This window comes from Denticeps clupeoides, chromosome 3, assembly GCF_900700375.1.
Source record: "Denticeps clupeoides chromosome 3, fDenClu1.1, whole genome shotgun sequence".
In the NCBI taxonomy this organism is placed as follows: Eukaryota; Metazoa; Chordata; class Actinopteri; order Clupeiformes; family Denticipitidae; genus Denticeps; species Denticeps clupeoides.
Window position 1 is genome coordinate 29239645 of NC_041709.1, and position 72089 is coordinate 29311733.

At 42.8% G+C, this 72089-nt stretch overlaps 3 protein-coding genes, 1 long non-coding RNA gene and 1 other non-coding gene across 13 annotated transcripts in view; all 5 read right to left on the reverse strand.

Annotated features, from left to right (window-relative positions):
• Positions 1-8090, reverse strand: part of LOC114786654 (oncoprotein-induced transcript 3 protein-like) — an 11090-nt gene extending 3000 nt beyond the window's left edge. The window contains exons 1-13 of one of the 4 annotated variants that reach the window (XM_028973930.1): positions 7980-8083; positions 7476-7537; positions 7267-7290; positions 4508-4531; positions 3634-3657; positions 3484-3522; positions 3301-3333; positions 2382-2405; positions 1514-1537; positions 1364-1402; positions 1181-1213; positions 285-671; positions 162-197 (exon numbers count right to left, since the gene is read on the reverse strand). In XM_028973930.1, coding sequence (XP_028829763.1) covers positions 162-197; positions 285-671; positions 1181-1213; positions 1364-1402; positions 1514-1537; positions 2382-2405; positions 3301-3333; positions 3484-3522; positions 3634-3657; positions 4508-4531; positions 7267-7290; positions 7476-7536 — 748 coding nt within the window. In that variant the 5' untranslated portion in view covers position 7537; positions 7980-8083. Of the gene's footprint in view, positions 1-161; positions 198-284; positions 672-1180; positions 1214-1363; positions 1403-1513; positions 1538-2381; positions 2406-3300; positions 3334-3483; positions 3523-3633; positions 3658-4507; positions 4532-7266; positions 7291-7475; positions 7538-7979 lie in introns of all 4 variants that reach the window. The other 3 variants (XM_028973932.1, XM_028973933.1, XM_028973934.1) reach the window with 3 other exon arrangements.
• Positions 8091-14867: 6777 nt separating this feature from the next.
• On the reverse strand, positions 14868-17883 carry LOC114786655 (oncoprotein-induced transcript 3 protein-like). 2 transcript variants are annotated; one of them, XM_028973935.1, is made up of 6 exons: positions 17405-17883; positions 17282-17317; positions 16534-16581; positions 15518-15565; positions 15284-15360; positions 14868-15189 (listed from the first exon to the last, which is right to left on the reverse strand). In XM_028973935.1, the coding sequence occupies exons 1-6, from the start codon at positions 17817-17819 to the stop codon at positions 15109-15111; spliced, it is 705 nt and encodes a 234-aa protein (XP_028829768.1). In that variant the 5' UTR covers positions 17820-17883; the 3' UTR covers positions 14868-15108. The 2 variants fall into 2 exon arrangements, with proteins under 2 accessions (XP_028829768.1, XP_028829769.1); XM_028973936.1 differs by lacking the exon at positions 16534-16581 and having other exon boundaries at positions 17405-17881.
• Positions 17884-19936: 2053 nt separating this feature from the next.
• LOC114786878 (uncharacterized) lies at positions 19937-21614 on the reverse strand. Its single transcript, XM_028974436.1, has 3 exons — positions 21527-21614; positions 21064-21125; positions 19937-20864 (listed from the first exon to the last, which is right to left on the reverse strand). The coding sequence occupies exons 2-3, from the start codon at positions 21122-21124 to the stop codon at positions 20074-20076; spliced, it is 852 nt and encodes a 283-aa protein (XP_028830269.1). The 5' UTR covers position 21125; positions 21527-21614; the 3' UTR covers positions 19937-20073.
• A 3824-nt stretch (positions 21615-25438) lies between these two features.
• LOC114786638 (uncharacterized) lies at positions 25439-54776 on the reverse strand. Of its 5 annotated transcripts, XR_003749221.1 has the most exons (10): positions 54589-54776; positions 49863-49920; positions 42242-42355; positions 42047-42111; positions 33653-33745; positions 33325-33383; positions 28683-28721; positions 28274-28345; positions 27611-27656; positions 25439-27149 (listed from the first exon to the last, which is right to left on the reverse strand). It is a non-coding gene; the product is annotated as an uncharacterized LOC114786638 (long non-coding RNA). The 5 variants fall into 5 exon arrangements; XR_003749220.1 differs by lacking the exon at positions 28683-28721; XR_003749219.1 differs by having other exon boundaries at positions 27611-28345.
• LOC114787250 (U1 spliceosomal RNA) lies at positions 42673-42832 on the reverse strand. The gene has a single exon (XR_003749380.1). It is a non-coding gene; the product is annotated as a U1 spliceosomal RNA (small nuclear RNA).
• Positions 54777-72089: the final 17313 nt, after the last annotated feature.

Sequence of the window (72089 nt, forward strand, 5' to 3'; positions counted from 1 at the left end):
AAAAAATAAAATGTTGTTGTTGTTAAAAGAGTATTCATGTTTGTATTAATACTCTTTTAATACTGAACATCTGAAATGTATATTATGAATGTATATTAAAAACAAAATGTCTGTGCTTATAAATCAGATCAATTATGTCTATAAGCGTTGAGGTTTCATACCTGTGTTTGGTGTTGTGTGAACTACGGGCCCAAGATCTAAAATGAAACATTTAAAGATTTCTAAAGTCACATTTTTAACACAATTTATTTCAAATGGATTTAGAGGCAGAAAAGTAGTTTTACCTGCACAATAAGCCAAATAGCACGATATTGGACTAACAAACTTGTAGACGTAATAGTTTCCTGGACAAGCTTTAACTGTAATGGGAGGGGGACGAAACAAGCAGCAGTCATTGTTCCAGTGTCCACAGACATTCCTGGTGACCTCTCCATCGCCTACATGAGGGTGAGAACTTTGCAGCCACAGAGGAGCGTGAGTACCACAGCTAAGTTGATCTGGGCACCACTCAGGCATCTGGACACTCATTCCATTATAGAAGAGCCGGTACCAGCCTCCCCAGTTGACATTAATGTCACACTTTGCATTAAGGTCATAAGGAACCGAGTTGTTAGTGGCTCTCCAAGGTTCATCCAGGCTTGAGTAGCTGATGCATGGGTCAACAGCGGTTGCTGAGGAAATCAATAGAAGGACTGTCATTCAAGTTTTAAAAATTAGTAACTAATCAGACATTTTGTGAATAATTAACCATAAGTGAATACTGTTATACAATTCCAGGACAGGTGTGATAACTTTCCATCACCATGATTATGTAGGGATTGTCTCGGACATGATGGTTAAAAGCAGAAAACACATTTCATTGTGTGCACTGTGTGCTGTGCTGCAGTGTTTTACAATGACAATCACTTCACTTTTACTGGTATTGGAAAGTATTTCTGTAAAGTTTCCCTGATAAATATTTCTCTCTGGACTGAAATCCTAAGTCTGTGTACACAGAAACAAAGCAACAGTATCCTCAAAGCATCAACATTAATAGTTTCTATTGGGCTCTGTTGGGCTGGTATAATCTATAAATGTGAAAGTATGTTTTTTATATGATGTAACTAAAAAGAGTTATAATGTCTTAATTAATAAGTCAACATATAAAACCACAAACATCTGACAAAAATCATTATAATACCTGTAGATGGAGGCACTGTTGTGTTGGTTTCAACTATACATGTAAGGAGAAAAAGATTTAACTGAAATGATGTAAGTTTATGAGGCAGTAAATAAAACAGTGCAAAAACAAATTTCACTGCTCTACATAAATAAAAGTAAAGATGACAGCAACATCCCACTCCACAGTCCCAACCCATATTACCTGTGCTTGTATCCATAGTCAGTGGTACTGTGGTGGATTCTAGAAAATTATAACACGCACGTCTTATTAACTAAGACAATCAAGCAAGCATTTTATGTTTTATGATAAAATATGGCAATAATAAACAGCAAGCCAAAGGAGTGATGATACCTGCTGTGGTCCCTGTTATTGCATCTAAATAAGATGGGAAATAAAGCAAAGGTACAACGCTGTTTCATTATTGCTCCATATTATGGACAAGTATTTATACAAAGAAACATGTCAATATTGCCTGTATTTGTGAAGGTTTTTTCATTATGTTCTAATGTTCATCTTCATGCAGGGACTGTCTCTGTCTTCAAATTTGTGTCAAGGGTGAGAGCTGCCCACTGTCCCGTATTGTCCGGGACATCCCGAAATATGGGAGATTTTGATTTGTCAAGTCCCATATTCCAATCTAATACTTGGCAAAATGGCAAAACTCTTGCAAACTCGTGTGCAGACATTAGGTCACATCCTACAAGATTACGTTATATAAACTTTATAATTATTACACAGCGATATGAAGCACTGATGACAACCAAACTACAGATACCATTGTGCAATGCTTCAGTTGCCTTGCCAAACATACTAGTTTCCACTAGGGCTACTGTGCTACTGATTTCCTTTTTGACCGGTACCAAGTAAAATTCAGGTTGGTTTCGACGATGTTGATTCCTCATACAAACACTAAATGTGTTTGGAAACTAATTTAAAATGTATGTCTTGCAGCACCATGCAGAAGCGCCGGCGGGGGAGCGGGGTAGCTTCACCAGAACTGCTCTTCAGATATAAAAGTAAAGATGACAGCAACATCCCACCCCTGACCCATGGTACCTGTTGTTGTATCCATAGTCAGTTGTGATATTGTGGATTCTAGAAAATGTGTGCCTTATTAACAATCAAACCTAGGGTCTGATAAGTTTACATTTCATGTTTAAATATAAAATACTGCAGCCAATATTAGCCAATAATAAGCAAGCCAAAGAAGTGGTGATACCTTCTGTGGTCCCTGGTACTGCACCTAAATAAAAAGGAAAATAAAGTATAAAGGTTGTTCCATTATTGCTCCATATTATGGACAAGTATTCATACAGAAATATACATCATATATTGCCTGTAGGTGTGAAGGCATTTCTTCTTTTAAAATATATTCAAATGTCCGTCTTCTTGCAGGGACTGTCTCTGGCTAAGATACATTTTTCATTTGTTTCAAGGGTCAGACCCAAACATGAACAATTAATCATAAGTGAATACTGTTATTTAACTTATTTAAGACAATTCCAGGACAGGTGTGATAACTTTCCATCACCATGATTATGTAGGGATTGTCTCCTAGGATGAATATAACATTCAGACCAACACAGGATGCAGCTGTGATATTTTAAGTTAATATTAATTACATTGATACAAACATTTTTCAAGACATGCTCTTCATGACACTAAGCGGATGGTTGCCGGTTCGAATCCCGATTCGCCAATGTGCCACAGAGTTGCCACTGAGCAAATCTCCGTCCCCACACACTGCTCCCCAGGTGCCGGTCAAGGCTGCCCACTACTCACCAAGGGTGATGGTTAAAAGCAGAGAACACATTTTGTTGTGTACACATTGTGATTTGCTGCAGTGTTTTACAATGGCAATCACCTCACTTTTACTGGTGTTGGAAAGTATTTCTGTAAAGTTTCCCTGTTAAATATTTCTCTCTGTACTGAAATCCTAAGTCTGTGTACACAGAAACAAAGCAACAGTATCCTCAAAGCATCAACATTAATAGTTTCTATTGGGCTCTGTTGGGTTGGTACAATCTATAAATGTGAAAGTATGTTTTTTATATGATGTAACTAAAAAGAGTTATAATGTCTTAATTAATAAGTCAACATATAAAACCACAAACATCTGACAAAAATCATTATAATACCTGTAGATGGAGGCACTGTTGTGTTGGTTTCAACTATACATGTAAGGAGAAAAAGATTTAACTGAAATGATGTAAGTTTATGAGGCAGTAAATGAAACAGTGCAAAAACAAATTTCACTGCTCTACATAAATAAAAGTAAAGATGACAGCAACATCCCACTCCACAGTCCCAACCCATATTACCTGTGCTTGTATCCATAGTCAGTGGTACTGTGGTGGATTCTAGAAAATTATAACACGCATGTCTTATTAACTAAGACCATCAAGCAAGCATTTTATGTTTTATGATAAAATACGGCAAAAATAAACAGCAAGCCAAAGGAGTGATAATACCTTCTGTGGTCCCTGTTATTGCATCTAAATAAGATGGGAAATAAAGCAAAGGTACAACGCTGTTTCATTATTGCTCCATATTATGGAGAGGTATTTATACAAAGAAACATGTCAATATTGCCTGTATTTGTGAAGTTTTTTTTTTATTATGTTCTAATGTTCATCTTCATGCAGGGACTGTCTCTGATAAATTTCAAATTTGTGTCAAGAGACTAGAGTTGCCCACTGTCCCGTATTGTCCCAGACATCCCCGAAATATGGGAGATTTTGATTTGTCAAGTCCCATATTCCAATCTAATACTTGGCAATGGCAAAACTCTTGCAAACTCATGTGCGGCCATTAGGACACATCCTACGAGATTACGTTATATATACTTTATAATTATTACACAGCGATATGAAGCACTGATGACAACCAAACTACAGATACCATTGTGCAATGCTTCGGTTGCCTTGCCAAACATACTAGATTCCATTAGTGCTACTGTGCTACTGATTTCCTTTTTGACCGGTACCAAGTAAAATTCAGGTTGGTTTCGACGATGTTGATTCCTCATACAAACACTAAATGTGTTTGGAAACTAATTTAAAATGTATGTCTTGCAGCACCATGCAGAAGCGCCGGCGGGGGAGTGGGGTAGCTTCACCAGAACTGCTCTACAGATATAAAAGTAAATATGACAGCAACATCCCACCCCTGACACATGGTACCTGTTGTTGTATCCATAGTCAGTTGTGATATTGTGGATTCTAGAAAATGTGTTCCTTATTAACAATCAAACCTAGGGTCTGATATGTTTACATTTCATGTTTAATTATAAAATACTGCAGCCAATATTAGCCAATAATTAGCAAGCCAAAGAAGTGGTGATACCTTCTGTGGTCCCTGGTACTGCACCTAAATAAAAAGGAAAATAAAGTATAAAGGTTGTTTCATTATTGCTCTGTATTATGGACAAGTATTCATACAGAGAAACACATCATATATTGCCTGTAGGTGTGAAGGCATTTCTTATTTTAAAATATATTCAAATGTCCGTCTTCTTGCAGGGACTGTCTCTGGCTAAGATACATTTTACATTTGTTTTTAAGGGTCAGACCCACACAGGAAGAAAATCAAACTGTTAATTTAACAGTTTAATTTTGGGCAGGATGGGCTCAGGATCAGTTGAATTGGCGTCCAGTGCAATCAACCTATTGGTTGTGAGAGTGAAACCAAGGAAGAAGATGTGGTTGATGTGGAAGGAGCATTCATGTAAAAGCAATGCTCAACAATTCAATGAGGAAGAATCAGGATCCAACTTGTTATCTGGTATTAGTGTCCTTGCCATGTTTATATAGGATAATATATAACATAATATATATTTATATATATATATAAAATAGAACCCATATTAACAGAGCCCAGGTCTACAGAAAATGGAAAACTCTTACTCTTTTCTTCCTCTGTACTGTTCATATTATGAAAAATATATTTATTTATATATATACATATAGTATTTGTCAGCGACCGATTTTTAAAGTTGTCCCACTTAAAAAGATGAGAGTGGTCTGTAATTTTTATCATGAGTACATTTCAACTGTGTGTACATTTCAACAGCCCAGAACTACAGGGGGGAACTCATCAATGACCTGAATATACCTGGGACCACAGTAACAAAACTTACTATTAGTAACACACTATGTCGTCATAGATTAAAATCCTGCAGCGTTTGAAAGGTCCCCCTGCTAAAGCCAGCACATGACCAGGCCCATCTAAATTTGCCTGAGTCCATCTGGATGATCCAGAGGGATGGAGTAGAACAGTCAATGGAGTAGAACAGTCAACCCTGGACTGTCAACACCACTTTATTTGGACAGTGAACATCACTTCATTGATCAAAAAAGCTCAACAGAGACTACATTTCCTGCAGAGGATAAAATGGGCAAGCCTCCCTCCACCAATTCTCACCACATTCTACAGAGGAACCATAGAGAGCATCCTAAGGCAACTGCAACACTTGTGACAGCAAGAGCCTACAGAAGATAGTGAAGACAGCTGAGAACATCATTGTAATGCCTCTGTCCAGTTTACTGGACACATTTCACATGCACAGCGGTCGCAAGGTCTGCAGCATCATGCAGGACCCCTCACACTCCTCACATAGACATTTCACACTCCTGCCCTCCCAAAGAAGATACTACAGCATCAGACCCAGATCTGCCAGGTTGAGGAACAGTTTTTACCTCAGGCTATCCAGTTCCTGAATATGTTGTCCCTAGGACCATCCACATGACCTCAACCACAGTCTGAAGCCTTAAACCATCTGCGGATGATTTTTCTCCCTTCCAAACTAGACATAACAAACTGAACATCAGTACTGCACTATGCATTTTTATCTGAAGTATTACACTCTTCATTTTAATCTCTCACTACCTCACACTGTGCTACTGTGTCATGGTCATCATATCATGTCATATCATTACTACTGTTATTATTATCATAGCATATCATATACCATATTCACTTTATACTAAATACATCCACACACTGATATATTGTCATATTGCTGCATTTTGTCTGCCTGGTTTGTCTAGTTTGCACTATTTTATGGGACAGTGCACAATGTCCACAAAGTCCTTTGTCATGTTTTTGTGTTGTTTGTTATTCAATTTGCACTATGTGTTGTGTGTTATTACAATTGCACTATTTGAACACTGTGAACCTACAAAGCTTTGCAATCTTGTCTCTGTGTACTTGTATATAATAAGATGACAATTAAGTTGACAATTAAGTTTGACTTTGAGAATACCATACCCACTGTGAAGCATGGGGGTAGGAACATTATGCTTTGGAACTGCTCTTTTTCAAAGGGGACAAGAAGATTTATCCATATTAAGAAAAGGATGAATGGGGCCATGTTCTAGAGTGGCCTTGCCAGTGTCCAGACCTCAATCCAATAGAGTATCTGTGCCCAGCAGCGGCCCAAAAAATCACAGCTCTTGAGAAGATCTGCTTGGAAGAATGGGCCAAAATACCAGCTATGTGTGCAAACCTGGTAAAGACTTAAGTGATTGACCAAGGTAAACCAAGGTTATATTACAAAGTATTGAGGTGAACTTTTTGAGGTGAGCTGTTGACCAAAATGTGATTTCCTGGTTTATTTTCATTCTGTCTCTCACAGTTGAAGTGTACCTATGATGAAAGTTACAGAACTTATTTTTTTTAAGTGGGATTACTATCGATGACTGCCACTGTATATATCCATAAATAAATTAATTATAACATCTGAAGATGGGACCATCTGTTGTGGTTGTAGAAATATGGAAAGAAAATGGATTTAATCATTAAGTTGATACGGAAGCATAGAAAACACTGTAAAAGCAAATAACAACTAAAAATATCAGCTAGAGAACATTAAACACCATCAAATGGACAACAGTGTTTCACCAGAATGGCTCTACAGACATATAAGTAAAGTGGCCAGCCACAGTCCTGACCATGTTACCATGTAGCCGTAGTAAGTGGTGATATGGTGGATTCTGGAAAATTATAACATATATGTCTAAGACAGTCAAGCTTAGGGTTTGATAAATTTACATTTAATGTAAAATACTGCAGAAATAAACAGCAAGCCAAAGGAGTGATGATACCTGTTGTGGTTTCTGGTATTGCACCTAAAAGAACAGGGAAATAAGGTTGAAGCTCAAAGTTATAGACAAGAATTCATACAGAGAAACAGATCATATATTGGCTTATCTCACTTAAAATATGAATATACTTTAACATCTTTCTAGTTACTGAGATAAAATGTTTCTACACAAAATGTACATTTCTACAGTGCTAACCAAGGTGCACTTACTTTTGATCAGCATAATCATCAGAAGAAGGGTAGATACTCGACTTTCACAATCCATTTTCATTCTGAAAAATTTTTAATTATAGAACCAACACCCAAGCCTGTTTAAGAAGCGTTTTAATTTGTGGCTTCATATTCATTTTTTTCCTTCTCTATGCATGCTGGAATAAGGCAGATATTACCTTATTTCTGATAAAATCTTGCATTCACATGCCTCACAGTTTTGAAAGCCATCTAATTTTCCTGTTACAAAGATCTTTCTGTTTAATAAATAAACTGTGAATTCATATCAAAAAGAGATGCACACAACATTTAATGTATCTTTTCTATAAAATCATCATAGAACGTCTGAAACCTAAACCAAAAAAGTCCATTATATATTTGTATATTTATGTAATATATTATTACAATTTCCCTTTTTTATTTATAATGTCAACATCAGTCTTAAACCCATTACTATGCTTTTTGGAGAAGTTGTAAGGAACTATAGACTAATTATTGTCATACCTTTGGTAAATGCTGCGATCCAGTAGGGTTCAAACCTTCTGCCTTTCTGTGCATTCTGACTGCAGAAGCGTATTTTTAACTGAAGTCTTCCTCATACTGATCAAGGCAGGGATAGGGCTTTTTTCTTACCTCAACATTTTGAGGCAGTGGCTGTTCAACCTGTTTCTGAAACACATTTTTTAGATTCAGGTCATAGTAGTAAAACCAGTATCTGCTTACATGCTGGCATGTAAGTCTACTCTTGCTTCAGGTCCCATGAAGTATTGTCCCATAGCATTAAAATTGGCCACGTGGTGTCACAGCAGTTAGCGTTCAAGGTTGTGAGGTTAAATCCCGGCTCAGACCTTATGTGTGCGGAATTTGCATGCTCTCCCCATGTTGGTGTGAATTTCCTTCAGGTTCTCTCTTTTATCATTGAAAGGTGTACTCTAGGTAAATTTGGCTTCTGGATTTAGGTTTGTGTGAGTGAATGGTGGGAAAGCGAGTGAGTGAGAGTGCATCAACATATTTATTAACCTGGTTCTTGGTCTAAATTCTAATTGACTATGCACCTTTTTTTTCTAGAATCCATGGGTGTCAATGAAGAGGTTAGTTAAGGAACAACTCTTACTGCCTTCATATGATCTAGTTTTGTAGTATAGTCTAAAACGTGACAGGAGGAATCAAGTGTGACACAAGGCTTTATTCTTGCAATAAAGCCTTATTTTCTCATGTGCGTTTCCGTCGTGGTGAAGGCCAGAGAGCAGGAAGACATATGGATGAACCGAGATGCAGCCCGTCTTGATAGCAGCATCTAGAGAGCGAAGGATTGTCAGGATCCAGTCCGAAATGGGGGTTACTCCGGTCCGGGTCAGGATCAGGATCCGGACCGGAGTTTCATTGTTGTCCTGTGTAATGTTCCCTAATCGTTTTCACCTGTGTTAATTGTATAAAGCTGCCCTGTTCGTTTCTGTCCGCTGTCAGGTCTTTGAAGTTATGTTCCGTGTTCACCAGTGTCTACGTCTCGGATGTCTCCCCTGTCCTGTGATTCACCATTAAACCCCTGTTCCGTGATGTCAGGTGAAAGCGTCCTCCATTCCTCGTCATTCCTCGTCACTCTTCGTCCTCCTCTCCGTACACCCGCCGCGTCATGCCCGCATGGACGTGACAGAAAGACCTGACCCACATTTGGACGCCACCTGACGCAGCCCCGCTGATCGGAGGAGCCGCGACTCGCCGGGAGGACGCCGCCAGTTTCCTTGTCCCTGGCCTTCCATGGCTTCATTCAGCAGGGTCCCGACCCCTGCCACTCAGTCCCGTGTCTGGCGGCGTTGAAGGTGAGGAGCGGCCATTCAGCGGGGCGAGCCGGAGACTGACAGGGAGCGGCGGACGCATGCGGACGAGGTGCCGGTACCACACTGGCCCGAAGCCGTCTGCGCTGGACACCCGCCGCTCGTCCATCTGAAATACTGGACCATTCATTCATTCAGTCATTTATCACTCCTCCCTGTTCATCTTCTTTTCTCTCCTGGAATCGATTCCGTTCGATTCCTCATGTCCACTCGAACCATTCAGACTGTGTATGGACTTTTCCTCCCTCCTTCATGGACTGCTCCATCTGGCCCGCCAGGTGTCGTGCCATAAAAGGGGGGATTCTGTCAGGATCCAGTCCGAAATGGGGGTTACTCCGGTCCGGGTCAGGATCAGGATCCGGACCGGAGTTTCATTGTTGTCCTGTGTAATGTTCCCTAATCGTTTTCACCTGTGTTAATTGTATAAAGCTGCCCTGTTCGTTTCTGTCCGCTGTCAGGTCTTTGAAGTTATGTTCCGTGTTCACCAGTGTCTACGTCTCGGATGTCTCCCCTGTCCTGTGATTCACCATTAAACCCCTGTTCCGTGATGTCAGGTGAAAGCGTCCTCCATTCCTCGTCACTCTTCGTCCTCCTCTCCGTACACCCGCCGCGTCATGCCCGCATGGACGTGACAAGGATCTTGTTGCACGATCAAGAAGGAGTGTGTCTGTTCCTCAGCGAGCAGGGCTGTTATGTTTGCTGAAGTTGAAAAAGTTGGACACCCGACACTTTTTTTCTCCTTTACCACCGTATACCCATAATGCATTACATGCAACTACATGCTATATCCTGGAGGTAAGATGGTCTAGAGCGGATACGGACCAGGGGCAGTAAATCTGCCCTTTCCTGGTCCCCGGATGGTTCCGTTGGATGGTTCCCTGTATCAAAGGGCAGGTCGTCTGCTAGGTCTGAGTCACTGGTGATGGAATGAAAATGCCACTTTGTTCCATTCGGAAGGTTGCCAAGCCCAGCCTCCCCGTGATCTGCACTGGTCCCGACCAAAATGAAAGCAGCTTGCTGTCCCAGGCAGGCCGACAATGTCTGCCTCCATTGGCGTTTAATGAGAGCAGGCAGCGGTCACAGCCGGTCTAACAGAAGTTCTAGCTCCATACCCAGTATGTGGAGAACTGCAGAGATGCCAGTGGTGGAATGGACAGATGATCTATAATGAAGCAGGGTGAGCTGCAGGTCTGCGGAAATGGCCAAACCATCGGCCAGGTGAGCCTGGACACCACTCTTTAAGGTTCGGTTGAAACTTTCTATGACCACCTTAGCCTCTTGGTGGTAGAGATCGATGCGTGTGGAGCGAATTCCTTGCCTGAAAGTCTGCAGAGGTGAACTGAGGCACATTCTTATAATGGTGTTGGGAACTGTTGAGGAACACTGCATATATTATTTTTGTATAATCAGAATTAGAATCAGAAAACTTTGTTAATCCTGAAGGAAACTGCTTATGCTACAGCTGCACAGAGGGGACGACATACAATGTATGTACAATGTATGTACAAGACATACAACAAGTGCACAGAGAGACCAAGAGACAGACATACATTTATGAGTACAAATAAAAATAAAATAAAAATTACCACTAAAAGTATGTCGTAATGTAGTAATGACTAAGGCAGCATTGCACATTATGTAAGAGTTAAAAGTTAAGAGTCAATAAGTGAGTTATTGGACAGTAAATAACACACCAACAGGGGACAGTTGCACAGAACAGCAGCAGAAGGATCATATTGCACAACCCCATGTGTCATGGCCGTTTGGCATGCCAAGGCAGGTGATCTGAAATGATGACAAGACTTGACGAGGAAGAAGGATGCATTCGAACAACGTCACAAAACGGGTTTAATCTGTGATGAACAGTACAGGGGAGACATCCGGTAACAGGTGAACATGGAACATGTAACAATGACCCGATGGCAAACAGACACAAACAGGGCAGCTTTACATGATCAGACACAGGTGAACACGATCAGGAAACATTACACAGCACAAACGTGAAACTCCGGTCCCAGAGTAACCCCTTCTGGACCAGATCATGACACCATGTTGTTTACAGACTTACAGATAGTGAGAGCAAAACCCACAATTCATAACACATGTAACACACACTGCATAACACACCCATGACACCCCACTGTGCATATGTAACATTTAAACTTCCCCCCACAATATAACTAGGCAACCGGGGTGGACTACCCGGAAAGCCAACATAGCCATGACAGGCTAAGCCCTAACTACATGCTATATCCTGGAGGATCATGACACCATGTTGTTTACAGACTTACAGATAGTGAGAGTAAGGTAGAGAGAGAGAACTATAAAAGAACTAGGCTAGTGTGTGTGTGTGTGTTGCAAATGCTTTGGGGGGGTGCACACTGGCAAAAATTTGACTTGACAAATGTCTTCACAATGCTTTGCACAGTGCCACCTCGGCAGTTCAGCATTCAAAACAACAACCTGATTACATGTTTGCTTCTTTACCAGCTAGGCCACCACTGCCCCGACCACTGAAATACATTATGAATTGATCATTTTTATACATCTTTAAGCATCTAAGCACACAGACACACGTATGAGGCAAGGCATGCCCGTGAGTGAAGCACACAAAGGGGACGTCACCCTTTATTTTCCATTTACAGCATTTATCAAATGTCCTTATCCAGGGGGTGGGGTAGTTCTGCAGTCTACCTCCTATCTACCCGGACTGACTTTGGCATCAAGAAGCTATTCGGCTCATATCCTGATGCCTTAACTGGGAGAGCGAGACAAAAAGAGATAGCGAGGCTACTGGCTTAAAGGTGGCAGTAAAGTTGAGCCTGGTGTGTTGACCAACTTTCATATTTTGCATACAGTTTCTCATAAAAGTGATTACAATAGTCAATATTTTACACAAAATATTGAAAATAGTAAATATTGTAAATATGATATTATTATACAATGTAAATTAGTCAGTGTACAGTTTGATAAACTTTATTGTCCCCTCAAAATAATTAAACACACAGACAGTAATGTCTATTGCAAAGGCAACAAAAGTGATGTACACCCCTTAAGAGAAAATATCCGAATTGTGCCCAAAGTGTCACGCTGGCGAGCTGGGAAGTGGTTTTATTATAAATAAACAATAAACACAAATAAACGTGGCTCGGTCCCTTGGGCTGGCTCCCTGGCGTGGTCAGGCATGGTGGCCCCGGTCCCTCGGGCTGGCTCCCCGGCGTGGTCAGGAGTGGCGGCCCCGGACCTCATGACGATCCTTGACTGGCACGATGGGCAGAGTCATCCTGGCACCCACCACCCAACAGGAGTCATCCTCATCGTAGTCCGTGTCAACCTCGTACCCTCGGAAGAAGACATCTCGGACATGCGCACTGGGCGGAGCCATCCCGACACCGACCGGCCAACGAAAATCCACGCCATCATTGCTTTCGTCATCCGTGTCCTCCCACCGGTGACTTCCCGGACCCAGGGTGCAATCAGCTCACATGGGCAGTACTCTGGCCAATCAGTACTCTGGAGCCTGCCCACCTCCTCGCTAGAGGAACGCCGCTGTTGTCACTTCTCACACCCCTGGACCTTGGGACGATTGTGGACAGGCGCGATGGGTGGAGCGTTTCTTCTCTTCTGCCGCTTACCTCTGAGCTTTTGTGAGGAGCTCCGACATTCTGCCACGCTGGCGAGCTGACGGGGGAGGGAAGCGCAGAGGCGGGACATGCTGGGAAGGGGTTTTATTATAAATAAACAATAAACACAAATAAACGTGGCTCGGTGGCCAAAAACAGTTTAAACAAAGGGGAGAGCATAAACAAACCCGCAGGCGTGTGGCGATTGCAAGAACTCAAAAGACTAACACATACACCATTGCAAAGTCAGGTTCACGAAAGATTCACAATATGCTACTTTATATCAAAGTGTCATATCTTCAGTTTTCTCCCAATAAATGATATATAAATATAGATATTATAAATTTGAGGGGTCTCATTTAACTTGTAAGCATGTTGTAAGTCACTCTGGATAAGGGCGTCTGCCAAATGCCGTAACGGTAAATGTAAATATAAATAGGCTGTGTTCCAGTAAACTAGAGTGTGCATTCTGTCTGCAGAACCAATTTTTTTACTGCTCAAACTGTTTCTGAAACTGTTTCTGTTGAGGTTTAAAAATAACTTTAATTAGACCATTTTAAAAATACCATTACTTGCTGATTGCAACAGCAAATCTACTGTTACTGTTCTTCTTATAATCTACTGTTTCAGTTTGTTCTCTGTCCCATTAAATGTGCTTCCAAAGCATCGAAAAAGGCCGCATGGTGGTACAATGGTTATTGATGAGGCCTCACAACCTCCAAGGTCTCCTTGTGTTGGTATGGTTTTCCTCCAGGTGCCATACTAGGTTTACTGACAACTCTGAATTACCCGTAGGCTGAATTATCCACGCCTGCTCAATTCCTACTGAAGCTGAAACACACTCACATTCCCACACAAGTGCAATTGTGCTATTGTGAAACACAACACAGCACAGCACACAGTGCCACACAATGAAATGTGTCCTCTGCTTTTCACCCATCAGCCATGTTAAGCAGTGGGCAGCCATGAAAGGTGCCTCGGGAGCAGCAGTTTGCTCAGTGGCACCTCAGTAGCACCTTGGCGGTTCAGGATTTTAACCTGATTTTGGGTCTGTTTCCTTACCCGCTAGGCCACCACTGACCCCAGGCAAGCAACTGACGCTCCAAAAGTTCAGATTAGTGATGCAAAAGGGCAAAACTCTGTGCACATTGATGCCACAGGGTCTTGGAAAGGACATCCTGGTAAGTGAGTGGCACCTTGTTGGATGGGGATTCGAACCTTCTGATTACGGGGCCGCTTCCTTAACCGCTAGGCCACCACTGACCCACAAGCTCAGCACAAGCTTACCTAACTTATATCTGTCACCTAACTGATATCTGTCACCTTGGTGTTGCATCACAGCATCAAGAGTCCATTTAGTTCGGTTGAGGAGCTTCATTGGGACCCAGTGATCTCCCCATGCAGGTGTTATGGCCTGAACCACAATAACGTCTTTGGTTGCTGGAGCAAACAATCTCCCAGTACTTCTCATCTGACTTCATTGATTGATTTATAGATCTGATAACATTGCTGCCAATAATGTATGTATTTGGTATGTTTGCATATTAATTTATTATTTAATAAATTATATGAATGTGCAATATGGGTTATTAATGTTTAATGAATAATGGTTATTTCATAATGTATTTATTCTGTGCAATTATTATTAATAATTGTATTATTTTTATTATTTTGTGTTTAGTGTTTCATATAGAAGATCGCTAAATAATAGCACAGAGTAGCACAGAGCCCATGATCAAGACAGAAAATGTCTCTAAACTGAGCAAGTCTGTAATATATTAATACATTGGAAATTACAACATGAATCAGCATTTTATTTCCATCCTGGTAGGCACCCATTTTTATCTCACATCGCCTTAAAGATGATAAAAACAAGGTAAAGGGGATGACCTTTAACTTGCCAATTTTCATTTTAATCATGTCTGGATATAAAATGTTCATAAACAACTTGCAATAGAACATGCACAGTTCATTGTGAATTTGCATTATGTGAAGCATTTTAGAATCCCAAATTATAATTACAGACTGCTAAAAAAAACTTTTGTGTATAGCATCATGTCAGAAAATTTTTCCCCAAGTAAGATCTGATGTTACTTCAAAGTGTTCCTTGAATCTTTTCAGCAGTGTATGCATTGACTATTTGTTCTTGTGATCTGTGTGGATCTGTGTTTTTTGTTAGAGGATTGTCATCTTGACATGTCTCAAACTGACAATGATGTCACTGGGCACTCCTTGCCTGATGAGTTCCTGCTTAAGCTGAAACACAAAGATTCACAGATAAGCCCAATTGATTTAAGATAACATATTCAGATGCAAATTAAAACTTTTTTAAAAATACTAAAATACTCACAGGCTGCAGGACCAACTGACTGATGTCAGTTTCTGTCAGATTCCTTACACTCGTAAATATCACTCGGAGTCCAATCACTTGAATTAGAAAAAGAGAAAAATTTTTCAAAATGATCAGCCCTGTTTATGAATCAGCCAATCTGTCTGTCAACCAATCACAGTATTTGATCAGCAGTGTATATGAAGCCATGTGCTGTTTTAGAAAGAAAGCTTTTGATAAACAGAATGATTATACCTGTATTTGCTGCAGTGGTCTGTGTGGTCAGCATTGTGGTGGACAGAGCTACAAATCAAACATTTTTAAATCATTAAAACCAGTTGTTAGAAAATAAAGCAGTGGGGATGAATAATATGTGACCCTAGTATGAACCACAATATGACCCTAAAGCCATGTGAAACTGTCAACGCCTGAGTTGGTCAGTGCCCTGGCAGACATAGCTGGCACTGGACAGAGCAAAGGAGCATTTATTGGAGAGACTTGGAGCATGTACATTTGACCCAATGGAGAAAAGTAGCAGGTGAGGGGGAGTGGGAGGTGGAATGCGTCACAGTGCAGGGAGAGACTGTGCTGAGTTTGGCAGGTGAGGACGGTACACCAGGCAGTGAGGGAAGGCTTAGGGTTATCATAGTTGGAGTAAACACAAAAACCACAGGCTTAATCAGAGTCTGAAAGCAAGGGTCATTAAGAGGGGTGTCAGGTATGACAGGGCTCCAATCATCGTGGCCGGACGAATGAGTCGGTAACAAAATAGATCAGAATGGGGCGTTCAGAGATCGTGGCTAAGAAAAAGGCGAAGGTTGATATAAAGACAGAACAAAAACAGAACTTGGGGAAAAAAGCTAGCATCAATGAGGAAAACAACAAAGATCAAGCAAAACCCAAGAGGTCCACTCGGTTGTTATGGTAGGTGTTAGCCCCGGGTTCGACTGCTTCTGGGTGGCCTTCCCTTCAGTAGTCCTTGCGCCCCCTGCGGGTCTGGCGGTGTGATGGAACATCTCGGGGTTGAAACAGTAAGAAGCTGAGCATCATTTAACTGGCATAAGGCCATGAACTGAACCATAAACACAAGTAAAATTGAGTGTCCAGGTTAATATTACAGTCATGTCAAGTACCTGCATTTAACAGGTCCTGATCCCTCCTGCTGAACTGTCCTCATCTGGGAGGGAACAGGACCCATTAAACAGGCAACAAGCGCTAGCAGTGAGTGCCACGCAGCCTTTGGGGAAAGAAAGCTTATAATAAACAGATACCTGTATTAGCAGAAGTGGACTGTGTGGCCGGAGTTGTGGTAGACAGAGCTACAAATCCATAAAAAAACTTATCAACTCGTTTTTATTTATAAAGCACATTTAAAAACAACAGTAATTGTAATGAAAACTCATTATAAAAATGTTTAGACTACTCCAGAGACAGTTGTGGGATGGCGAGTCTAATCTGTCTCTCCCTGAGCAACTCTTGATCCTGGTTCCTGACTTTGTGCTGCTTAAAATAAAAAGGCCTGCAAACTGACAGTGAATAAATTGGCAAAGTCAGGCACTCTTGATTTTGACTCTGTCCACCATAAAAAAGACGTCCAGAAGCAGGTTCATCGTGGACACACCACAATTGCGTTGCCTCGGCTTTAGGGCCTCGGCAGACGGGTATCCATTTGAAAATAATGTATATGTGGATGCAAAAGATGTGTCATCTGAATCAGACCAAAAACTCATCCACTGTCCATCCCCATTATTAAGTAGGGATTGTCTCTGGTAGGAAGTATAGGATGCAGCTGTATTATTTCCTGAAGAGCCTGTCAAACCCCACTGAGACATATTGCTTGTGGTTTTGGGCTAAATAAAAAAATTAAAATGTTGTTGTTGTTAAAAGAGTATTCATGTTTGTATTAATACTCTTTTAATACTGAACATCTGAAATGTATATTATGAATGTATATTAAAAACAAAATGTCTGTGTTTATAATTCAGATCAATTATGTCTATAAGCGTCGAGGTTTCATACCTGTGTTTGGTGTTGTGTGAACTACGGGCCCAAGATCTAAAATGAAACATTTAAAGATTTATGAAGTCACATTTTTAACACAATTTATTTCAAATGGATTTAGAGGCAGAAAAGTAGTTTTACCTGCACAATAAGCCAAATAGCACCATGTTGGACTAACAAACTTGTAGACGTAATAGTTTCCTGGACAAGCTTTAACTGTAATGGGAGGGGGATGAAACGAGCAGCAGTCATTGTTCCAGTGTCCACAGACATTCCTGGTGACCTCTCCATCGCCTACATGAGGGTGAGAACTTTGCAGCCACAGAGGAGCGTGAGTACCACAGCTAAGTTGATCTGGGCACCACTCAGGCATCTGGACACTCATTCCATTATAGAAGAGCCGGTACCAGCCACCCCAGTTGACATTAGTGTCACACTTTGCATTACTGTCATAGGGAACTGAGTTGTTAGTGGCTCTCCAAGGTTCATCCAGGCTTGAGTAGCTGATGCATGGGTCAACAGCGGTTGCTGAGGAAATCAATAGAAGGAATGTCATTCAAGTTTTAAAAATGAGTAACTAATCAGACATTTTGTGAATAATTAACCAAAATTTCCCTTCCGAGTGTCCAGGTGGCGCTGCGCGTTTGAGGCTGGCATTATTAAAATCTCCTGCCACAATAAGCGCAGCGTCCCGGTGCTGTGTTTGGTGCTGTGTGAGCACCTCCTGCAGTTCGCATAAGGCAGTGTCCGCTTTCGGTGGGTTGTAAGCAGCGCTGATGATGACCGATGTGAACTCCCGACGAAGGTAAAAGGGACGACACTTTATGGACAATAGTTCCAGATTCGGTGAGCACGAGTGTTTGAGAGGGACAACGGTGTTACACCAGTTGTTATTTACATCAAACACACGCCGCCTCCCTGTGTCTTCCCCGAGTCGCGTGTCCTGTCCATGCGGTGGACCGAGAAGAACTCGGCCAGCTGGATGCCGTGGTCCAGCACCTCTCTGGAACTTTACCCTGGCCCTGAGGTCATCGAGCTTGTTCTCCAGTGACTGGACGTTGGCAAGCAGGATGCTATGCAGAGGTGTGCTGTGTGCACGGGCCCTCAGCCTGTTTCTGACGCCGGCTCGTTTCCCCCGGGGCCGCCGTTTCGTGTCGCGTCCTTTGTTCTTCCTCAGGATTTCACTCGGCCAGCTGGGATCCGAAAAAGTTAGAGTCTTCGAATTGTAAGTGCATTGTATACTAATAGAAACAAGACTGTCTCTACTGTATTTAATGTGTTTCATGGTGGTGGATTTACCAGTGTAGGGTTGTTGAAAAAAAGTTTAAAACACAAAAACAAACTAAACTCGGTCGGAGCAGTCGCAACGGCAGCCGACCTCACCGACGCCATCTTGGAATCAGTGAGAGCATTGAAAATGGAACATGGCTGGATCTTCCAGCATGACAATGATCCAAAACACACTGCCCGCACAACAAAAGATTGGCTACGTAAAAAGCATTACAAGGTCCTAAAGTGGCCTTAGAGTGGCCGTTCCAGGCACCCCAGGCTTGTACCTTCTGGGACCAAGCAGCCCCTCTCACTGCATGTCCCTGCTGGCAAGGTGGGGGCATTGCCAGACCATCCAGTTAGCCCCTTCTGCATCCGTTGGGACAAGCAGGCCCTCTTCCTGCTTGTGTAACACTCCCACTAAACTTGTTTTTACAATGATGAAATTTTAAAGAACCCACCACCAGATTCACCTATATATGATGCAAGGGAGGAGTTTAAGTGGAAGTTACCAAGTACATTTAATTTCTGTCTAGGGTTATGATCTCGCAGTGTGTCGAAGAGCTCAGGCTAGCCTGTTGGAATGGCTATAGCTGTATGCGATTCACCTCCCTTGCACTAATTTATAATTCAATTCCCATAAAACCACAACACATGAAATCACGGGTACAATAGAACTATATATTACAACTGAACATTTATTTCCCTCCCCAACAATTATACAGGGGAAAACCCACACCACATAAACATTTAAACAATAACACAAATAAAATAAAATACCCGGGTTTTAAATGTTCACCGTCTAGGTACCTTGTAATATCGTTGGCGCGCTTGGTGGAGCTCAAACTGGTGTGCTGAGTCTACTCACTACGTCTTCCAGTATTGTACCAACGATCCGCTGCACTTCTGCCGTCTGCAGAATAAAACTTTCGTCGGTGCAGCTCCTAATGTAAAATTAACGCTCCTCGCGTGGTCCAACGCCTCCACAGCACCGGGCCGTCCCGCGTCGCGCTGGTCTCCCGGTCTCCGCCGCGTGCAGAGTTCCCACCGAAGTCTGTGCACTTCTACCCTTTATAGCAATTGCTATTTTTCTAGAAGTCAGCGAACCTCCGCCATGCACTATGCACCCTTATGCATGAAAAATATTTAACTCCCAAACTAGTACAACATAAATGCATGTGAATGCATTTGCTATTTTAACCAAAAGCGTGTAACTTCACTAAATAAATTAAAACTAAGAAAAAACGCTGTCTCCTGTCTCTTCTCTCCCAACTCTTCCTGTCACATGCTCTCCATCCCCCTCTATGATAGGACAGCACAAAATAAACTCTGCATACCATTACACAGTTTAAACAAGATATAAACATATTAAATGAACATATAATGAAACAAAAATACACTTGCTGTACAGATAATAACAAAAATAATACAAATAATATCAGTGCACCTGAGAGGGTGCTACACTTGTCCCAGCTGGGTCCTCATGCCTACCAGGGGGGCTCTATGGCGCTCCACCCGTCTGGAGGCACCCTCCGTACCGGCTACTGGAGGATCCAGCTCTGTCGCCCAGCCCCAGCCCCATGCTGACCAGTCAGACACGCGAGGATGGTGGTGATCTCATCCATGTCTGCTGCCCCACTGAAGGGTCCCGGGACCATTGGGATGTCCCAAACGGGGCTGGGCACGTAGCTGGAGATGTGGTGTGGAGGGTGGTGAATGTCTTCTCCAGCAGACGGGGGCGGTGGTGCTGCGCTGCCATTCATCTGGGGAACGTCCGGGCAGAGGGAAGGCAGGTCGGCGACTGGAGCTGGGAAGGCATCTTCCCCGTGAGGCAGTTCCAGCAGTGCATTTGCTGGCTGGCGACCCCCTGTTGCCCTCTTCCACCAGCTTACCCCCGCATCGCAGTCTTCCTCCTTGCTTTTGTCGCACCTCTGGGAGTGATGTGGGTCTCCACGGACTTTGCGACGATCCTGGACGGCCACGATGTGTGGAGCCATCCCGGCACCGACCGCCCAAACAGTGTCATCCTCGTCATCGTCGCTTTCGTCATCTGTGTCCTCCCACCAGTGACTCCGAGGGTCACCCACCCTGCAGACATCCCGGACCCAGGGCACGGTCAGCTCCCATGGGCAGTACTCTGGCCATTCGGGCTGGAGCCTGCCCACCTCCTCGCTGGAGGAATGCCACCGTTGTCGCTTCTCACTGGAAGTGACGTGGGTCCCCACAGACCTTGCAACGATCGTGGACGGGCGCGATGGGCAGAGGGCGGAACTCCAGTCCTTTATAGGCTGTCCGGATTGGGCACAGGTGATAAGACCAGGTGCCGTCAATCCTGACAGGTATGAAGGTTGTTTTGTTGAAGCTCAAAGTTATAGACAAGAATTCATACAAAGAAACAGATCATATATTGACTTATCTTGGGATGATATTCACTTAAAATATGAATATCCTTTAATGTCTTTCTGGTTACTGAGATAAAAAGTTTCTAGACAAAAAGTACATTTCTACAGTGATAACCAAGGTGCACTTACTTTTGATCAGCATAATCATCAGAAGAAGGGTAGATACTTGACTTTCATAATCCATTTTCATTCTGAAAAATGTTAATTATAGAACCAACACCCAAGCCTGTTTAAGAAGCATTTTAATTTGTGGCTTCAAATCCATTTTTTTCCTTCTCTATGCATGCTGGAATAAGGCAGATATTACCTTATTTCTGATAAAATCTTGCATTTCACATGCCTCACAGCTTTGAAAGCCATCTAATTTTCCTGTTACAAAGATCTTACTGTTTAATAAATAAACTGTGAATTCAAAACATTTAATGTATCTTGTGTATAAACCAAACCAAAAAAACTAAACCAAAAAAGTCCATTATTATTACAATTTCCCTTTTTTGTTTAAAATGTCAATATCAATATCTTATCAGTCTTTAACCCATTTCCCTGCTTTTTGGCGAAATTGTAAGGAACTATAGACTAATTATTGTCATACCTTTGGTAAAAGACTGCGATCCAGTAGGGTTCAAACCTGCTGCCCTTCTGTGCATTCTGACTGCAGAAGCGTATTTTTAACTGAAGTCTTCCTCATACTGATCAAGACAGGGCTTTTTTTTACCTCAACATTTTGAGGCAGTGGCTGTTCAACCCATTTCAAGTCATAGTAGTAAAACCAGTAGCTGCTGACATGCTGGCATGTAAGTCTACTCATTTACATTTACATTTATGCCATTTATCAGACGCCCTTTTCCAGAGTGACTTACAATCAGTAGTTACAGGGACAGTCCCCCCCTGGAGCAACTTAGGGTTAAGTGTCTTGCTCAGGGACACAATGGTAGTAAGTGGGATTTGAACCTGGGTCTTCTATTTCATAGGTGAGTGTGTTACCCACTAGGCTACTACCACCCACAGTCTCACTCTCACTCTTGCTACAGGTCCCTCTGTTCCATGAAATATTGTTCCGTAGCACTAAAATTGGCCACATGGTGTCACAGCAAGTTCAAGTTTGTGAGGATAAATCCCGGCTCAGACCTAATGTGTGCGGAATTTGCATTCTCTCCCCGTGTTGGTATGAATTTTTTCTCATTGAAATGTGTACTCTAGGTGAATTGGTGTCTGGATTTTCTTTAGGTTTGTGTGAGTGAATGGTGGCCAGTTATGGAAAGCGAGTGAGTGAGAGAGCATCACCATATTTATTAACCTGGATCTTAGTTTAAATTCTAAATGACTATGCGCCTTTTTTCTAGAATCCATTGGTGTCAATGAAGAGGTTAGTTAAGAAACAACTCTTACTGCCTTCATCTGATCTAGTTTTGTAGAACAGTCTAAAATGTGACTGGAGGAATCAAGTGTGACACAAGGCTTTATTCTTGCAATGCAAAATGAAAGGCACAATGGGGTTTGTTTTATTTTCACATGTGCGTTTCCGTCGTGGCGAAGGCCAGAGAGCAGGGAGACACATGGATGAACCGAGATGCAGCCCGTCTTGATAGCAGCATCTGGAGAGCGAAGGATCTTGTTGCACGATCAAGAGGGAGTGTTTGTTCCTCAGCGAGCAGGGCTGTTATGTTTGCTGCAGTTGAAAAAGTCTGTGGACACCCGACACTTTTTTTCTCCTTTACCACCGTATACCCATAATGCATTACAGCAAAACCCACAATTCATAACACATGTAACACACACTGTATAGCACACCCATGACACACCACTGTACATATGTAACGTTTTATCTTCCTGCCACAATATAACTAGGCGACCGGGGTGGACTACCCGGAAAGCCAACATAGCCATGACAGGCTATGCCCTAACTACATGCTATATCCTGGAGGTAGGTACATGCTGTATCCTAGAGCAGATACGGACTGGGTTCAGTGAATCTGCCCTTTCTTGGTCCCCGGATGGTTCTGTTGGATGGTTCCCTGTAGGTCTGAGTCGGAATATACATGCCACTTCGTTCCATTAGCCAGTCGGAAGGTTGCCAAGCCCAGCCTCCCAGTGATCTGCACTGGCCCTGACCAAAATGAAAGCAGCTTGCTGTCCCGGTCAGGCCGACAAACCCTGACATAATCATGGACTAACAAACAGGAAGATGTCTCTCTCCGTTGGCGTTTAATGAGAGCAGGCTGCGGTCTCAGCCAGTCTAAAGGAAGTTACAGCTCAGAATCAGAAGACCCCGAAAAAATCCAGAAAGAAAACTGCTTATGCTACAACTGCACAAAGGGGAAGACCTACAATGTACATACAATATATACATACAACAAGTGCACAGAGAGACTGAGAGACAGACATACATTTATGAGTATGAATAAAAATAAAATAAAAATAAGCACTAAAAATAAGTATGTAGTAATGTAGTAATGGCTAAGGCCGCATTGTAAGATTTAAATGTTAAGTCAATAAATGAGTTATTGCACAGTAAATAAAACAGCAACAGGGGACAGTTGCACAGAAGAACAGCAGCAGAAGGATCATATTGCACAACCCCATGTGTCACAGCCGTTTGGCATGCCAAGGCAGGTGATCTGAAATGATGACAAGACTTGACGAGGAAGAGGAAGAAGGATGCATTCGAACAAGACTATGAACAGGACAGGGGAGACATGCGATAACAGGTGAACATGACCCGACAGCGAACAGACATGAACAGTGAAGCTTTATATGATCAGACGCAGGTGGACACGATCAGGAAACATCACACATGACGAACGTGAAACTCCGGTCCCGGAGAAACCCCTTCCAGACCGGATCATGACACCATGTTGTTTACAGACTTACAGATAGTGAGAGTAAGGTAGAGAAAGAGAGAACTATAAAAGAACTAGGCTAGTGTGTGTGTGTTGCAAATGCTTTGTGGGGGTGGACGCAGTGATGAGGGAAGGCATCACCCTTTATTTACATTTACAGCATTTATCAAATGTCCTTATCCAGGGGGTGGGAGTAGTTCTGCAGTCTACCTCCTATCTACCTGGACTGAATTGGGCATCAAGAAGTCATCCGGCTCATATTTTGATGGGAGAGTGTGACAGAAATAGAGATAGCGAGGCTATTGGCTTAAAGATGGTACATAGCGGCAGTAAAGTTGAGCCAGGTGTGTTGACCAACTTTCATATATTGCAAACAGTGTCTCATAAAAGTGACTACAATATGTAACGAATTTGCTCAATAGGGAAATATTTATAATTAATTATAACTGGTTATAATTAATAATAAACATTTTGATTAGATTTTAGGATTAACTGTAGCAAAATGAAGGTTACAATTACTTGATCTGTCCATCCACCAAGCAGATAATATAATTATTTATCAATTCTGGGAACAATTACCCCCTGGCCAGGAAGGGTAGCTTTCCCACTCTGCAGTGCTAGCAATAATTTAGCATGTAGCTTAAAGGATCAACGTTCAATGACTCCAGATTGTGAGCAGAACACAGAAACAAACGATTGTGAATATAAGGAATTCAATAAACGAGGCTAAAGCTAACATACAACAATTAAACAAACATATACATACAGGATAAAGGAAAGTGAGGAAAAGAGAATGGCAGTATTTCACATCAATTAACCACAGCCTAATGAGAATCGTCAAAGGATCAAGGTTCACCTTAAAAAGGGGTTCAAGCTTAAACACGCATCCAAATAGTTATAGACATTACTTGCATTGGTCTTTGTTTGTGCAACAGAGTACTGATGCGGTAGGGTCAAGATCCTTGACTTTTAGGCTTGAGCTGGAGGTTTTCCTCTGGTTGTTCAAGAGGTGGGAAAGGTCCACAGCGAGTTTAACGAAGTTACTTGAAAGTAAAAAACTACCGAAGGTTAAACTCAAGAGATGAGTTTAACAAAGAGTTGAAAAAAAGAGTCTGTCTCAAAAGAAAAAGATTTCTGAGCCAAGCGTGGCCTAGGTGAAGCACTTTTGATGGTTCCCTGACACACCCACCATTTGGGTGGGATGGCCAATCACAAGTGTGAAATTTTGGCAGAAGAAACTTCCTTTGTCTAGGTTTATGGCCCATTGGAATTTTTACTGCTGGTCCAGAGAGAAACCGCAGTTCATTTCAAAACCTTGTAGAAACTGTATGATGCGTTTTGTGATCACATAGTATGCATAATTGTTTCAGAAATAAAGAGAAGTTCATTTTGATACCAAGAAAGGAACCTTTAGGAGATAGGAAAGCAGAGATATACTTATACACTCGAATATAGGCGATTAGAGTTTAACTAATGCAAATAGAAAGTTGCAACTAGTAAGGGAACGTACACACAACGCAGGCATATACAGGATCCATTTATAATCGCATATTCCTAGCATAAAATACTGAAAATGTCTTTGAGTGTGTGTGTGATGTGTTTTGCAAGGGTGGCGCTAGACAGGAGGTCTCCTATTAGAATGTCTCTTTAGAATGCTTTGAAGCTTGATGTTTGATAAACTTTATTGTCCCCTCAAAATAATTAAACACACAGACAGTAATGTCTATTGCAAAGGCAACAAAAGAGATGTACACCACTTAAGAGAAAACATCCAAATTGTGCTCAAAGTATCAATATTTTGAGTGGCCACTACATTTGAGTTGCACTACCTAAAGTCTCTTGGGTATGGAATTCATTAGAGCTTCACAAGATGCTACGTTATATCAAAGTGTCCCAAAAAATGATATATAATAGATATAATGATAAAATATAGATATTATAAATTTGAGGGGTATCTCATATAAATAGGCTGTGTTCCAGTAAACTAGAGTGTGCATTATGTCTGCAGGACCAAGTTTTTAACTGCTCAACCTGTTTCTGAAACACATTGTTGAGGTTTAAAAAGAACTTTAATTAGACCATATTAAAAAGACCATTATACCATTATTTGCTGATTGTGACAGCAAATCTACTGTTCTTTGGTTTCAGTTTGTCCTCTGTCCAATAAAATGTGTTTCCAAACCATCGAAAAAGGTCGCATGTTGGCACAGCGGTTAGCGACGTGGCCTCACAACCTCCAAGGTCTCCCTGTGTACGTGCGGTTTTCTTCCAGATTCTCCTGTGTCATAATTTACTGGCAACTCTGAATTACCCGTAGGCTGAATTATCCACGCCTGATCAATTCCTACTGAAGCCAAAGGTTGAGGGAGATTTTCAATGGTTCCATTTTCTAATTCTTAAAGAGGAAGTAACAGGTCTGTGAGGGACAGAATTCTAGCTTGTTTGTAGGTGCTAAATACTTATTACACCATATACAAATTACATACAAATAAATTCTTAAATAAGAATTCACAGTAGAAGTGTACCTGTGATGAAAATGACAGACCTCTCTCATCTTTATAAGTGTTACAACTTGCACAACCGGTGGCTGCCAAAACATGTATAGTCCCAGATTATTCCAGTGAGCGTTGCCAGCACTGGGGCACGAAACAGCAGCCCAGTGTTACGCAGCGACAGCAGCAGCAGTATTTAGTGTTTGTAAGTAACCTGTGAGTCTACATTTCGAGAAAGACTCAAGCTTAAAGAACTTGCAATGGAGTAGGATAACAACTGATGCTAATGTAAACTAATGCAGTTCATATTTTCATAGTCTTTACAAGTTTTTAGAATCTTTATACGTTTTCTGTTGAAAGGTGTTTAGAAATATATTTCTAAATTTGCATAGTCTATAAGAGAAGCTATGAGTGACAAACAGAACTGAGAGTTGTCATCACAAGCAGGATGCAAGTTTGTGGGAGTACAGAGTGATCATGGGGGAGTTGTCTTGACTCTTTAGATGTTGCTTGGTTCAGGGGGCAGGAGGAGATATATAGGCATCTCTTGGTGGGGGATGGAGCGTGAGGTTTGGCTAGGCTCACTGTCACCTTCTTGATTCTGATCTTTGTCATGTGACTAATGCAACCAGTTGCTGCAATGACTATTCCCAGCAACCCTTTATGTATCCCAGGAGACATCCTCCTCATCCTGCCTGTCATGATCAGGCTCTTTACCTAAGCTACTAGTTTGGTTATTTGACGGGAGTTTAGGAGGTGGTGGTCTGGGTGTGCCACTGGTAAATGGCCTGCAGGGACTCTCTGTGGCATTAAAGTGCATCATTGTGCCTTGATTGTAATTATCATCTGCAAAGTTCTCCTGAGGGCCAACATCCATCTTTGGCTGAAAAATCAAGACAACAATAGACTGTGAGAACAGACAGTAGACAATTGATTACCTGTACCAGTTCAATATGTGCACTATTATAAATGAGCAATTACAAAAATTCATTTAATATGCTGCATGACACAAGGCCTCCTTATGGCCAGCCAGGCTTAATTCTTCAGCATTCAGCCTCAAGGTTAATAAAAGTGCATCATGCATTCTCTGGCTCTCATTTCATTTCATTTTTATCTCGACTGTATGCAACTTTGTGCTTGTCCTGTACTCTTGCTATAGTTCTTGCTACTAGTGTCATATTATTACGCCTATGCCACATTTTGATAATATGTACTACCTAAATAGAAAAATAAATGTTTTCATTATATAATAATGTGGTGCATAAGCCTGGTTTTTTGCTCTGAAGTAAATATTGCAGGTGCATAAAACTACTGACAAACTAGCCACACAGAGCTGTACTTTACCTTAGTAGGTCGGGGCATATTTGGCCTCACAGTGAAGCTTTTATTTCTAAGAGAGAAGAAAGTTAATATTAATAACACCACTTGCGCTGTTCTCTCCATACTCTCCCAGTCTTCCCAAAACAGGACAAATGCACAGTTAAAATCTGTAATACGCCTTAAAAAACTTGCCTACAATATCTCCTACTAAATCCTGTCTCTTTATATCTGACTCATTGTTTCATCATGGTAATCTACTTTTACAATGACCCACCAAACGGCTAGAAAAGAGATCTTTTCACCCAAAAGATTACCTGGAGGGAAACTCTGCGATCAGATGAGGGTACACCCTGATGTGCACTGATCAAGTTGACCCTCCGACAGGGTAGAATACAGAAGCCCTAAAGGGCCATTGTTTCAGATATTTTATTTTTAACACGTTGAGGAACGTTCTAACAACTCTGGTAATGGTACAGAAAATTCCTTTAGATAATGCCTTACACAGACTCATGTCTTTTTAGTTGTGCAAGTGTAAACGCCTTGACAAAGATTTAACCATCTTCTCTGTTATGAAAATTTAAATGTGTGGCCTTTGTGAGGTATATGGAGACATTAATTATTTGACTTGTACCATTCAAGCAAGATGAAGACTGTAAAAATGTTAAGGAACAGAACAGAGGGACTTACTGTTGCATTTCATCTCCCCCACCACCACCTTCATCATGCACCTCCTCATTTTCTAAGTAAGTCTCATGTCCCCTAAGTAAGGTGATGGAGCAGAAGTGGGGGTTTCAAGTCTTGAAAATCCTGCCATACACCATTAACAATGTTTTGTAAATATTACAAAAATATAATTAAAAGAAAACTGATCTCAAGCACCACAGGTCATTGAAGGACAAAGAGACTGAACACAGGAATATACACCAGAATTATCTCTTGCCAATCAGCCATTCGTCACACTCACACAAGCACAAAGGTTAGGGCACATCAAATATTGATCAGATTGAAAATCAGCTGGAGTGACCAAGGGAGAGATATTGGAGAGTCAGAGAGGAAGAAACCAGAGAGGATGGTGGGGGCAGTGAGAACTGCTTACCTCTGATGCAATTCCTCTTCAACTGATTTCAGTAGGCTTCTGCAGTTAGATCATTCATTTGATTATCAGGGACATCACGGCAGGTTTATCATAGAAAGGGAGCCTAATCCTACATACAAGGACTAAGGATTTACTGACTTTTAAAATAACACTGTATCTTCACAATTAAAATGCAGATGAATAAAGGTCAAACAAATTAGGTAGCCTTATACATTTAACTAGACAGAGAAGTAGGGGCTCCTTTAAAGAAATTTTAAATCTTCACAGAAGTTAGATTGTTAGAATAATGATTTCTTACAATAAATTAATTTTCTCTGGTGACTTACGCGTGGCAAGAGATGCCTCCATTCTACTGGCTACCCTGCTCTTAAAAAATGTGTGAACAGTGAAATGACAAAGAAAGGAATGTAGTGTGTGTATACGTGTGAATATTCCTCCGCTTTGCATTTCAGCTATTCCATCTGTCCCAAACTTTCTGTTTTGCAGTGATACTGGTAGCTACATATTGAGGGTGCCAAACTCAAATAGATAATTATATCAATAATTAAATAATAAAATGTGTCAAGATAACAGCTTGCTATATATTTTTTTAATTATTACAGATAGTGTGGGTCAGGTGTAAACACATGCACGCTGTGAAGGGAATTCAATAATGTTCTAAATTAAATGAATAAATAAGACAATTAAATAAACCATATATAGTTGAACATGTGGGGCAGTGGTGGCCTAGCGACTAAGCAAACAGACCTGTAATCAAAGATTGCTGAGTCGAATCCTAAACCGGCAAGGTTTTTTTTTTTAAGTGAGAGAGTTGATCCGCGGGCACCTGTTATAGCTGCCCACTGCTCACAAAGGTGATAATTAAATGTGTCACAGTGTGCTGTGCTGCAGTGTTTCACAATGACAGATAATTCACTTTTTCATGTACAGCTAATTATTGTGACATATATTGCATTCTGCTATATAAATGTATTTTATGGTCATTATTTTCCCACAGCAACATAGATGCAGGGGTCTTTTATTTCATTTTAGAAATTTGTAATCCAAAACATCCTTTTTTAGAGTCAACTTTTATTTCCTAATTATGTGTGTGTGTAGATAGATAGATAGATAGATTGATTGATTGATTGATTGATTGATTGATTGATTGATTGATTGATTGATTGATTGTCTGTTCAAGTGACCCCTGACCATAATTCATCTGAAACTCCTGGATAATTTTGAGAAATGTGACTTTAATTTTACACTTTCCCAAACATCTCTTGTGAATTCTTAAAAACAAAATAAATAAAAAAAACATATAAACATATGTCACATTACATGAATGTCAGCAATGTTAAATGGATTATTAATATTGAAGATCGTTAGTGATCAGCAAAATGTAATTTGCAGATCTTTAAAGATGCTATCTGTAGGAATAATTGAAATCAACTGTTACAGTAGACTGAAACCTTCCCCTAATCTTATATAATTCTTACTTTAATGCCCTTCAAACATTAAAGGGAAGACAGAAAATGAGAGTTAATGGCAGTGCAACTGTTCACCCCCCAAAAAGTACAATTCAATGTATAAAGTTGAAGTACTAAGACTGACCACCCTTCTACGTCTGAATTTAAATTTACTGGCAACTGCAAAAAAGGTTGGGTTTAAAATAGGGGTTAGAAGGTAGTGGAGATACAACAATAATCAATTCTAATCCAGCCCTACTGGATTCTCAGAAATATACTTCAGTCAGGCCAAACTACATTGATTTCTCCATACCCCCTTCCTCCTCACCATCCTCCCTAGATTAGCACACAAATTTCCCTCACACAGCAAACTGTCATCTTGTTATTCGCTGGCTGTGTTTCTGCTGATGGAAGGCTTTTTCAGGAAGAGACAGATAAAAAGAGAGAGAGAGAACGATGAAGAGAGCTAGAAAGAGAGAAGACTGAACATCCAAAGCTTTCCGGCTCAGTGGCTCTGTCACTCCTCCTTTTTCTCCAGTCAGTCCGCCTACCCACACACTCCCTCCCTCTTTCATCATGCTGCTCTTCCTCACTCGCTGTCAAAGTCACAGCATTTTTTTTGGTAATAGACTATGTTTTTCTACTATGAAGCCCAACAACCTTTACATTTCAAAATGGCATAAAAAAATAGTTTATATATCACAGTTCACACCAAAAATAAAAAAAACATAATGAAGTCATTAATGTCTAATTGCTGTACCCATCTTAGTACACCAAAGTGGGAGGAAAAAAAACGCAAGTTTAATTTTAGCTGTACATGAAGAGACCTTGCTGGGGTGGCAAGGGACTCGAACAGCCTGGAAGGAAAATTCCCACTGATTCCTGCTGACTGACACTGTTCAAGTCTAGACACAAGTTAATTAGAACAAGCACTGTGTTGTTGTATTGGAAAATGTACCTGTATAAAACAGTTAATATGGAAAACAAGGAAAGCCATTGTTAGCAATGATAATTCAAATGTCACCCCATAATGAAGAAGTCCCTGTTACAATTACTGCAGTCAACTATAGCATCACGTGATGCAGAGCTAGACACTCAAGGTTCGTATTTTACAGAGGATGCATGGATCTTCCCTGAAAACCTTCACCTCAAGCAGCATTGCACCCATGTGTTATGTAAAGCATCCACAGGCGCTGACACAGCTGTAACCAACTGTCACACTGAGAGACCTGCCGAATAGCAGTTTAAAACATCCCACAGGGACAACACAAAACCACTCTACCACTCTTCCGCTAGCTCCCCCCTTTCTCCATTTCTGTCTCAGAGGTAAAAAGATGTGGCCAACTGTGTGACAGCCTAAAAATAGTCTTTTTGTTGGCCTTGCAAACACAGGACACACTGCCTCTTGGTTTCAAAGGGCTTTGAATTACTAGATTGAGAAGCAAAGTGCTGACACTGAAGGACACCTCTTCATGTGAACTCGGTTAAGATACCAACTTCCACAATCAAGGAGCAAAGGAAACTAAAGCTCTTTAAAGCACTGAAAGTGTTTAAAATGTGGATATGATGACAAAAACCATCAAAAGGATAGCAAAAATAAATTAAATACCAGATTGGATCTTGTTCAGTAAACAGAAAACCAGAAAGAACTGAGGTAACCTAAAGGTATAAATGGTTGTTCTTTGTAGGTGTATTAAATATAGTGCCACAAGTACTGCACATACAAAGAGGCTGAGATGATCTGGTCCTTTATTTAAATACACCATGCAGACAGGGAAACACAATTTTGTAAAAATGACTTTGGTTTTCTCAATGATATCATCTGTGTGTCAAATAGTTCTGTGTGCTTGAAATATTTTCATGTATTGTATCCTGATTTCCACTCTCTGTCTTAATTTTAATGTATTACATATTCATAATTTATGATTATAATAAACATGTACAATACAATTGTACAATACTGTACAAGCACTGATGTAGCCACACACTGCTCCCCAGGCACCATTCATGCCTGCCCACTGCTCACAAAGGGTTAAACGCAGAGGACACATTTTGTTGTGTGCACCATGTGCTGTCACAATGACAAAAACTATATATACAGTGCATCTGGAAAGTATTCAGAGCGCATCACATTTTCCACATTTTATATTTCAAAATTAATTAAATGCATTTGCCTCAAAATTCTACACACAACACCCCATAATGACAACGAGAAAAAGTCTGGGCTCGAACTGGGCCACTCTAGGGTTCTTGTCCTGCTGAAAGACGAACAGTCATCCCAGTTCATCCAGGATGTCTCTGTACATTGCTCCAGTCATCTTTCCCTTTATCTGCTCCCCGGGCACTGCAGTGTTTCACAATGACAATCACTTCACTTTCACCACCATGCTTCACTGTAGGGATGGTATTGGCCTGGTGATGAGCGGTGCCTGGTTTCCTCCAAGCATGTTCAATCTCTGTCTCATCAGACCAGAGAATTTTGTTTCTCATGGTCTGAGAGTCCTTGCCTTTTGGCAAACTCCAGACAGGCTGCCATGTTCCTTTTAGTAAGAAGTAGCTTCCTCTACAGCCACTCTACCATACCGGCCTGATTGGTGGATTGCTGCAGAGATGATTGTCCTACTAAAAGGTTCTCCTCTGGCCACAGAGGACCTCTGGAGCTCTGACAGAGTGACCATTGGGTTCTTGGGTCACCTCCCTGGCTAATGCCCTTTTCTGTTAATTTTTCCCAGATTTGTGCCTTGAGATCCTGCCTCGGGGGTCTACAGAAAATTCCTTTGACTTCATGCTCTGTTTGTGCTCTGACATGAACTGTCAAGTGTGGGACATTATATGTGTGCATTTACTAATCATGTCCAATCAATTGCAGAAACATCTCAAGAATGTATCATTATTTTTTTTTAGAAATTTGCCAAAACCTTAAGTACATTTTTTCATGTTGTCATTATGGGGTGTTGTGTGTAGAATTCAGAGGAAAAAAATCTTTTTTTTTCTTTAACATAACAAAATGTGGAAAAAGTGAATGTGCCTGGTAATAATGCCCATGCTTACTAGAGAATGATAGTTCTGAGTATGGACTAAGAGAACAAATTAGTGCTTTGTTGATGACAACCTTGAACTGGATACAGTGCATTATACTGTACAATTAGTTTTTCTGCAGAGTGAAGATCTGTAGTAATTTGCAGGTCACTCACTTGTTCATGATATGGCTCTGTCTACTTTAGTAGTAGTGGGTCAAATGTGACTTGATTAACTATGATGAGAAAACAAACATTTAAAATATTATACAATATACTATAGTTGCACCATCTGTTAGTATTGTATATTTTGAGGTGAAAAGTCTTCTGCCCATTAGGCTGGATTGTCTACAAAAAAGATTTATAAATCTAAACAGGATCCTTGCTGCTAATAACATAATGCATGCCTTACACACATTACAAGTAAGTTAGAATAAGAGTAATCAATACTCTCATGAGGAAAAGCTACATTATTTTCCAACAGACATGCAAACAGCAGACTCACAGTTAATCTCTGTACAAGCACTGATGAGGGAGTCTTGACTTCACGGGTTTTTCTGCTGGCTAATGGAATCCGGTGTGCCACAGCAACCAGAGGCTGCATAGAAAGAAACAAAGTGATTGTCATTGATATACACACAGTGACACAACAAAATGTGTCCTCCGCATTTAACCCATCACCTTAGTGAGCAGTAGTCTTACTAACGCAGGCGCCTGGGGAGCAGTGTGCAGGGACAGTACCTTGATCAAGGGGACCTCAGTGGTACCTTGGCTGTTCAAGAATTGAACCGGCAACTTTCCAATTACAGGTCCGCTTCCTTAACCGCTAGGCCACCACTGCCCTGAATATGATTCCAGAAAGAATATATATTATTTACTCTCCACACACAAAAATAGTCATCGGCCAGAACTCTAATATACTACCTCAGCACTACATCATAATACACAACTGAACTGCAGTAACCTCTCAATGGCATAATATCCTGGATAAATCTCATTGAACATCCCAGTGTTGACCAGAGTAGGACGGGTTCCCCTTGCTGAGCCTTGGTTCCTCTCAAGGTTTCTTCCTTTTTCAGGTACTAGTCAAAAGTATTTTGCTGTTATAAGTGACTAGATCCTAAATGTAGTAAGGACATCTAAAGTCCAAGACAACTATCTTAAAATATCATGATCTGCCCATTGAGCTTTCTATGTTATTAAATTAAAAAATAGCTCCAACATCATTTATTCATAAACAATTTTGCATTTACAATTTGCATTTGCATAAACAATAAAGCATTCGTTTTATTCAACATACTTAATTACAAAGAACACAAATTTGGCATTTGATCATTATTTTTACATTTACATTTGTGGCCAGAGCGACTTACAACGTGCCTCTGTTGTAGTTTTTCTTAAATAAGTTAGACTACAAGAAAGTAATCAGAAGGTTGCAGGTTTGAATTCCGATCCGCCAAGGTGCCACTGAACAAAAGCACCATCAGCACACACTGCTCCCCGGGCACCTGTCAAGGCTGCCCACTGCTCAATAAGGGTGATTGGTTAAAGGCAGAGGACACACTTCGTTGTGTCATCGTGTGCTGTGCTGCAGTGTTTCACAATGACAATCCTTACACTTCACCGGTTTTCTATGCTTGTATACATAACTTTACATATAGAGCAATGGTCCTTTGAATATTGTTATATATTTATATATTCACCACTCAGTATTTGTGGTGAATGAATAACAGATGTTTTAAACATGGTTTGTGAAGAAATGTGATCTGATTTTGGTCAATGACCAAAACACCAAGACCATACCACTCATTCCACTTATTCACAGGTCAAACCCCACTTACTACAGACAGTTAAACTTGAGTTACCTAACCCAGGGGGACTGTTCCTGTAACTAATTGTAATGTGCTCTGGATAAGGGCATCTGCAACTTCACCCACTCAGATGTTTTCAAACTTACAACAGTGTCTGTGGTTTTCCTGTTATCGCCTCCTGAATTAAAACGCTAAAAGACTTTCAGATTACATGAGCTAATATTAAAAAATGAGAACTCACAATGCATTAAATGAACTTATTTAAATAGTTGGAAAATGGGTATGTTTACCTACTCTTCTGAAAAAAGTTTAAGGTTATGGGCATTTAAGGGCATTGAGGTTATGTGTTTCCGGAGATTTGGTGTTGGAAATTGGTCCGGTTTTTGCCTGATACAAGCTTCTAGCTGCTAAGAGTTTGGTGTTTTTTTCGTTTAATAATGCACCAAATGTTCATTACAGGTGAAAGATCTGGATTGTACTGTTCTCCGATGAAGCCATGCTGTTGTAAAAGTTGCAGTATGCGGTTTTGCATTGTCCTGCAGAAATATACAGTTAAGGGCAAAAATTATTGGCCCCCCCCCATATCCTAATGTTATAAAACATTTTTCTAAACATCTTCCCAATGTTTTCAGCATTGAAGAAACTTTATATAACTAAACATTCTGTTTAGAAGCTTTTGGTACATTTTGTAATATAAAATACATTTTAGGCTACCTTTATATCAAATAGAGTAAAGAATGGGATGGTCAAAAATATTTGCTCCATGTGAATGTACAGTACAATACTTACAGTAATTAACCAATCAGCTTTGAAACTACAACTGGGCAGTCAATTGGCTTACTAAAAACCTTCAATCAGCATAAAGAGAAGAAATAGGTCAATTGAACACATGAGACTGTTACTGACCATGCCAAAGACAAAAGAAAATCAGTATGGAAAAAGATAGTAGAGGCTCATGTTAAGCGGGAAGGCTATACTGCCATCTCCAAGCAATTCAAAGTGTTAAGAAATGCTGTATGTTGCATAATTACCAAGTACAGCTCTGTAAGGGCACAGAGAGGTTTGGTGAAGAAAGATAGAGGCCTCCAAACCCAGGAGCACAGTTCCCACTATTAAACATGGTGGGTGGTGGTAGCCTAGTTGGTAAGACACTCGACTATGAACCAGAAGTCCCAGGTTGAAATCCCACTTACTACCATTGTGTGCCCGAGCAAGACACTTAACCCTGAGTGTCTCCAGGGGGGACTGTTCCTGTAACTACCGATAGTAAGTCTCTCTAGATAAGGGCGTCTGATGAATGATGTAAATGTAAATGTAAGTGGGAGCATCATGCTGTAGGGCTGTTTTGCAGCCTCAGGCATATGTAGCCTTGATCAAGTGTATGTAATCATGAAAAAAGAAAATTATGTTGACATTTTGAGGGAGAATATACAAAAACCTCTTTGTAGCCTAGGCCTATGTCGACAATGGAGGCTTCCAACCAGATGAAACAAGTGAAACAAAGCATACATTCAAATTAATCCAACAGTGCCTCAAGGATACCAAAACCAAAATCCTGGACTGGCCCACACAGAGCTCAGACCTCAAACCTATTAAGAAAATCTGTGGCGGATGCTCAAAGTGAATGTCCATTCTCTGAAACAATGCAATTTGGACCAGCTAGGAGACTCTGTGTATCAATAAAATATACTAATATTATACTAACATTACAGGGTATTTGTTTAGAAAAATTTTTACATTTTTCATGGAGAAATCACAATTTCATAAGGGGGGCTAATACTTTTGGCCTCAACTGTACAATAGACATAATCTGGAGGAGAGGATATGTTTCTCAAAAACCTTTTTACCATTTAGAATTCACAGTTCCTTCCAAAAAAATGCTTATACGAAATGTACTTTGTTAAAAAGTATTTTCCCTCTTGTTTTCTTACTTTTTCCATGTTAGTCACATTTAAATGTTTCAGATCATCAAAAATTATAAAATATTAGTCAAAGACAACACAAGTAAGCGCCAAATGTGTTTTTTATTATTAAGAGAGAAAAAAATCCAAACCTACGTGGCCCTGTGAGACAAAACGGGTTTGGAGGAAATGTAGAGCTGGATGGAATCAGTATAACAATGAAAATTTATATTATATTTTCAGAATATATGGACAAGAGGAGGAATGTAAATAATGGATAAAAGAGGTCCTAATACTGAACTCTGGGGCACACCTGCGGAAACCGGAAACAAGAGTGGGATGAAATAAACTGATAAAGTGTCATCTGATGGTCTGCAGACCACGGGCATCCAGTAAAGTTAATTTGATGATGTTATGCACTGTAAATGACAAGATTTATAAAGACATTGCAATTTAACATTGAGGAACACTGTTTTTAAAATATTCTTACATATTTACTTTATTATTCTTACATATTTACTTTATTTTACAGATGCTTTTATCCAAAGCGACTTACAGGAGGATAGTTGGCCCCATGGCCCCATGCCATAGTTGGCCCCATGGCAATTTTTACAGACCTGCAGCAGGCAGTTTGAACATTTGTTATGTTATGTACATTCTGTTGTGAATAAAACATTGGCTCACGTGATTAGAAACTTTTAATTTTTTAAAATTTGAACCCCAAATTAAATGTAGTACCTCAGTACTCTGCTCAACAACGTATGGATAAAACTGAAGATTTCCCACCAACACCAGCTACCCGTGTGCTCTGTGTGTGACTCCATTTTCCTGAAAGGCCTGTTGTGTGTCTCCACCAACCGTGCATTTCCTGACAGGGCAGGTGCCTCCACCGCTGCTGCCTCAACACACCCCCAACCACCTGCAGAGACAAACCCAGCCTCCTGCCCCCCGTACCAGTAATCCGGTGTGGTTGCTGGTGTCAGGGAAGGGCCAGATGTGAGGGAGGGGCCAGCGCCGGGTGATGGCTTGAGGGTCCTGCCTCCAGGGGAGGTCCCGGAGAACCCTGTTTCAAAGCCAGGCTGCCCTCTCTTTTATTTGTCTGTGTGTGTGTGTGTTTGTGTATGTTTTGTGTCCGTATGTAGTCCCCACTTCCCCTCTTTGTGTCCACCAAATGGCGCCCATGCAGCGGAGAACAACCCCAGGGAGGATGTCCTTCACCCGACTGCATCAGTCCAGGATGAGGTGGACAAACAATGCCAACAGGCACGTGCATTGGCAGGGGCTGTACCAGACGGCACCACCCTCCACCTGTGATTGGTGCCTTGGTGCTTTATTGTTTCCCCGGTTCCCTTGTGCAAGTATGTCCCGTCTCTGCACTTCCCCGGCAGCCCACGGACGTGACAGTTCTGGGTGCAACAGGGACAGGGGGAAGTCTGATAAATGTCATAAATGTTTGAATATTGTGTGCTGTGTGTTGGTCCTGGTCTTCTTTCTTAAATCACCCCGGTTGAAAATAAATCAGTTTTCAGATCTCATTTTCCCTCTCCTCATTTTGTCTGTCAACCTGCAGTCACAACAGTTACCTGTCATCACGTACCCTAGATGGGGATGTGACAAATGTATGGCTGAAGTATACTTATATACTGTATTTTGAAACTATGTTTAAATAATCAGGCCGTTTTGATATTTTGAAATTAGTTTTAGAAGTGCTCACATGTAATTGCAAATCTCAGTGTTATAATCAATGTCATAGTACAGTCTGTACCACTAAGTTTGTTGCTTCTTTGCTTTTAGATATTTTTGTCTATTGATTCTGTGGTGTACACCACTGGGCAGTGGTTGGGGCAGTGGTGGCCTACCGGGTAAGATAACGAAACCGTAATCAGGAAGTTGTCGGTTCAAATCCCGAACCCACAAGGTGCCCACACACTGCACCATGTGCTGTGTTTCACAGTGACAATTACTTCACTTTTTTAGTTTGTCTTCCTGCCTCTTGAGGATTGACCACAAGATCTCAATTATATTAAGGTCCGGGGAGTTTCCTGGCCATGGATCCAAAATTTCAATGTTTTGTTCCCCGAGCCACTTAGTTCTCACTTTGTCCTTTTGCACGGTGCTCCATCATGCTGGAAAAGGCATTGTTCTTAACCAAACTGTTCTTGGATGGTTGGAAGAAGTTGCTGTTGAAGAAATTTTTTGGTACCATTCTTTATTCATCGCTGTGTTCTTAGGCAAAATTGTGAGTGAGCCCACTCCCCTGGATGAGAAGGGGAAGTGCTAGTCTAGCGGTTAAGGAAGCGGCCCCGTAATCAGAAGGTTGCCGGTTCGAATCCCGATCTGCCAAGGTGCCACTGAGGTGCCACTGAGCAAAGCACCGTCCCCACAAACTGCTCCCCGGGCGTCTGTCATGGCTGCCCACTGCTCACACAGGGTGATGGGTTAAATGCAGAGGATACATTTCACAGTGGAATGCAGTGGAAATGGGTTTTGGGAGATTAAGTTCATGTTCAGGGCAAAAAGGAATTTTGTAATGCATCTGAAATATATGCAAATTGCCATGAAAAAACACAGAAGCATCAAACTTTGTGTCATTCTCAAAACTTTTGGCCACAGTTTTATATCCAAGTAGAGAGCAATCTGTACTGTGGAAAAAGAAAATAATTTCTGAGATGTGCAACCAGTTTTTTCATTATTCTAATAACATTTGAAAAGTGAATGGAATGAAGATTTCTTTAGATATTTTAATTGAAAATGTTGTGTGTGTGTGTGTGTGTGTATATAAAAAAACATCAGGGGAGAACTTACTTTTGTGAGATACTGTGTGTGTGTGTGTGTGTGTGTGTGTGTGTGTGTGTGTGTGTGTGTATATATATATATATATATATATATATATATATATATATTTTAAATAAATAAACATCAGGGGAGTACTTACTTTTGTGAGATACTGTATTTGTTGAACTCAATTCAAGTATGGGCATTATCTCCTTTATGTTATCATAAAGGAGATAATAATATATCAGTCATTCTCACATAACCACAGCATACCACATCCTTAGGATACCACATGTCTGACGCTAGAACCGGGCCATGAGCAGCCATGGGTATAGCGTTAACACCATGGATAGGAGTGGCTGCCTTGACAAACAAACTCTAGTATTACAAAAGGACAAATAAGACAGAAGTATCCAGATAATGGACAAAGACCTACAAGCACTGCAAACAGCAGTTATTCAACATCACCTCACCCTAGACATACTCTTAGCAAAAAATGGAATAAAGTGGTGGTGATTAAGTCAACAACACTGATGAACCATCACAGCTTTACAAGCTTGTATTTCAAAAACACTGATGTATTTAACCGTTGACATATGACAGATAGATAAAGATGGTGCTCAAGCATCACAGAACAGCACCTGATCTGCAAGCTTGCAGCATTACTGTCCACCATGTATAATATAACTCAATAGCAAAATATAAATATATTTTTAAAAAACCTTTCCCTCTTGGGCTGTCTTGCAATATTTACAAAAATAATAATAATAACTGGTTCATTTTATCAGTTGCATCAGCTACTGGTCTGAATGGTAACAGAATTGCTCAAACCTGTTTTATGGTTAAAAACTCTCTTTTCCCTTTTTGTAAAGTTTTAAGACGTATTGTACAGTTTAATGAATAAAGGATAGGCACCAGTGATTTCTATTCAAGTAGCATTTTAATGTGAATTGACAAAACTGGAAACACACCTTAATGTCTCTATGCATTTTTCCTTTGTTGTGTAAATAGTACAAACCCTGAAAGAGACAATAACGTAATTTTAATACACACAAACACAAGTAATAGACAAAATGTATGCTATCTGAGACTCTGTCAAAGGCCCCATCAATGAGAATGTTCAATCAAATGAGACAGGAAAAAGGAAAGAGGAAAACGTCTTTAGGAAATCTGTGGTAACAATACAACATAATAATATAGTATCTCATAATATAGTGTTAGTAGCCTAGTGGGGTAACACACTTGCCTATGAACCAGAACACCTCAAAACAGGTTACTTACCTGTTCCTAAACTGTTAAAATAATTAACAAACGTCTATAGGATTATAGACACTGGTTACGTTCTTATCAGACCTGTAGCTCTGACTGCTTACCTAAGCATTAAGTTAAAGCATCAGTAATTGCCATTGTGAAACACTGCAGCATAGTACACCACAACGGAACATGTCCTCTGGATTTAATAATCACCCATAGTAAGCAGTGTGGCTGTTCTTTCATGAACAACCATGAAAGGCGGCCAGGGAGCAGTGTGTGGGGACGGTGCCTTGCTTAGTGGCACCATGGCAGTTCAGAATTCGGACAGGCAACATGCTATTTCAACCTCACTTCTATCTTGGTTTAAGAGCATACCTTCATGTTTTCTTTCTATTGCAGCACGTCAATGCATCACAGCGTGCATAGGACAAAATTCAAACTTCAAATTCACAAGCATTGCTGGCCGATTTGGTACACAAAACAACAGGTTTCTGAGTGCAGCTTCACTGTTGCCACATTCAGTCTGAATGGTTTTAACTGACAGCATGTTCGCAGGATGTACTATAAAACATTTAATAACCTACAATTTAATTAAAAAAACGGTTCCATAACACAGTTACGATACCAAATCCAATTATTTTAATCCCTATTCGATCAAAATCCAATATATGTTTCAAATTGGTGCATCCCTAGTTATAAACTGGGACAACAAAAGAAAGAAACAAATGACTGGTTAAGGTTCTACATTGCTTTCTACCAGACATAAATGTTCATAATGATCTTTCTTCCATAATAGGACTGGAACCTCAGAGAAAAAGGCAACAAAAGAAAAACCCTCAGTCGGAAAGAGAAGCTAAAAGCCTGAGCAGGAGGATTGCAGATGAGTCTTTAGGATTGTTAGGCTGATTATTTCTACAGCGATCGTGGGAGGGGGAGGCAGCTCACTTTTAATCAAAACTCAGCACTGCCATTATGGAAGGTAGCCAGAGCTGAAATGTTTTTTTACTGCTCAGTAGTGCACCAGGAGCAGATACGAGTATGAGACAATCCTAAATATTAAAAATTTAATTAAGAAAAGTTCAAAGTTAAAACATCAAGAAACATGAATGTCTGTTTATGCTGAATAAAGCACTTTGAGTTTAATATTTTTTATCTTACCATGATATACATCTTGAAGTGAGCCACCTCCACAGTACTCCATACAGATCCATAGTTTATTCCTCCTGGAAAAGGAAAATGAAGAAAAAGACAAAGAAATTTTTCTAGGTCAAGGCAGCATGGCCACCACGCCTTCTCCTCTCTCATTCGCTGGGTCATTTCCCCAAGACTTCAAAAATAACTGATGACATGTACATCTTCGGAAGGAGACTCCTGATCTGAGGTAACTTCCAAGGTAAGCCACATTGTTCACATGCTTACAGTCCTCCATCATGACGATCTCCTGCTGCACCACAGTAAAGTCCTCACCTGCAGAAAACAAGGTAAGGTAATGAGTTAGCAGATTCCCACCAAGAAGAATATGACCAATCAAGTGAACGTGAACTGATTGTCATATTGATACACTACAGCACAGCACACAGTGCACACATTGAAATATGTCCTCTGTATTTAACCAGCACCCTTAGTGAGCAGTGGGCAGCCATGACAGGCGCCCGGGGAGCAGTGTGTGGGCCCGGTGCTTTGCTCAGTGGCACCTTGGCAGTTCAGGATTCAAACCCACAACCTTCTGATTGAGGGTCTGCTTCCTTACCCACTAGGCCACCACTGCCCCTGAAAAAAGAAATACGGAGAAAGCGCGAACGCAGTCCCCCACTACCAGAAATTATGCAGTCGAGAGTCCCACATTTGGGGAATTCGCAGGGTTCAGCCGGAGTGCAATGACTGAGATTCGCCCTGGGTGAACCGCATTATTGATCACGGTATCTCCCCCCTCCAGGTAAGTATCAAACATGAATGGGTAAAACATTCTGTTAACGTCAGATGTGCCACTATTCTGGTAGATAAATATATATTAATTCTCAATACAAATTACCTTTACGGTTCTCCAGTACTACTACTACTCCACAAGGCAGCTTATGAGAAGAGTAAAAGATGAATTAAAGCAGAAATATTTTGCCAAACCACTAAAAAAGGAATGACTTCACTCTTGGAATAATTATAAATGGAAACAATATACATAAGATCTAAGGGACAGAGGGCAGATAGCCTGAGGATGGGTAGGAGATGTGCAATATGCACATCTGTTGTTCTCATACTTCAGAGGTGATGGCAGCATGTCTAAGGTGCATGGGGCTCAGTCATTCTGTCATGCGTTAAAGAGCACACTGAAAGAGCGAATGTCATGAAACGGTAAACTGAACTACAGTAATGCAGAAAACCTGCTTTTGAAATAAAACATTCTTGAGAGAGAGAGAGACGAATACCCCCTCATCATGCCCTACAGCTTTTTTCAGGGCTTTTTGGGTGGTAAATGCACGGTCAGGTGATGCGTTTTAATTAGTGCTAAAATGAAATGAAGTGATAAAACGGATGCTAGTTTAAACTTTGACCATGAAAAAAGATGTTAAATAATGTACAAATGACTCGTAAAGCTAAAGCTTCAGTGTCATGGTGTAATGTACACCATGACACTGGACTAAAACCTACACTGTCCAGTACCTCCAAACGTGGACCGATACTCTATACCACACTTTCGACTTTTCCACCACTACACCACTACAAGGGGGTCTCTCGTTTTTGCTTGTGTGCAGAAGGGTCTAGTCAAAGCCCATTGAGACATACTGTATACGATTATGGGCTAATTAAGAAATAAATGTTGTTGTTAATGAGCTGTAGGGTCTCATCTGATATCAGGGCAGAGAAGTGATTAAATGAGGAGGATGGGGAATCCTGGATATTCACTAGAGGTGGATCTGTGATAAATGACTGGCAAAGGTGTTAAATGTTTTCTTCAAAAATGTCCTCAGTAATTATTGATGGTTGAGCAGGAAGCTGGTGGTTTGAGTAGAGAGGAAAATGTGTAATTTGTGGGAACGCATCATGTATAAGTCCAATTCTTTTTTTGAAGAAGTTACTTCAAGCTTAAGATTCAATATGGTGACGTGTCTGAGTCTATTTATGATTTCCCCCATTTCCTTTCTGCTGCTCGCAGCTGCCTACGATTGCTACATATTGCGTTAGAGAGCCAGGGAGTAGGTGGAGAACTCTTTTAACTAACAGTGAAGAAAAATAAACTTTAGCCTACTTAGGTAATAGATCTATACTACACTTAAATTTATTTGAACTTTTTTAACATTTTACAGGTGTGGCTGAAGATTTCAATCCCTGTAGAACTGGTTCATCACAGCTGTACATGAGTAGGTGGATCAGTGGTGTGTAACCACTGTGCAGCTACTATGAACATTATTCTCAGCTTGACGTTCCTGTTGTTCCACCAGTGCTGAGCTTGGCACAAGCCAAGAACCCTGGAAACTCTTGGAACAGTGTAACAATAAATTCAATATTACACACATCTACACACATCACATATGCTCATCACTGCTTATGGCATATGTGATATGTAAGAAGAATGAGTCAGAGGTTGAAAGATTGTGCAGGAAGAGACCGATGAAGGTAAGCATTTTGGTAATTGCTCAAAATGCATGCTCCATAAAAAGTTGGTTTATGCTTCCAGAAAAAGACGAAGTGATTACAGTATCAAAAAGATTGTTCTCCTTAACTTGCCTTATTAGCCTTTCAATGTGAAGTCACAGCCACAAAATTAACTGGGTCTCCAGGATTATTATGATGATGATTAAAACCCTTTATTGCTGATACAAAACACCATGTCAAGAGTAACAAATACTGCTGAAAAGCACAAAGAGTAGATGGGGGTAGACAGGTCAGGAAGATAAGAAATAAAATCAGAAAAGTAGACAGACTGAACTCCAATTGGGTGTACCGAAAAAACATAAGCACATAGACTCTACACAACATAAAAAGTAAAAGTCATTTACAGGACGTCATGTGCTACCATTTGCTCCTTATTGAAGGGGGAGGCACAAGGTTTTCCTCGCACAAGGTTGTCCACCATAAAAGCCCCTGTCCACCTTGACAGCCATGTTAAGGTACCCACACAGAATGCAGAAACAAATGTCACAGGACCATGTGGTGCCATGCCAATCGTGGCCTTGAAAGTACAGTGTGATTTGTAACGGGAGTACACCTCACTCTATAGCACAATTGAGGATGGAGTTTTGCACCACAGCTCTGTGCAGTCACCTGAGTGTCCGGGTAGGTTAGTCCCAGTACACAGTAAAGAAAGTTGTCCCAGGTTGTAATGATCCAGCTGGCTGTTGGATGTTACATTGCTGGCAAAGCTCTCTCTGAGAAAAAGAAACCACTCAACAACTCATCTATAGTAACTTAATTAATCTTAGTCATGGTAGACTAATTTAGTTACACATGGTCATTAATCGTACTTTTTACTCAACTTACTACATTTGTTATACATGAAGAAAAGAGATTAGCTGGAGTGAATCAGTCAAATGATCTGCAATTCTTGCTGTTGTACAAGTGAGACAGTAAACATGATCTGGTACCATGGTAGCCACCTCCATCTCTTGTCATGGACAGGAAGGGGAGGAGGGCTATCCACTCTGGGTTTCTGCTCCCAAATACTTGCCCTTGGTAGCAGTGGAAGGTTCCTCCATTGAGGAAATGACTTCACCAAGTGATCTCATGCAGAGGGAGAAAAGGAGAAGACCAAGTACTGAGCCCTGAGGGACACCAGTTAAGAGTCTGTGTAAAGCATATGTGCATCCTTTCCAAGTCACTTTGTAAGACGGCAAGACGGAAGATGGCGGCGTGGTCGAATTTCCCAAATGGTGGACGAGATTGTGCCTTGTATCCATCCTTAATGCCGCTACCCCAGCTCCCGCTCGCACATTGCCTTGCTCCTCTCTTTGCTCGCTGGTCCAGCCGCGAAGTGGGCAGCTGCACGACTTAACTCCCCCAATTCCGCGTTCATGACATACCCCGAGTTTGTGAAGGAGTTAAAGAACACCTTCTGCCATCCGGACGGTGTGTAAGACGTCGCGTCGCAGCTATATCATCTGCGTCAGGGTTTCTCATCCGTCAGCCAATTTACCGCTCGATTCCGGAACCTGGCTGCAAAAACTCCCTTCCTGTTAACACGACCTAGCCGCCAACTTCAGTCCATCCAAAGCTGCCCAGCTGCCTCCCCATTGGCCAGGCGGCATGGCCATTGACCTGCTACGGGGAACCACTCCACCTAGAGGACATCTTTACTTTCTCTTGAAAGCAGAGCAATTGGCCATGGATCAGTTTGTGGCAGAGGCGCTTCAGAACGGCACCATCCGCCCATCGACCTCCCTGGCCGCGGCAGGGTTCTTCTTTCTTACCAAGAAGGATGGTGGTCTGAGACCCTGCGTAGACTATCGTGGCCTCAATAAAATCACCATCAAAAATCGAACACCATTGCCCCAGACGAACACCGCCCTTGATGCCCTCTTAGGGGCAAAGTATTTCACAAAGCTGGATCTACGCTCGGCCTATAACCTCATCCAAATCCGAAAGGGCGATGAGTGGAAGACAGCCTTTATCACACCCACTAGCCACTTTGAGTCCTTGGTCATCCCCTTTGGACTGTGCAATGCACCCGCCGTGTTTCAGCAGTTCATTAACAATGCTCTCCAGGACATGCTGGGACGGTGGGTGTATGCTTACGTGGATGACGTGCTCATTTACTCGCCCACCCTGGAATCCCACATCCAACATGTGAGAGAAGTCCGGAAGAGATTGCTCGCCCACCGACTGTACTGTAAGTTGGAAAAATGTGCCTTCCACCAGCGCTCCACCACGTTCCTGGGTTTTACCATCTCGCCCCATGGTGTGGCCATGGAGCCCAAGAAGCTGGAAGCAGTGGCATTGTGGCCCCTACCCACGACGCTGAAACAGCTGCAATGGTTTCTTGTGTTTGCAGTACAGTCGCAGCACCCCTAACTGCTTACTCCTTCTTAACTCATTTGCACACCTTCACCCTACCAGTTACACATATTTTATGTTAAAGACGTAAAAGTGTAATACTTGGTTATGTTTGCAATATTTGCATATTGGTTCATTGTTTACTTGCAACATTTGCAATACTGTGGTCTGTAGCAGTTGCAGAAAGCATTTCACTGCACATCATACCGTGTGTGACTGTGTATGTGACAAATAAAATTTGAATTTGAATTTGCTCTCACCGAGCCTTCGTCACGCCCGTTTCACCTAACCACTGAGGCCATTCATGCTTTCAAGTCCTTGTGCCTTCGTTTCACCACCGCTCCTATTCTTCAACATTCAGATCCTTCACTTCCGTTTGTGGTAGAAGTGGACGCGTCAGAGGTGGGTGCTGGCGCTGTTCTCTCTCAACGCGGTCCGGACCGGGAATTGCACCCGTGTTGCTTCTTCTCGCAGAAGTTCACTCCTATGCAGTGGCTTTATGGGGTGGGGGACTGATCACCAAAACCTCATCACCATCAAAGCTGCCAAACAACTCAATCCCCGTCAGGCAAGGTGGGCTTTGTTCTTCAAACAATTTAACTTCCAGCTCTCCTACCGTCCCGGTTCCAGAAATTAAAAGGCCAACAGCACGCTCCAGATTCACAATCGTACAACCCCGAGCCCATTCTTCCACCTCACCGCATCCTAGGTCCTCTCCGGTGGTCCCTGGAGACTAAGGTCCAGGCTGCCCAGGCGTCCGACCCTGGGCCGGCTAACACCCCACCAGGGTGCCTGTACGTCCCCAACACCTGCCGGTCCGATGTGCTGCACTGGGGCCATTCCTCTGTACTCTCAGGCCATCCAGGACATCAACGGACCCTCTCCTTCATTCACCGGGCGTTCTGGTGGCCTTCGTTATGGCGGGATGCACATGCCTACGTTGACGCCTGCGAACCAAGACTCCCAACACTCCGGCTACTGGGCCCCTGCATCCTCTTCCCATTCCTCGTTGCCCCTGGACCCACCTCTCCTTGGACTTCATCACCGGTCTCCCAGAAGCCAATGGAATGACCACCATCCTGACCATAGTGAATCGCTTCTCCAAGGCAGTCCACTTGGTCGCCCTGCCCGGCCTACCGTCCTCTGCCACAACTGCTGACCTTGTGCTTCAACACATCGTCTGCCTCCATGGGTTCCCCCAGGACATTGTCTCCGATCGGGAACCCCTGTTTGTCTCAGCTGTGTGCCTTGTTCAGTGGCACCTTGACGGTTCGGGATTCGAACCCACAACCTTCTGATTAAGGGTCCGCTTCCTTAACCGCTAGGCCACCACTGCCCTGCCAGGCCACCACTGATATTTGTGCTGGCCAAGTACAAACATAAATAATTATTTTAGAAAAATGCACATGCAAACACAGCAAGTTTGGCCTGAAAGTGGCAACAAATCAAAGTGTCCACACCATGTACAGTGCTCACACTTGCCAGGTGGCAGGTGAAAAGATTGAGAACTGTACAGTCTAAATAGTCCCAGGGTCATATGAAATGGGGTGTTTAGTTTAATTCTGTTGAATTCTGTTTTACACTACATTCAGTATTGCTGTTCACTGTTTACATTTGAATAATGATACTGCAATTATTGCACATGCAACTGTTTACCAATTTTTACCTGAATTAATAATAAAAAATAATGTAACATTAAAATTAATTATTGTTCTATAAATCAGATGGTTAGAGGACACCATCTAGGAAGAGAAAAATACAAAATTTTTCTGCTCATTGTAGCAAATCAAAGGTTCCACACAGGCGTACGAGACCTTAACTCTCATATTTGAAAACATCATGTTACCATTTGGAAAATATATGGCATGCATTGTGATGCATAGATATATAATCGTAATCAAAAGCGGAGAGAACCATTCGCTTCAGGTTCTCGGGTGGTCAAATTCATTGATCGAAGCTGGTCATATTGGTCTCATCACAAAAGAAGTGTAATGTAAATGGATGTAAATCATAAAATGATTTAAATGATTATGATTGGTTGGGGTCAGATTGTAATGCTGCCAAGACTCAACATGGAGACAGTGAGACAGAATTAAAAAGAAAAATTATATTCAGAAGATTTCAAACCAACATTACTTGTAAGTGAAACTCTGCAGCACAGCACACTGTGCACACAATGAAATGTGTCCTCTGCTTTTAACCAATCAACCTTGGTGAGCAGTGGGCAGTCACGACAGGCACCCGGGGAGCAGCATTGTTCAATGGCACCTTTTGATTAAGGGTCTGCTTCCTTTACCGCTAGGCCACCACGGCCCTGCCAGGCCACCACTGATATTTGTGCTTGCCAAGTACAAACATAATTGGCCAAGTAAGGTGCCTTCTAAATAAGACTACCTTAAAAGCTTAAAATGTATTGCCACCTTAGGAAGTGTTAACAGCTGATCACGTAACTGTAGGTGGGGTTCAGTTCGTAAGGGAGACTTCAGGAAGCACCAAAGACTGAGTCATGAAGCACCAAAGACTGGGACGCATGCTCGAGTGTAGTTCTGACAGCAATAAGGTCACACAGGACGGTGAAGCAGCAGGAGAGAGGGCGTGCTCGCCACGGTTGGGGTGGGAGCCTGGCTGTACAATTTTACTTTAAAGGAACAGGCCACGACTGTTGTCGTGAATACGAATGTAGTTGTTGGATACCACTGTTTTAGACACCAACAGACCCTTTTTCTTAGTTTTATTTTATTGTTTCTGGAGATAATAGATTATGATTAAGTGATTACAGAAATGCAAGAACAAGGAAAGTTTCTTCTGTTATTGTTATTCACAAAGTTTCAATTTGACCAAATTAATGCTGTCTTCTCTTAAAATATCTTGCTGTGTCCACTGTATTATTATTCATCTGGTCACACATAGTTTCCCTCTGCAGAACCACCCTACCTCCCTATCTGCCACAGACTATGTTTAGAGGTGTGAGGAGAAAAGAGGTTCTCACCAGGCTCCAGTTTGATGACCTTGATGGCAGCTAGTTCCCCTGTGATGACACTGCAGGCCTGAGAGAAAGCAAAACAGAAGCAGTGGGATATAAAAAAAAAAGGAAATATAACAAATAAGAATATTATCAGCAATATGTAAGCACTGTAATAAAAGGTGGCAGATGCATTGCAGTGAAGTCAGTGAATTAATGTAATTAATGTTAATTGCATTACTGTTTGTTTGGACTTTCTAGTGCTATTTTGACACCCATATGTCAGGATCGACTGATCATCAGCCTGTTTCTTTCTCATTAGATATTTATTGACGTGCTCTGAACCAGCAGCAATTTTTACCAGCAGCAGACCATAAAGTAGACAGAACACATTTCATCTGTTCCCATATTACACACAACACACACACAACACACAGAAACCTTCCCCACCACCAATATCCTGAGTCATACAACACACAAACAACACACAGAAACCTTCCCCACCACCAATATCCTGAGTCATACAACACACATGCAACACACAGAAACCTTCCCCACTGTCACGTCCATGCGGGCATGACGCGGCGGGTGCACGGAGAGGAGGACGAAGAGTGACGAGAAGACGTGGAATGAAGGACGCTTTCACCTGACATCACGGAACAGGGATTTAATGGTGAATCACAGGACAGGGGAGACATCCGAGACGTAGACACTGGTGAACACGGAACATAACTTCAAAGACCTGACAGCGGACAGAAACGAACAGGGCAGCTTTATACAATTAACACAGGTGAGAACGATTGGGGAACATTACACATGACAACAATTAAACTCCGGTCCGGATCCTGATCCTGACACCCACCACCAATACAACACACATGCAACACACATACAACTCACAGAAACATTCCCCACCACCAATACCCTGAGTCATACAACACACATGCAAAACACATACAACACACAGAAACCTTCCTTACCACCAATACCCTGAGTCATACAACACACATGCAACACACATACAACTCACAGAAACATTCCCCACCACCAATACCCTGAGTCATACAACACACATGCAACACACAGAAACCTTCCCCAACACCAATACCCTGAGTTGTACAACACACATTCAACACACATACAACACACAGAACCCTTCCCCACCACCAATACCTTGAGTCACACTACTCAGACCTTAACTATCAGCAAGATGTTAAGAAAAACTAATGGCTGAGCGCTAGCGGTGTCTCCCTCCAATCGAGGGTTTAGTTTACAATGCCGGAATGCAGAACACAGGGGTAGGACCTCTTTTACAGCAGAGTGCTACAGGTTCAGGGAACAGGGGTGTGTTCTGGGTGTTCATGCCCTCATGGGATTTGCCATAACACTGGGTAACATTCAACAAACACATTTGTTTAATATTATTCTTCATTTATGTTCTATGTCCTATACAGCAGAGAAGTATGACTACAAAAATGTTGAAACAAAAATGCTGCAGGAAGTTATACTATTAATTCAATCAATAATTTAGATGTATAAATCAAACTGATTATTGAGGGCTGATATTAGGCATACAGTCATTTATCTGTATCAATGCTTTATTTTTGTGATTTTTAATATTACATTTACATTTGTGGCATTTATCAGACACCCTTCTCCAGAAACTCTTACAATCAGTAGTTACAGGGACAGTCGCCCTGGAGCAACTTAGGGTTAAGTGTCTTTGCTCAGGGACACAATGGTAGTAAGTGGGATTTGAACATTAAGTCATTTATTGATTAAATTACCAAATTTTAGTTAGTAAGTTAATTTTCAGCTAAGTATTGTAGTTCATTTCAATTCCAAGTTTATCAAACTCCATTAACTAGTAAAAATATAGATAATGGCTCTGAAAAAACAACATGTAAGTATGTTACAATAAATAGCAGTAGTTGACCCATTTACCCTGGACCCTTCATAATTACCTGCTTGAAGAAGAATGACAAAATAATGCTTATTCCAAAGGAGATTCCATTTTCCCTCTGAATTCTACACATACCACCAAATAATTACAATGTGAAAAAAGGTTACTAGAGGTTTTGACAAATTTATTAAAAATAAAAAACGGAGAATTCACATGTACATAAGTATGCACAGCCTTTGCTCAATATGTTTTTGATACTCCTTTGGCAGCAATTACAGCATAGCCTTTTTGAATATGATTCCACAAGCTTGGCACTCCTATCCTTGGCCAGTTTGGACCATTCCTCTTTGCAGCACCTCTCAAGCTCCATCCGGTTTTGGATTCAGTGCACAGCCATTTTAAGATCTCTCCAGAGATGTTCAATTGGATTTAAGTCTGGGCTCTGGCTGGAAAACTCAAGGACATTCACAGAGATGTCCTTAAGGCACTCCTTTGATATCTTGGATGTGTGCTTAAGGTTGTTGTCCTGTTCTTCTTTCAGGATGGTTCTGTACATTGCTGCAGATATCTTTCCATCTCCCAGTTCCTGAAAAACATCCCCACAACATGATTCTGCCACAACTAGGGCTGCAACAACGAATCAATTGAATCGATAAAAATCGATTACTAAAAGAGTTGCCAACTAATTTCCTAATCGATTCGTTATGTCGCACGACACGGAGACGTTTGATTATTAAAAAAAAACTTTATTTGAGCGCGGAGCGGAGTGAACGCCTCCTTTGAGTCCTACAAACCACCGGATCTAGTCATTGGTGACTCCATAGTTACACATGTCAGGATAGCGCCACCAGCGAATAAAATCCTGTATTTTCCTGGAGCCAGATAGCCCGACATCCGCGCAAATTTAAAGCACTGGCGAAAAATAGATGTAGATATTCCTATAAATCACGTCTACGTATAAATCAAGGTGTTTCAAGCAATGTACCTGCCACAGAACCAGCCAAAGCAAACCTCTTTACGATTTGCTGAGGACTGAGTTGGTCACCCCTTCTTTTTCTTTAAAACAGCACAATGAGCAGTCACATGACCCAATTTTAGACAGTAAAACAAATGCAACTTTGGGGATAAACAGGTCAAGGAAGCGGAGGAGGAGAGTCTGTACTGTAGGCCGAGACGTTTATGCAATGCCAGTTCAGCTGCCTCTGCGAGAGAAGAGTCCAATTCTACGGGTGTACGGAAGTGCACACACATACTACCTTGTCCTTGCATGCAGTACTTAATGAGATTTTCTAAGGGTGGTCCACAGCAAAATGGAAATAAAGATAAATACATGATGACACACAGTCTGCAAACAGTCGGTTATGCAGTCTCTAACGCACACTATCACAACCATAACACAGAGATGACAGCGGGGATGACAACAACAGTCGCACCCCCAGGCTACGTTTCAGTTTCATTCATAAAAACTATGCCCCACCTTCATGGGTATAGACATGCTTTCGATAGCTTGCAGGTGATGTCAGTCATAGTCATAGTGCTGACATCAAGGGCAGAACAGAGCATAACATCATATGCAGGGGGAGGAGCCTAGCATGAAAATAGACCACACACAAGCCAATGTGCAAAGGGCACGTAAGAGCCAACAAAGTGTAATTTACCCCAATTCTTGAGAAATAGAGATATCACATCTATTAAAAAACACAATGCCATAAAAAAGTTTAAATTAATTAAAAATAATTTCCCACATTCAAGACAGCACAACATTGCAATGCTGCAGCATGATGGAGGTGTTTGTACACTCAGAGAGCGGGGCTTCATTATTGTGTTATGAACACAAATATAAATGTACCTATCCATTTTAACTTTTTTAATTATTTAGTTTTAAATGCCTCTAAAATTTGAAGAATGTGAATGTGTATTTTTTTTTTATTGTAATCTTGTTAACTCGTGTTACTTTGCTTTATATGTTAATAAAATGTTGAGCTTAACTTCAGGCTCTTCAAGGTTTCAATTCAGATATCGGGCAATATGGGAAAATATCAAATATTTGGTATATTGCCAAGCTACATCACATATAAACATCTCCCTAGTGTATATTTTTTACAGAATGGTTACAAGACTGTAATAAAGTGAAAGTGACACAGCACACGGTGCACACAGTGAAATGTGTCTTCTCTATTTAACCCATCACCCTTGGTGAGCAGTGGGCAGCCATGACAGGTGCCCGGGGAGCAGTGTGTGGGGTAGGCCACCACTGCCACCATGTCTGCCCACTTTCCCATTCCATACTGCTAGAACATGATGGCATAAACAATGTAAAAATTCTGGTGGTGGCCTAGCGAGTTAGGAAACAGCTGGTTCGAAGTAAAGTACAGTCCCCACACACTGCTCCCTCAGGGGATGGGTTAAAATGCAGAGGACACTGTGTGCACTGGCTGCTGTGCTGTTTCACATGTGACAATCACTTTCACTTTACTTTAATCCATTCTTATCTTATTGGTTTTACATACAGACTTACATTCACTATATGTTAAAAATTCTCTATAACTAACCCATAAGTCTATCAAAAAATTTGTGAAAATTAGTTCATAGCAATCCTCCATGTAAATAACGGCAATAAAGTATTGTGCCTTGTTCATCTTGTCATGCGATGCTGTCGGAAAATACGAACTGACACGGATCCTGTTAAAGTTTGGTATATGCTCATAACTGTGACACTGCGCTTAAATATGGGCGACAGGAATGATGCAGCCTATTAAAAATGTGTCAACAGTCACTGTTGTTCGGGTCACCGACGTACAGTGTGATTAATAATCTCGTTTCAGTCCCCAAGCCCAAGACGTATTTTACCTTTTACACATCCCCGTAGGAACCGCTTCCTATCATCTGGATCAACTCAAAATCCTCCAACGGGTTCCGTCGTGAGAGATCGAATTACAACTTTAAATGTATTTTCTCGTGGCGAGATGCAACCATCTAGAAATAAGGAAAACCACCAGAGGTCTTCGGGGTAAATCTCAGTCCAGGAGTAACATGGCTTTCTCTGTCCGCTGCGCATGCGCGACGTGACCAGCGACGCTGCCGAAAGGGGTGGGCGTGGAGCTGAGTGGGCAGGAAAGCTGGGGAGTTAGAAGGAGTGTGTGTGTGTGTGTGTGTGTGTGTGTGTGTGTGTGTGTAATTGTAGTGTCAAATTCAGCTGACCGATGTATCCATAAATCCTTTGATTATACTGACATTTTTTTATGGTATTCTAAGACAGCCGTCATTTGATGAGAATAACATAGTAATAGTAACATAGTAACTCTAGCTGCACCCAGCCGTGACTCCTTCCTTCCCCACATTATGTTCCTGAGACGACTAAATTAACGAGGTCTCCCGACTGTATTTTGGATGTTAAATGTAAGGTTCTTTGTACCTTAATAGGGCTTGTGATGGTAAGATGCTAAGAAGGTAAAATATGGACAACACAGCGCTGATGTACATCACTCTGGAAAATGTAATTAACTAGTAATTTGACATATTAAATATTGAAGAATGTGCATGCACACTCATTATTGTATATTGTCTCTAATATTGGCTTGGGTGAGTACATATTCACACATGAGTGGCCATCATAAAACCAGTAGTGGGGCCTAATCGATTAGAATTTTGCCTTTGTATTTCAATATTTCATGATGTGAAGTATTTGATATAAACCACTTATTACAATTATAAAAATTGATCGATAATCAACATAGAAGTAGCTTCGATTGTTAACCTTCTTATTGTGGGAAGATAATAGGAATTGAAACCACTGGGTCCACATTATTTATTCAGTGTCTCTCTCTAGTGTCATCTGAAGACAGCAATGCCAAATGACTCATTTGATATGTTTTCGCTCCCACAGTGTTGCTGTTGTCCAGGGGATTTCATTATAGTAATCACTATTCATTTTCATTTATTCTATTTTTCAGATGCCAGGCACATTTCCAAATGGTCGGTTATTAAAGCTGGCAGCAACACAGATCAAAGATGCCAAATAAACACCCACAAAGAACACATTTCGGTATTGCTCAGCTTGGTAGCAATTATCAAACCTCACATTCTAAACAGCAGATACAAGGTTGAGGGAAGAAACCACAGGAAGTAAAAATTGCTTTTTTAGCATTTCATTACAGGGCTTACATAGACCACTCACAAATACACAGATTTAGAAAAATACATTTTCAACCCTTTCAGTTTTGCAAATAGGGGTCAGTGGTGGCCTAGCGGTTAAGGAAGCGGCCACGTAATCAGAAGGTTGCCGGTTCGAATCCCGATCCGTCAAGGTGCCACTGAGGTGCTACAGAGCAAAGCACCGTCCCCACACACTGCTCCCCGGGCACCTGTCATGGCTGCTGTTTCCAAGCCGGCCTAGGGGTTCCGGCCCATAACAAAAGAAAGGACGAAAAAAATTAAAAATTAAGTATTTTATTGACAAATAAGTATATAAATAAAGAATAAATACATACGAAACAAATTACAACAAATAACGACAAACAAAATGGCAAAACAGAGAAAAACAAACACCGAAGCAGGCCGACGCAACTTGTTGTGTCGGCCTGCTTCGGTGTTTGTTTTTCTCCTAGGGGAAGCACAGGGGAAACAGGAAGTGATGCAAAAGGGAAATGGTAGGCAGGCGGGCGGGGTGGATGGCACGGTAAGCACAGCCATGAAAAAGGAGATTGAGTTCACAGCAGGAACAGGATGTAACACTGCCCACTGCTCACTCAGGGTGATGGATTAAATGCAGAGGACACATTTCACTTTGTGCACCGTGTGCTGTGCTGATGTGTATCACAAGTGACAATCACTTCACTTTAAAAATACAACAGTATGAATTGTTCATTCATTCCACAAAACTATTCTCCTAATTAACCATAGGTTTGTATTAGAAAATCTCATACTGACAGTTTGAATAACTTTTTTATTGACTTATCTTTACATGAAAGATCCTAATTTCTTTTGTGTTTTTATTTAAGGCCCATTATATTTGTCAATAGCCATGATGTAGATGAAGATCAGATCATACTTCATGACACATGCAGAAAACAATGAAATTCAAAAGGGTGGAAGATCCAAACAATCCAAATCATTATTTTGTGTTACAACACTTGCACAGAGGTAGGTATTATATTAAGGTGTACAATCAGTCATACCAAACGGTGCTAATGATCACATTTAAAGTGAAAGTGAAGTGATTGTCATTGTGAAACACTGCAGCACAGTTTACGGTGGTTGCCCACTGCTCACTAAAGTGATGGGTTAAATGCAGAGGACACATATTTTTGTATGCCACCACTGCCTCGGTGAAAGTTAGTCCTTTACCAAAATAAAAGCAGCTGTGTAGGAGTTTTGAGCCTCCTACCAAGGTGAGGATGAAAAACACATCAAGCTTATTTCCCTTTGAGTAAAAAGTCATACCTCTGTGCCACAGCTGCCGGTCCCCCACCAGACCCAAAGGGGGGCGCGTGGACGCCCACAGGGACAACCACGCTGGATGTAGACGACCAGAGTAGATGAGTCCAGGATCGACAGCAGGCCTCTTACTCCTCGCCCACTCAGAGCAGATTTAATTTTTTTTGTTCTTCGCCTTTGCCTTGACAATTCTCTTGTATTTCCGCCATCAGTTTGTAGAGGAGCCGGCAGTCACACCCCCGGAGAGTAGTCCATTTTAACAGCCAAATTAAAAGGTTTGAGTAGCTTGACTAGACTGCATGGAATTGCCCTGATTGTGTCTCGGCCCCTCTCACTATCACTGTGAGAAAAAAAAAAACCTTTAATTTCAACTATTATGTATGTTAAGTCCCTTTAGATTTTCAAATACATCAATAATAAGGACGGATTGGATACAGAGCTGTAAGTCACTCTGGATAAGGGCGTCTGCCAAATGCCACAAATGTATATGTAAGAGCAGTCTCGTCTTAAGAAGTTGAGAACTGCCTTAAAAACCTAATGGCCAGCATGTAAATGCCCCTTTTTGGGACCTTTAAGACATAAGTAGACTCAATTTGGCATCATACATGATGATTTATTTAACAGACTGAGAGATAGGATAAATGTCTTTATATTCAAGACATTCACCTTTTGCTGCCACAGCATTTGTCTAAATTAGCGTTACTCTACTGGCACAGTGCTGTCCAACCAGACAGCCCGCTGGAGTGTATGCAATCCGTCCCGCCACTTATTGCACACGACTAATTGGGCACAGAGTGAACAGCTCGGTTTATGACAGCCACAGAAACATAATTGGTTCAAGTTAAAGGCCAGTGCCGAGCGGTGCATTTGCTTCAAAATGGAAGGATGAAACTGCTGGGAAATGAGATGGCCACAGAAAATTGGTTTTGAGTGATGTGGGGGAATTTAAACATTTTTTCTCTCTGCTCTGTTCATAACCAATAGTAACGTAGTGCAATGCCATGCTCGCCAGATTTCCATGTTGATCTTGGGCTTAATGACTCTTTCAGATTTGCTCAGATTGAGCTTGTGTGGACGTCATTGTCTTTCTCAAATTACTCTGCTCTGTCAAGAACATGTCCGCCCAAAAGCTCCAGCTTCTTGACGGGGCAGCAGCTCGTCTGTGCCGCGTTGCCAGGTAGGCAGATGGCATACAAGTGACCTCGATGGCCGTTCTGCAAATCCCCGGCACATGTTCCCCAGAGTGAAGGGATTCACGCAGATATGACAGAACACAAAAAGAAAACAACAGAGTGGATTATGTAAAAAAGAGAGGATTCCTTGTGTTTTCAGAAGTATGCAAGTCATTTAAAAAAAAACTGTGAAAACATTTGTGCAACTTTTTTAAGCAAGACAGATGAGGCAGGAAAAAAGCCATCATAGTAAATTACACACTTTTTAATAAGTGACAGCATGTTTAGTTACAAACCTTTTTTCTGAGCCTCAGCTTCTGTGTAGCATGGTTTCACGCTAACTGCTACCCAGCTTCACAATTAAGGTTGTTTTAGCTACTTACTACCATTTTGTCCCTGAGCAAGACACTTAACCTTGAGTGTCTCCAGGGGGACTGTCCCTGTCACTACTGATTGTAGGTCGCTCTGGATTAGGGAGTCTGCTAAATACCTTAAAATGTCTTCAATGTCATTCAGCCCACGACAATCCAGCACTTCATCCAGACCAGAAGCAACACTGTGGGACAACTAGGACTCAACATCAGACATCAGACTCGCTTCTGAAATATCCCACGCCAGGCCAGCTGATGCCCAGACGTGAGGAGAGACATGGATCAGGCCGCTTCAAAAGATGACAGGAAAGAGGGAGATCAAAGCAGAACATTAAATCATCGAACCATGAGCATGTCCCTGATGAAAGTCTACTGATAGAACGAAGGGGGATGAGGTCATTTGCACCCTTTCTTGAAGACGTGGCACTGAGTAGGATTCGAACCGGCAACCTCCTGATTACTAGGCTGCGTCCTTAACCGCTAGGCCACCACTACAGATGTACAAGAAATCAATTGACACCCACAAGTTCCCATCGTGTCCTTCAGATAATGTTCTAATTTGACACTTTGAGGATTTATTTTTAATAAATGGTAATGTCTAATGCACACAACATATCTGGGAGGTTCTTGAAATGCTATCCTAATGTTCCCGCAATGTCTTTCAAATGCAAGGATCGTTAGATAATCTTTAAATTAAATTAAACATTTATAGGATTTTGAGGGGACGTAATTTTGTTTTGCCCGCATGTGAGAAAAGACGGACAGCTGGAGACAGGTAGCAGACAACTTGCAGCAAGCGACAAAGTGATCCAATTAAAGTCTCCCACTCTCCAGTCAGCATTTTGATTAAAGCCTGTCTACATTATGTCCTTTCACTCCAGGGTACAGCAGGGAAAGGCCTGTAATCAATGCTTCACCAGAGAGCTAATAGGATACCTCCTTAGCCTCATTGACTGAGGTCTTCCCTCATGGCACTTCATGGTTCGTTTGATACAAATTCGTGCATCAAAAAACTTTATTGAAGAACCATGTAACCTCATGGTTACAGCTTATGATTATTATCCATGGCCAACAAAAATGGCTCCCTTCCCTTATAAGACTATGTTAATTCTGTTTGTTGAACATTGTCATATGTTTCATCCTGCATGGTAGCTTAGAATTAGTCAACTATAGCACTATTGAGATGGAGGCACTAGCACTACTTCTGGCACTTCAATATTTTGAGTCCATTATTATTCCGGTTGTTGTGTTCACAGATCACAACCCTCTGGTGTTTCTCTCCAGGATGAGGAACACGGACCAACGCATCCCTCACTGCCCTAGAGATCCGCTACAAGAGAGAACTGGACAATGTTTTGGCAGATACCTTGTCCCGTGCTTATTCGGGTTCATTTTGTTTATTTTTTGGTTTATTTTTTTTGGTGTGTGTGTGTGTGTGTGTGTGGGGGGGTGTTACGTCCTTTGGGCCGTAGAATGGTTTTGGGGTACTCTGTGCTCTTTTGGGCTGTCTGCTGGGAGGAGATTGGGATTATGGTTCCGCCCACCAAGTCCCTCGTCAACTGCCAGCCAATCAACGCACAGGACAGAGACCTGCTTAAGGACCATTCCAACCACCAGTCAAGGCTCACTGTTGTAGAGCCGGAGGAGGAGGAAGAAGCGAGAGGAGAGTTTTGGAGTTTGGAGTGTTGTAGAGTTAGAGATTAACCTTTTTTTGTGGTTAGGGTTGTTAGTTGTGGCTTTGTTGTGTATTTGTATTGTCTCTCCTTTCATGGTGTGTTGTCCTCCTGTGGATTGTTGTGTTGTTGTTGTATATAGCACTTTAGGTTTGGTTGGTTGTTCACCGCTCACTGTAAATAAAAGCACAATTCTTCACTTGGGCCTGGTATTTGTGTGTTCCCACCGCACACATTCCCCTTGTTTCTTGTCATGTTTCCCAACCCCTAGAAGTTAGAATAAAATGAATAAATTAGGGGATAAAATAGCTCATATTTCTGTTTGTTAAATAAAAATTAATGTATACACTGTATAAACATTTTCTTGTTTCAGTACTGGACATCTGGACATGAATGTTATATATTAGGTGTCTACAGAAAATGGGCAAGTGATTTGAGTGACTTTGACCAAATTGTTACCTGGGGAAGACATGGCACCAGGATGGAAGCAAGCCAGAGCCAGTGTGATGCTTTTGGGCAAAGTTTTGCTGGTAAATCATTTTTCCTGTGGTCATTTGGAGGTTACTTTGACATGTACCATCTGCCTTAATATTGTTGCTGGCCAAGTCATGGAATCAGTAATACTGAATACTGCAAAAAAGGCTCAAGAATGGTTTAAGGAACACAACAACGACTTTGAGGTCTTCAGATTCTCCTGGTTTCATTCTAATCAAACATCTGTGGCATTTGCTGGAAAAACTAGTCTGATTCTTAGTGTCATTTCTTTGTGTTTAAAATGTCAGATCATGTTCCCTTCATAGTGATCATCATTAGCAAGTCAAATTATTTTGGAACTATAACACTGAGCTACAGTCTAATCGTCAGCTCTGAGTATTCACATGCGTTTATGTACATTTTAATGTACATTTAATATTATGCATGCAATGTGTAAAAAAAAACATTAAGCCAGGACAGTTCTGCAATGCAGAGCTGGGTAATGTCCTTGCTAACAAATCCAGACACTGTGACCCTATGAATGTGCCATTCTGAATGCTTTTGACATTTGGTTTATTCTCCAAGCCATTCATAATTTTGAGGGCCACAGTCAGACACAGATGAGATCCTTCTGCCTGTAAGTTCATATTATCATTAGGATTAGGGCCTGTTCACATAACAATGAATTTTAAAAAAACTTTATTATTACCTTTCCAATGGCACCTGCATCATTTTGCTGAGAATTTATTTTGCATAGTTTGCATAGAATTTTAACATTAAAAATTCTATTCAAACACATAATGCATAACATTAATACATTTTTCAAATGAAACGTGCTGTCTGTTCATCAGGGCCAAGAATACCTTTACTTTTTTATGGTAGCAGAATGTTGATTACTTCAGTCTAAGAGAATCAGCTTCTGATCAGTGGTCTGGAATGGTGTCTGGCACGTCTCAGCAAACAGTTCATTATCTTGCCAGCTTACCTCAATTGGACTCCCTGACCTCCAGGTGCATTTCATTTCACCTCCTTTTTACCCCCCCCATGATTTTTCATTGTGCCAACACTTCAGCTCAAGCATAACATATCAAATGAAACATGGCTGGCCCTTCTTCAGGTAGAGTACTAACTTCTTATTACTATGCTCATAAATAATTTCTGAGTGAAGACATTTAGAGAATGATGAAAAATTTGGACGTACAGATGTGCCGCCAAGTTACCACTGAGCAAAGCATCGTCCCCACTCACTGCTCCCTGGGCGCCTTTCGTGGCTGTCCACTGCTCACCAAGGGTGATGGATTAAAAGCAGAGGACACATTTTGTTGTGTGCTGTGCTGTAGTGTTTCACAATGACAATCACTTCACTTTCACCATTCACCATGTGGGAAATCATGATCAATAAGGATTCCGCAGAATTAAGTTTAAAAACACACTGTCGAGTGTTCACATGTTTGTAGCCACAGAAACATCCATTATAAATTGACTGTAACTGAGCAGAAAGAGACAAGATCCCATTGAAAATAATGCAGTCTAACTGCATTATTGCAGTCTAACATGGCACTTGCAGTAAAACATGGCAGTTGGGCCATGACCAAGGACATTTCAGCAAATTCTGCTGAAATGTGTGCTTATATCATCCATCCATGTGTTGCACAATGATTGAGATGTTGTCACATGATTCCATCATGTGACCGGGAGTAACACGGAAACGAGGTAACGTGACTCCTATATATTAGGCTGGAGAGCAGCTGCCAATTGCTCAGTCATTGAATGACGCACGCCATTCGACTCGGCCCCGAAAACCTGCAACCCAGTAAGACCGTACCTGTCCTCTCTGTTCTCCCGATACCTGAACTCCTTCCTGTCACCCTGTCCTGCCCTGTCTTGTGTCTTAATACGCGAACGACAACATCAGTGTGGTGTTGCGGCTCGCGCCGTCCCCGTTCGCAGATTAACGCGGAGGAACTTACCTGCCTCCCTGCGTCCCACCGCACTGAGGTCTCTCGTTTCCTCCTACACGTATCTCTCGTTCTGGTCCCGGTTCGCGTGACAGAATGACTGAGCCAGAATTACGCGCTTCACAACTCGCTGCTTTGTGCGATCGGATAGCGCGGCAGGAGAATCTTTTTGGAAGTCTGTCGCAGGAGGTTCGCATCCTGCGGCAGCGCGTTCAGGAAGTGACCGCCGCGCACCGAGACCATGAAGCGGCGAGTTTGGCGCCGAGCCCTCGCCCCCCCCGCGGTTCCCGAACCCAGTTTGCCGCTCCCGGAGCGCTGGAACGGGACCGAGGGGAGCGGCGAGGTGCTCCTCACCGCTCTCTCGTTGATTTTCGAGCTACAGCCTAGCCGCTACCCCAGTGCCCGGTCCCGAATCGCCTTACTCCTAACCCGGCTCGGTGGTTCCGCCGCAGAGTGGGCGGCTGCGCAAATTAGTTCCCCCAGTTCTGCGTCCCTCTCGTATGCCGAATTCGTGGAGGAATTAAAACTCACCTTCTGTCATCCGGACGGTGTGGAAGACGTCGCGTCACAGCTTTACCATCTGCGCCAGGGTACCTCATCGGTCAGCCAGTTTACCGCCAGATTCCGGACCCTGGCTGCAAAGACTCCACTGGGCGACCACGCCCTCCGGATGATGTACTATGAGGGACTGGCCCCACGAATTCATGGTGAGATGGTCAGCCGGGAGATGCCAGCAACGTATGAGGCCCTCATACAACTCGCGATGCGGATTGATCGCCACCTGCTGGCACTCCCGAAAACTGCGGCCCCCACTCCGACCCTGCATCAGACCCCTCGACCTCCAATATCACCACCTCAGCCCACCATCACTCCTCCAGACCATAGGGGGGAACCCATGCAGCTGGGACGGACAACCCTCACGCCTGAAGAGAAGCAACGGCGTTTTCGGGAGGGTTTGTGTGCATACTGCGCTTCCCCCTCACACATCCGCCTGACCTGCCCTATTCGTCCGGGGAGACGGGACACCCAGCAGATCAGCACGGCGCGGCCATCTAGGCCCCTTCCTCCACATCTGATGCCACCGACCTCCCGACTCACTCTCCCAGCCGTCCTGGAATGTAATCAGCGAAGCATCTCCACCACAGCCTTTGTGGACTCCGGGGCGGCTGGAAATTTCATAGACCACTCCTTCATCCGACAACATCACATTCCCCTGGAACTCCTCCCAAGTCCGCTCACAATCACCTCCGTGGATGGTCATCCTATCTCCGCAGGACCCATCATTCACCGTACGGTCCCTCTGCAACTCCGGCTGGACTCCCATGTGGAGAAAATCCAATTTCTGGTGACCAAGATTATCACCTCACCACTCCTCCTCGGGTTCCCCTGGTTGTCACTACATGAACCCCATCTCTCCTGGTCGTCGGGCATGGTGTTGGAGTGGGGAGCGCACTGCCATCACCATTGCCTTCTGCCACAACCCTCCTCGTCTGTCTCCATGAACCCAGAACCAAGTCCTCCCGTGTTAGACAACATTCCCTCCTGTTACCATGACCTAGCCACCGTCTTCAGTGCAGCCAAAGCCGCCCAGCTGCCTCCCCATCGACCAGGCGACATGGCCATTGACCTGCTGCCGGGAACCACTCCTCCGAAAGGACATCTCTACTCCCTCTCAAAGGCAGAGCAATTGGCCATGGAGCGGTTTGTGGCAGAGGCGCTTCAAAACGGCACCATCCGCCCATCGACCTCCCCGGCCGCGGCAGGGTTCTTCTTCGTGACCAAGAAGGATGGTGGCCTGCGCCCGTGCGTGGACTATCGGGGACTCAATAAAATCACCATCAAAAATCGAACACCGTTACCCCTCACCAACACCGCCCTGGACGCCCTCTCGGGAGCCAAATACTTCACGAAGCTGGATCTCCGGTCTGCCTACAACCTGATCCGTATCCGGGAGGGCGACGAGTGGAAAACTGCCTTCATCACCCCCACTGGTCATTTTGAATCCCTCGTAATTCCATTCGGTCTATGCAACGCACCCGCCGTCTTCCAGCAGTTCATAAATGATACTCTCCAGGACATGCTGGGACGGTGGGTGTATGCCTACCTGGACGACGTACTCATTTACTCCCCCACTCTCGAATCCCATATTCAACACGTGAGGGCAGTACTAAAGAGATTGCTCGCCCACCGACTGTACTGTAAGCTGGAAAAATGCGCCTTCCACCAGCGCTCCACCACGTTCCTGGGTTTTACCATCTCGTCCCAGGGTGTGGCCATGGAGCCCAAGAAGCTAGAAGCAGTGGCGTCATGGCCCCTACCCACAACGCTGAAGCAACTGCAACGGTTTCTTGGGTTTGCAAATTTCTATCGTCGCTTCATCCGTGGCTACAGTACGGTCGCAGCACCCCTCACTGCTCTCACCAAACCGTCACCAGGTCCGTTTCGCCTAACCCCGGAGGCCATTCAAGCATTTAAATCTTTGTGTCGGCATTTCACCACTGCCCCCATTCTTCAACACCCAGACCCTACCCTTCCGTTTGTTGTAGAAGTGGACGCGTCAGAGGTGGGTGCTGGCGCCGTCCTCTCTCAACGCGGTCCGGACCGGAAATTGCACCCGTGTTGCTTCTTCTCGCGGAAGTTCACCCCTGCACAGCGGCGATACGGGGTGGGGGACCGTGAGCTGCTGGCAGTCAGGTGGGCCCTCGAGGAGTGGCGGCACTGGCTGCAAGGCAGTGACACCCCCTTTCTGGTCTGGACCGATCACCAAAACCTCATATCAATCAAAGCTACCAAACAACTGAATCCCCGCCAGGCGAGGTGGGCATTATTTTTCGAGCAATTCAACTTCCAACTCTCCTACCGTCCCGGGTCCAAAAATCAAAAGGCCGATGCTCTTTCCCGTCAACACGCCCCAGACTCACCATCCTCTGACCCCGAACCCGTTCTTCCTCCTCATCGCATCCTAGGCCCTCTCCGGTGGTCCCTCGAGACGAAGGTCCGGGCAGCCCAGGCATCCGATCCTGGCCCAGACAACACCCCACCCGGGTGCCTGTACGTCCCAAATACCTGCCGACCTGATGTACTGCATTGGGGCCATTCTTCTGTCCTCTCAGGCCATCCAGGACGCCAACGGACCCTCTCCTTCATTCGCCGAGCATTCTGGTGGCCTTCAGTACGACGGGACGTACAGGCCTACGTGGATGCCTGTGATGTCTGTGCCCGGGCCAAGACTCCCAACACTCCGGCTGCTGGGCCCCTGCGTCCCCTTCCCATTCCTCATCGCCCCTGGACCCACCTCGCCTTGGACTTCATCACCGGCCTCCCTGAAGCTAGTGGTATGACCACCATCCTGACCATAGTGGATCGTTTCTCCAAAGCGGTCCACTTGGTCGCCCTGCCCGGCCTACCGTCTTCTGCCACAACCGCTGACCTCGTGCTTCAACACGTGGTCCGCCTCCATGGGTTCCCCCAAGACATCGTCTCTGATCGGGGACCCCAATTCGTCTCAGCTGTGTGGAAGGCGTTCTGTCGCCTTATTGGATCGACCTGCAGCCTCTCCTCTGGCTACCATCCCCAGACCAACGGTCAGGTGGAGAGGGCCAACCAACAGCTGGGACGATACCTGCGGTGCTTTGCGTCAGAACATCAACGCACCTGGCCCGGGTTTCTCCTGTGGGCAGAGCTGGCCCACAACCTGCAAGTCTCCTCCGCCACCGGCCATAGTCCCTTTGAGATCTGCCATGGATATCAGCCCCCCATCTTCACGCACCAGGTGCCTGCAGGCAGGGTCCCCTCGGCCCGTCAGATGATCCGCGGTTGCCGAAAGGCCTGGAAATCTGCGCGGTCGGCCCTCCTCATCGCCTCCCGAAGGATGTCCACCCAGCACGATCGCCGGCACCCTCGTCGACTGCACTTCCGAGTGGGACAGCGGGTGTGGCTGTCCACCAAAGACCTACGTCTCAGGACTGAGTCACACAAACTGTCCCCTCGATACATCGGACCATTCCGGATCCTCAGTCGGATCAACCCCCTCACATACCGTCTCCAACTCCCTCCTGCCATCCGTGTCCATCCAGTCTTCCATGTCAGCAAACTCAGACCCTTTTTCCGATCCTCGCTTCATCCTCCTGCTCCGGATCCGCCACCGCCACGCATCGTCGACGGGGGTCCCGCCTACACTGTGGAGCGCATTATTGCCTCTCGCCGCAGAGGTCGGGGGGTCCAGTACCTGGTGCATTGGACCGGCTATGGACCAGAAGAACGGTCTTGGATCCCGAGTCGTTTCATCCTGGACCCGTCTCTGGTGGCTGAGTACCGGCAGCGTACCGCCGCCACTCCGGGGCCGTCGGGGGTCGGCCCTGGAGGGGGGGGTACTGTCACATGATTCCATCATGTGACCGGGAGTAACACGGAAACGAGGTAACGTGACTCCTATATATTAGGCTGGAGAGCAGCTGCCAATTGCTCAGTCATTGAATGACGCACGCCATTCGACTCGGCCCCGAAAACCTGCAACCCAGTAAGACCGTACCTGTCCTCTCTGTTCTCCCGATACCTGAACTCCTTCCTGTCACCCTGTCCTGCCCTGTCTTGTGTCTTAATACGCGAACGACAACATCAGTGTGGTGTTGCGGCTCGCGCCGTCCCCGTTCGCAGATTAACGCGGAGGAACTTACCTGCCTCCCTGCGTCCCACCGCACTGAGGTCTCTCGTTTCCTCCTACACGTATCTCTCGTTCTGGTCCCGGTTCGCGTGACAGATGTTCACTGAGATATAAACTTTTTTTTTTTTTTATCAAACATGCCATCTAGAAAAGCGGTTGGATCTACATGTACATTGTTTCTTATTATATTTGTTCTTGACATTTCTATTTTTATTCTCATTTTTCAGCAATAGGAACTATTTTCATTCATTCACATTGCGGTCATAGCATCCCCCAACCACTAGTGACTGCTTGTTTAAATTTTTGTTTTCTTTTGTCAGCAGTGGACGGCTCCCTGTTTAAAGTGGCTCCCTGCTCTGTGACCAATATACAAGAGTTGGGGGAATCAGAGGCTTTACAAATCAACCAAATCCAGAACAAACCACCATGCCTGTGCCCAAATACACCACTTACTTCCACATAGCAGACAAAAAGTACATGAAAATGTCTAGGGTGTACAAATGCTCATTAGACATTTAGTAGTATTCAAATAGCACCCATGTGTCACCTGGCGACTCAATAACAAAAAATGTTATTGAGTTTTGCTGGTGTAAAAATGTTTTTAATAAACACATACATAGAATGTACTATGGTAACACTACAAATCAAACATTAGAAAACAACTAGTCCACAGTAGGATCACAATTTCCTTCATTTCCCCATTTCACCTCTGTCACGATGGCTGGACATGACGAGGAAGGAGGTCACATACGCACGACGTCATGAGACAGGGGTTTAATACTGTAAGAATGGACATCGCAGGAGCCTGTTTTTGCATTGCATAACAGATGTCTGCAGGGGGAAGTGTGACATTCCTGTGTCGATGGTTGAGGGTGAAGATTCGACACCCCGGTTTTTACATGCCTTTGTCCGACATCAACGTGCGAAGTATCAGCCGTCAGGACCGCCCACCCTCTTTGTCTTCACCAAATGGGAGGCACCGGGGGCGTGACATCAGAAACAACAGGTTCTGATTGTTCAGTGACAACTTCCTGTAGGCCAGTGACAACTTCCTGTAGGCCAGTGACAACTTCCTGTAGGCCAGGGGTATAAAAGCCTGCGCACATGTGGAAAATGGGACTCTGAGCTATCTTGCTCAGGGGGGTTTTTCCATCGGAAACCGGAAGGTTTCTGAGTCTTTCTCTCCTCCTCTTTTTCTCTTCTCCCTCTTTACTCTTTCTTCTCATGTTTATTTTCTCTGCAACCTTGGTACCTTTTTACATTCAATATTCACATGTAACTACAATAATTATCTACCGGTGTTAATAAATTAGAAACTGTTCATTTTTAACCTCTATTGTGCCATGCCTCTTTTTGCCAGGTAACATCAAATTGGAGTGGTTGAATACAGTGCTTTGTGTGGAGGGAGAAAGAGTTTTTTCTACACACTCTATTCTCTTCCCACGCCACATGGTCTTCGTGTGGTTTTTTACAAATGGTGATCCCGACGTGATACCTTTGCTCGGATGTGGATCTGTGACCGTAAGTCTCTTTTATCTGAATTTTACTGCATAGGGAAGAATAGAATCTATGTGCTTTAATTTAAATAAAAAGGATCTACATATCCTAAAAGCCCGGGACCGTAGAAACCGAGGCATTTCTAAATCCAGATCCACTCCGACAAGGTATAAAATGAACATAGACTAATTACTGTATCACTTACAATGTGGCATGTAGATATGGCTGGCACAATAGATGAACCCACAAACCAAACTGTTAACCAGGATTTGTGACATTTTAGATTACTGGTATTACATTGAACATCATAAACCATGTCCCACGGTGAACAATTTGATAATAACTGATCAGGGATTGGAAATTGCACTGTTAAAATTCATTGTTTTTATTTTAAATTCATGTTCAGTATGATCAATATGTTTAGGATCAGAATTTAAATTTATGTGAAACTGTTTCTCTCTCTGAACACCTCAACAATGCCATAATCTCAAATAATAGCTTTTAGTGATAAAGGTGTAATTCTCTAATCACATGGCAACAAGCGGGATTTTATTTGTGTTTATTTTTCCGGCCACTGTTGTTGATTGAACTTCGTTAGCCGATGCAAATTCGCAGAGTTATGAATTCCCTAATAAAGGTGTAATTCTCCAATCACATGGCAACAAGCGGGACTTTTTTATTTATTTATTTGTATTTATTTTTCCGGCCACTGTTGTTGATTAGACTTGATAAGCCAGTGCAAATCTGCGGAGTTATGAATTCCCTGATATCATTTTAAGCCTCCCACTATATTTACATGTTTTTTTGCATTACAGTATCTGATCATTGTTGTCATTTGTTTTTCTGGTTTGGTTTTAATGTACGATGAACACTGTTTTTCTACATGCACAATCTGTATGCAAACCTCATCACACTCCAGACAAAGAACCCAACCAAGTGTGAAAAGCCCTGGATCAAGTTGAATATTCTATGTATGCTGCTGTGTTTGATCTATGTCAAGAAGGCAGGTTTCCCTACAAGGGTGACCTCAGACGCCTGAAGATCGCAAAGGACACAGAACCACAACTATCGGCTACATTTGAATTCCCGACTGACCAGGAAGCAAGCAGATACACAATCATGACCCAATTGTGATCCCCATGGACCCTGAATACTCGAGTGCCCCAGGGGATCAACCGGCCGTCTGTAAGAATGGACATCGCAGGAGCCTGTTTTTGCATTGCATAACAGATGTCTGCAGGGGGAAGTGTGACATTCCTGTGTCGATGGTTGAGGGTGAAGATTCGACACCCCGGTTTTTACATGCCTTTGTCCGACATCAACGTGCGAAGTATCAGCCGTCAGGACCGCCCACCCTCTTTGTCTTCACCAAATGGGAGGCACCGGGGGCGTGACATCAGAAACAACAGGTTCTGATTGGTCAGTGACAACTTCCTGTAGGCCAGTGACAACTTCCTGTAGGCCAGTGACAACTTCCTGTAGGCCAGGGGTATAAAAGCCTGCGCACATGTGGAAAATGGGACTCTGAGCTATCTTGCTCAGGGGGGTTTTTCCATCGGAAACCGGAAGGTTTCTGAGTCTTTCTCTCCTCCTCTTTTTCTCTTCTCCCTCTTTACTCTTTCTTCTCATGTTTATTTTCTCTGCAACCTTGGTACCTTTTTACATTCAATATTCACATGTAACTACAATAATTATCTACCGGTGTTAATAAATTAGAAACTGTTCATTTTTAACCTCTATTGTGCCATGCCTCTTTTTGCCAGGTAACATCAAATTGGAGTGGTTGAATACAGTGCTTTGTGTGGAGGGAGAAAGAGTTTTTTCTACACACTCTATTCTCTTCCCACGCCACATGGTCTTCGTGTGGTTTTTTACAATACATAGTACACACAACAAGGGAACATCACCAAACAATGACCCGACCGCAAACAGACATGAACAGGATAGCTTTATACAATTATATCATTATACACAGGTGAACACGATCAGGAAACATTGCACGAGACTAACATGAAACTCCGGACCCGGAGTAACCCCTGCCGGACCGGGTCATGACATTACCCCCCCTCAAAGGCACGACCTTCGGTTGTACACTCAGAAACGGTCCATGAAAGGGGGGGAGGAAGTCCATAAGGACGAGTGGCGGCTGTCCTGCTCTGGCGGCTTCAGGCTCGGACCAAAGCAAGACTCATCCGTGGGGGACCAGCATCCTGTCCCCTGTCCGCAGACACCCATCACTCAGTCAGTCTCCAGCACACCCCGCAGGGAAGTCCGCTGCTCTCCTTGTCTCGGTTAACATTGGGAGCACCGGAACTATCCGACCGGTCTCGACCCCACGGTAGCTTTGCCAGGGGGAACATGGACAGCGTGACCAATCCTGTCATGCTTGGGGAAACGATAAAAACATGGCATGGATCATGGATTACCGGAGGTGCATCGCTGGAATCTGGTCGAGACGGCGGCGTCGGGGGGAAGTGGAACAACACCAAACAGGGGACTACAGAGCAGGCATCCTCGACCGTCCGGAAAACCCATCGGGCGCGTCAGGACCCTGCAGAACATGAAGCCAACTCTGGCCAGGGACAAGGGGGCTGGCAATGAAATCCAGACGAACCATGGCTCCTTGGATCTCAGCGGGGCGCCGTCTGCTGCGTCCAAATATGGTCGGGTCATTCTGTCACAATGGCTGGACACGGCGAGGAAGGAGGACGCATCACAAGACAGGGGTTTAATACATTGTACACACGACACACGACAGGGGAACATCACCAAACAATGACCTGAATATGAACAGACATATTTATACAATTATATAATTATAACAGGTGAACACGATCAGGAAACATTGCACGAGACTAACATGAAACTCCGGGCCGAACTCCGGACCCGGAGTAACACCTGCTGGACCGGATTATGACACTCTTTAATATACTGTATATAAATCCTGAATTAGCAGCTCTTAGCTTCTAATCCTCATTCTCACCAGTAAGGTTTGTGCCAAATTTATGAACACTTTTGGCCAAATCTGGTTATTCTGCCTTATTTTGGGCTCTTACCTGTTTGTGCCCTCTGATTGAGTGCAGCTGTCACCGCAGGGTTGAAATGCC

Bases quoted from the DNA above. Each gene is read 5' to 3' on its own strand.
- LOC114786878 (XM_028974436.1), bottom strand. From the start codon at position 21,124: ATGAAAATGGATTATGAAAGTCAAGTATCTACCCTTCTTCTGATGATT. The intron at 20,865-21,063 runs GTAAGTGCACCT...CATACCTGTCAG, and splicing joins GATGATTATGCTGATCAAAA to GATTGACGGCACCTGGTCTT.
- LOC114786655 (XM_028973935.1), bottom strand. From the start codon at position 17,819: ATGACATTCCTTCTATTGATTTCCTCAGCAACCGCTGTTGACCCATGC. The intron at 15,566-16,533 runs GTATCTGTTTAT...TTTGATTTGTAG, and splicing joins GTCCACTTCTGCTAATACAG to CTCTGTCCACCACAATGCTG. The intron at 15,361-15,517 runs GTATAATCATTC...TTCTAATTCAAG, and splicing joins GACCACTGCAGCAAATACAG to TGATTGGACTCCGAGTGATA.